Raw genomic sequence first — 54,813 nt, forward strand, 5'->3', positions numbered from 1 at the left:
AATTATCTGAACCACAGGAGGACGCATCACATTTGAGGTCTTTAGACTAAGCAAAATGAGTAAAAAGAGAAAGGGGTTCAAAATTAGACTAACCTCTTGTAATTTTCCTGAAGCCAAGTATTCTGCTTCACTTGGAAAGTCTTTCCTTAACTGAAAACCCTCCTTCTTCAGATCTTCAATGCAAAGCACATAGATTCTTCTAGCTTTTTCAGATGTTTTCGCTGGCATACTTTGTGTTTGGAGCTAAGAACAAAGTATAAAAATGGAACAACAATAAAAAAGAAACCATTTGGTTATTTAACAGGATCTATTCTGGCACCAGATCCTGTCTGATCTTGGAAACTAAGTATGGTCAGACATGGTTAGTACTCGAATGGGAGACCATCAACAAATACCAGGTGATGTAGGCTATATTTCAGCAGAAGGAACTGGCAAAACCACTTGAGTGTTCCTTGCCTAAGAAAATCCTATGAAATTCAGTTGTGATAAATCAACAGGTGACTTGGATGCACATACATACACAGCTTTACTTCAGCAGAGTGAAAACTGCTGCTAAGGATGGATGATTGGAGTTGTAATTCAGCATCTGGAAGATCACAGATTGCTGAATCCTGACACAGACAATACTGAGCTAGATAAACAAATGTAAGGCACACTAAGGTGTGATCACAACAGCCATCACAACCTACCTGCTTCCCATCCCGAACACTGTAGTGTATATATATGCAGAAGGGGTAATCACATTGTTGTTGAAAGCACTGAAGTTCAATGATGACATATTCGCCATGTGCTGTGACCTGGGGAAAAACACGGAATATAAATGCATTCCCATTGTATAGCATTGTGGCAGCAGTAGCAAAACTGATGGTCACTGCTGATATTACTGACGGATTCCAGGGAGCCAAATGTGGCTCTTCAGGCCTTAGAAATTGCCCACCACTGTACTAAATAATGGCCAAACTACACTATTAGAACAGCTGAAACAGAACCCTCATCCCTGATGTGATATACTTTGAGTATTGTTCATACAACCACCACCCCACAGCCTGAGCTTTACCACTTAATTCTGCTAATGCCGCTGATTGCTGAAGGTTTTTCTGATGTCATGGTGATTTAATGACAAGTAAAACCAGCAGGCCTAATTATGATGTGCTTAAAGTAATCCATACACAGATAAATAAGGCCTCAAAACTTTACCTGAACACAGAACAGTAATTACCTTTTCAAGGATGTCATATTTTGCAATCTCAAAATCTTCAGAAAAATAAGGAATATTTTCATCATTATTTGAAAAGCATCTGTAAAAAGGGAAAGTAATTGACTCTTCTTTTCCTACTAAACACAAACAAGCCTACTGAATGTAAAACAAAGGCCTGTTACAGACAGCCAAAATAAAGCTGCTTCGAGTCACAGTGGAGGTATGGTGTTTCAATGATGCATGAGTCCTAAGAATCCAGAAGCCACACCAAAGCCACACTCCAGTCCTTAGGGCTGGAGCGTGGCTTTGGTGCAACTTCTGGACTTTTAGGACGCATGCATCATTGAAACACCATACCTCCACTGTGACTCGAAGCAGCTTTATTTTGGCTGTCTGTAACAGGCCAAAAGCTTAATGGGTTAGAGTCACAGTCTCTCCAGGCAATGAATAATCATTTAAGAGACCAAACAAAATCGGTTGTGATGCTGGAAACCACAGAAGGGTAAGGTGTTTTTTTTCTGCATGTGTAAGGGACTCAAGTTTTTATCTGGTCTGCTGATTACAAGGGCAGATTTAATTCTTGCTTCCCTGCTGAAATCCCAGTTGAAATCATATCCTCCTCTGCAACTGTGACCTTTAGGGAGGAATCTCTTACTGGCTCCAGCAAGAACTGTTTTCCTAATATCCATAGTTGTGCTTGCGGTGGGTGAGGTTTTATTCACAGCATTCATAACTATCATAGGATAGAAGTATTAAATCCTTTCCCCTGTATATTATGACCTCAATGAAAGTCTCTTCTTTCATGCCTACTACTTTTTAAAAAAATAATAACATGGTTTTAGAGTCTTATGTACTTTGGTCCTTAATTTGTTTCTCAACAAACAACAGTAAGATCAAATGCTCAGATGTGCAGGTTTTTCATGAAGCTCTGAATGGCATTAATGAGACATTCACATTTTATTTTCACAACAGTCTCATGATTAAAAATTGGGCTGAGAGTATGTGAAGCCATTAAGTGAGCTTCATACATAGCCAGGGAAGCCTAGCTGAAGCTGATATTTGTCAACTCTCAACTACGTAAAAGAACTAAGAAACTAAAAAGTAACTTTTTCCATATTAACCAAATGTGTCTTATGAAAGGCAAGGAATAAAAGAACCTACCTTACACAATCAAACTGTTCATATAGCCCAAGGCTGTCTACTTAACAATACAGCCTTTTCTCATCATAAAGCTAGCAGGTTCTTTTAAAATTTAGAAGAACAATGTTGTATCACTTCTGATCACTATTTTGGAGGAGAAATGGAAGGAAAAGAAGGGATGGTGGGGAGTGGGTGGGTTGGAGAGGATTGGGAAGGTTTTTTGCACGCTTTTGTTTGTTGGGGGTCTTTTAACATTATTTTTGGACAACTTTTGCCCCTAAATTGTGTCCCAATTTTTTTTAAATGATGGGGGGGGGGAGCTTCATGGGCCACACATTCCCCACGGTGCATTTAAATAGAGGTGCCAAGAGTCAAACCTGAGATGTTCTGTATTCAAGCCATGCATGGTGGAACCAAAATGAGAAGTTAGAGAATTCAGATAAGTTACCTTAGTCCATCCATGCTATCACTGTCACAGGACTCATTCTTGCCATTCTTCACAGTAGCATCCTTTCTCTCCTGATAGTTGTCTCCATGATCTAAGCTCTGCTTCACACCTACTGTCATGAGAACAGTTATTTGTTTTACTCTTGCCAGCTCTTTTATAAGTTATAAAAACTAATCAATATATTTCAAAATCTAAAAAGACATTCAGAGGGGGTGTTCTCACTTAAGATTTGAAACGATTTAAAATACAACGTTTTTAATAAAACCGATTCAAAATAACCCTGGTCTTATCCCGCGTTCCGAATCGTTTTTATTCTTCGTTCCTATCTGGTTTTATAAATCGAAGTTTTTACCTGCTAGCGTTCCTACTTGGCATGAAATCGGTGTTTAAATAAATCGATTTTTCTCCTCCATACCTTATTTGGAGCTGTCAATCAATAGTACGTCAGAATGACGTAACGTTAATCCGGAATATTTGGAAGCGATTTATCTTTTGGCATCATTTCCATTTCATTGACCATTTGTGAATTGATGTATTTTTGGCGGGTTTTTTTTTCAAATGGACCAATGAAGGCGCTTAATCATTCAAACGTCCTCTTCTGCGTCTCCCCATATTACCTGCCATAACTCAGTGCTAGGGAATCCTGGAATGGTAGTTTATTATGGCACCAGCACTCTCTGGCAGAGGAGGATAAATGTCTCACAAACACAACAGTTCCCATAATTCCTTAGTACTGAGCCAGGGCAGGTTAAGGGGTCTCAAACTGTATTATTTCTACAGTGGGTTTGGAACTACAGATGAGGGTTTTGTCCAAGCTGACCCAAAGACATTTTTTCAGTCTGAATGAAAGAATATAATGGTGTTGTCTCTTCAATCCATTGACAGAAGACAACTGGACTGGTAGATGGATGCTTTACGTCAATATTGGTGATTGGACAGAATTCTCCACTAAATCCAAAGTTAACCCCAATTTAGGAGCAACAGTGCAGGCTTTGTAACACCCGTCATTCTATCCTGCAAAGGAGGAAACAGCTGAGGACATTCAGGATGATTGGCCAGTGGTTGGGTCTGTCAGTGCTGTCCATACACATTCACCAGCATTTGCCACCAAATATTACTATGTCTGACAACAAGGTCAGCCCAGCAAGAACAACAAGGTCGGCCCGGCAGAATCTACAAGGCAATTTTGGTTAGGGAAATCTCAGGGAATTTCTATACAAGTAGAGTACGCCTTATCTGAAATGCTCCAAAATGCAAAACCTTCTTGGATGGTTGAGATAGCAACACCTTTGCTTTCTGATGGTTCAGTGTACACAAGCTCATGCACAAATTTATTAAAAATATTGTATAGAATTACTTTCAGGCTATGCATATAAGGTGCATATGAAACATAAATGAATTTTGTGTTTGGACTTGAATTCCATCTCCAAGAGATCTCATTATGCATAAGCAAATATTCCAAAATCCAAACAAATCTGAAATCCAAAATACTTCTTGTCCCAAACATTTCAGATAAGAGATACTCAACCTGTACTGCCATTTTAGGAACATAAGCACAGCGTAGGGAGAGGGTGAAGAGAATTGCTGTTACTAGCCTGTTAGGATAGAGCCTATTATAACCTGAAGCTTAGAAAAGTTATATTTTAAACTGCAATGCCCCCAACTCCCACAGTCCTCTAGCCAGCATGGCCAATGTAAATTGTCTTAATTATAATACTACCTTCTTCCACACATTTAGTGTACCCACTTTACTGACTGAAAGTGGGGGTGCTCAATGAGAGATAGATTAGACATATACCTGACACGCAGAACCCACAAATTTGTGTCTTTGGGACCTATTTTAACCATGTTCTGTCTTGCATCTTCATGATGCTCATAAAGGGGATCAGGAGATGTTGCAACATTACTAAAGCTGAGTAGGCACCACACTGATCAGAAAACTGGTTGAAAGACCACTTAGAGTCCCATGCATATATGAGATATAATAAAGAAGACTACCCCACAGAACACGTCAGAACACACATTGAAGTCATAGGAAGACTGATCACTCCTGAATGTGTGTGTGTTCTTGTTTTACATTTTTAAACAAATAAATGTTGACTGTTTTTCCATCAATTTGAATAAAATAAATAAGTATACTGCATAACTGGGATACAATAGTCACAAGCTGGCAGAAGGGTTATAGTACCTGTTACATAGATGAAAAATATTTTATCTTTCTAAATTAGTGCCAATAATCCACAAGAACTTCACTTACCAGTATTATGCATCAATATCTTTTGGGGTTCATAGTTATCAGTCTGTAAAAGGCTTCTTTCCTTGACTGAGTTCCATATGAAATCAGGATCTACAACAGGCAACTGATACTTCTGGATGGCCTTCAAATGGGTTGAGCTGAGTGCATCGGCATCATCAGTGACAACATGAGTGCACTAAACATAACATTAGGATCCAATTTATATAGTACAGACTTGCTCATCATAATCATCAGTCATCAGTGACAACATGAGTGCACTAAACATAACATTAGGATCCAATTTATATAGTACAGACTTGCTCATCATAATCAACATATTGTGTAGTTGCGCAGAAACAATGTCCCCCCCTTTATGAACCAGTGTCCCCCCCCCCAAAAAAACAATAGGCATTGTTTTGTTTTCTACCAAAATAATATTTACAAGCTGTAAAAATTCACAGGAGAAAATGGAAACCAATTTGGCTCAGAGAAAGTGGTTATCTTTAGCCCAGTTTCTCAGCCCTGCCTTTTATACTTGTGGCAAATACCCTTACCTTTTGGAAAGATAATTCTTGTGAGTGCATGGGTATATGTGTGAGACACTGCCCTTGAAGGATATACAGTATCTCACAGAATGTGTGTACTCTCAAGCCATTCCTCTGCCCCACCGTCTCTGGTGCTGGTCCTCCTGGTTCCTTTGAGCCAACCAAAGTACCAGCCACAGCCAGATGAATGCTCATTCTGGCATCCCTACTGCTAGGACATTCCCTATCAGACATGTAAAACTTTTGGACTTAGTTTTGAGATCCAAGCTTGTATTGTTGTGACTCTGTCAACTCAGATCCTCTTTGACCGGCCAGAACAAGACTAGCAACTGTCACCCAGAGGATATTTTCATCAGCCTTTCCTAGACTGTGGAATGACCTGCCAGAAGAGGTCTGACAGCTAAATATGCTATCTAAAATTAAAACAAATTTTAAAACCTATCTCTTCCAGCAGGCTTACTCAGTCGATTTTAAACTATTACAGTTGGCCCGCCACATTTGTGGCTTTGAGCTTTGCGACTTTGGTTATTCACAGATTTGAGTAAGATATTCTCTCTAGGAAGTCTAGGTCCTCCAGTGCAAATCCATCAGACGTTGATCATAGAGTCATGGTAGCACTAGAGAAAACACTTCTCTGGGTATTTGTAGGTCCACCAGCATGATTCTATGGTGAACTTCTGCTGAATGTTTATGAGGACCTAGATATTCCTAGAGAGGTGTACTTGCAGGTAAAATAAATTGGTGCTTTTTTATTTGCAGTTTCCCTATTTTCATGGGGATCCTACATCCCTAATCCCAGTGAATGTGGAGGGCTAACTGTAATTTTAAATTGGGGTATTTTAATGTTATGCTGGATGATATTATTATCTCCTATATTTATGTTATTACCTTAATGTATTTAAGTAGTTTCATGTGTTTTAATCTATGTTCTATCCCGCCTCAAACCTTGGGGTGAGGCGGGTTAAGAAATAATAATAATAATAATAACAATAATATCTATCCCGCCTTCCAGTCACCCTGTTAGCCCGAAAGAACCGAAGATCGTCCCAAACATACCACAGACCCTCACTCTGCTCCTGTGTAATGCTAGGTCGGTGAAAAACAAATCCCATATCATATACGACCTACTAGATGGGAAGAACGCCAACCTAGCTTGCATCACAGAGACCTGGCTGGGGGAGGATAGTTGTATGACCTGGGCTAAAGCTCTCCCAGCTGGGTATGTAGTGAAGGAGCAGGTTAGGGAAAGTGGGCGAGGGGGAGGCGTGGCAGTGATCCACAAAAGCCATATCACCTTGACCAGGAACCCGGTTCCGAAACTGAGACACATCGAGTGTATTTACCTGACCCCAAAGGCCAAGGACAGTCTGGGGATCTTGTTGGTCTACCGTCCACCCCGCAGCCTAACAGACTCCCTGGCCGAGCTGACACAGCTGGTCTCGGAGCTGGTGTTGGAGTCCACCAGGCTTCTAGTCCTGGGGGAACTCAACATCCCCTTCGAGGCCGGCTCATCAGATCTAACAGGTGCGGCTTGGCAGTTCATGGATTCCATGACAGCCATGGGCCTGTCCCAATTGGTCCAGGGCCCAACACATTATGCTGGTAATACACTCGATGTGGTCTTTAGTACAGCCCAAGATCATCCGTGGGTAGAAGTAAATGATATTTCCCCCGTCATGGACGGATCATTTCCTGGTCAGGATTGGACTGAACGCCACAACTCAAAAACCCCTTTGTGGGTGGAGGGCCTATTAAAATGGTCCGCCCTCGAAGGTTGATGGAACCCAAAAGGTTCCAAGATGCCCTAGAGGGGATTATGTTTGGGAACGATGGCGAACCTGTCGAGCCCCTGGTTAATAATTGGAATGAGAACCTTACCGGGGTAATAGACAGCATCGCTCCCGAGCGTCCTTACCAGCCCGCTCCAAACAAAAAACCGTGGTATACACTAGAGTTACGCCAGATGAAGTGGGCTGCGCAATGACTAGAGCGCTACTGGCGGAAACATCAGCGCTTATCTGACAAGACACTCCATGAGAGCATGTTACGTTCCTACGGAGTGGCAATCGATGCAGCATGGAATTTGTTCTGTGCTGCTCGGATTGCATCGGCAGAGTCTCGTCCAGCAGAGCTGTTCAGGGTGGTCAGGGAATTAACACAACTACCGGCCACTCTGAATCCTTTACTTGAATCAACCATAGCCTGCTGTGATGCATTTAATGACTATTTTGCCAATAAAATCTCTCAGATAAGGGCGGATCTTGACGCTGGTTTTTTTGACAGAACCTATAGTAGAGGTAGCCAGTGACTCTGGAAACAAGGTTATTCTGGATCGTTTTGAGTTTGTAAATACCGAGGACGTGGACAAGGTCCTTGGTAGCGTGAAAAGGAAGATGTGTCCTCTCAATCCTTGCCCTTCTTGGCTGACTGTTCAGGGAGGATATGCTATAAAAACTTCATTACATCGTATAGTTAATGCATGTCTTCAGGAGGGGATATTTCCATCGGCCTTAAAACAGGCAATAGTGAAACCACTTTTAAAGAAACCCTCCCTTGATCCCCTGCAGATGAGTAATTATAGACCGGTCTCTTTATTACCATTCTTGGGCAAGGTGATCGAGAGGACAGTCGCCTTTCAACTCCAAGCCATCTTGGATGAAACTGATTATCTAGACCCATTTCAAACTGGCTTCAGAGTGTGATACGGAGTTGAGACTGCCATGGTTGCCTTAGTCGATGATCTTCGTCTGGGCATCGACAGGGGAAGTGTGACCCTGCTGGTGCTTTTGGACGTCTCAGCGGCCTTCAATACCATCAACCATGGTATCCTTCTGGAATGCCTGAGAGAGTTATGCATTGGGGGCACTGTGCTTCAGTGGTTCCGGTCCTACCTCTCGGGAAGATTCCAGATGGTGAGGCTGGGGGACAGCTGCTCTCGTAAAAGAGAGCTGACATCGGGCATACCTCAAGGCGCCATTCTGTCCCCCATGCTATTTAATATTTACATGAAGCTGCTGGGACAGATCATCTGGAGACATGGAGCACGGTGTTATCAGTACGCTGATGACACCCAGATCTACCTCTCCATGTCTATGACTGATACAGTGACTAAGGATGGCACCTCTCCTCTGGATGCCTGCTTGGAGTCAGTAATGGGCTGGATGAGGGAAAACAAACTCAAGCTGAATCCAGAGAAAACAGGTACTTATGATAGGTACCCCAAGTCCAGGCAGGGAAATTTGCTATCCAGTCCTGGACAGGGTCACACTTCCCCTAAAGGACAAAGTTCGCAGTTTGGGAGTACTCCTGGATTCATCTCTGCAGTTATCATCTCAAGTGGATGCGATGGCCAGGAGTGCTTGGTACCAGCTTCGGCTGATACGCCAACTGCATCCCTGTCTGGACCGAAAGGACCTTGAAACTGTAGTACATGCACTGGTAACCTCTCGCTTGGATTTCTGTAATGCGCTCTACATGGGGCTACCTTTGTACCAGGTTCGGAAGCTTCAGCTAGTCCAAAACGCTGCAGCCAGATTGTTCGCTGGAACTTCCAGGTCAGACCATATAACACTGGTATTAAGATCTCTTCACTGGCTACCTATTAGCTTCCGGGCTCAATACAAAGTGTTGGTTATTACCTATAAAGCCCTATATGGCTTGGGCCCGAGTTACTTGAGGGAATGCCTCTCCCCATATAGTCCACCCCGCACTCTCGGAACATCAGGGAAAAATTTACTAGTACATCCGAAGGTGAGATTGGCAGCAACTCACCAGAGAGCATTTACATCGGCTGCACCGATGTACTGGAATAAACTTCCAGAAGAGCTTCGGATGAATCCTACATTGGATGCCTTCAAAAAGGCTTTAAAGACCCACCTCTTCCGGTTAGCATATCCTCCGGACTCTTTATAGAGAATGTGTCCTCTGATAGAAAGGCTAACTGCGATCGATAGATTCCATGTTTGTATTTGTTTTGTAAGCTGCCTTGGTTTTTATTGGTATTTAATTGTATAGATACATTATGATGCGTGTTTTTATGATGTGTGTTTTTAAAAGATTCTGTGAACCGCTTTGATCGTTCCGGAAGAGCGGTATACAAATAAAGTATATTATTATTATTATTATTATTATTATAACAAAAACAACTTTCCTGTGAGAAAAATAAGAATTTATCATTGGTAGAGAGTCTCGCCTCCCTCTTCCCTTTGTTTTTGGTGGATATCCCTACTAGAACTTGGACATAATGAATAAAAATATAAATTAATGTCACTAATTCATTAACATTTTGAATAATTATTAGAATACTCATTTAAATGGGAAAATATCAACAACATCAAATCTGAGAAACTACTACAATTTCATATTAATAATTTGTTCATTTGGGGAATAACAGGGGGTATTTTAGTAGATCAAGCTTCCCCCCCCAAAAAAAAACACAAATGTGCAGTTACTGTAACAAATTATTAATAAAAAAATTCACTTAATATTTTAAGGATTTCAGGCTTTAATTTGTATGCTTTCTTTTAAAATAATGCTTTAGTATTAACGTATTTAGTACCATCATTAACAGCTTCAACCTCTGTTCCCTATTTATTACTTTCAACCATGAGGAGATGGTAAATTATTTTCTCATCTCTTCTACTATTTCAGTTTCATTCTTTCTCATATGCAAAGGGCTCTTGCAGCACCTTTCAGACTAACTGAAAGAGAGATGTTGGTAGCATGAGCTTTCATACACTTGAGCCTACTTCCTCGTGCATCTGAGGAAGTCAGTTCTGTCTACCAAAGCTCATGATACCAACTTCTATCTTTCACTTAGTCTCAAAGGTGCTGCATGATCTTTTTGCGTACTGATTTTCCAGACTAACATGACTATGTGTTTGAATTCCTTCTCATAGTTCACCTCTTTCTTGGCTTTGATGCCTTTTTTGCAGCAATATACACACCATGCTCCTTATTTATGCCACAGAAATTCACATTAAACTTACCTCCTGGTTTAACACAAATTTGACTTGCCCATCGTTTTCTCGAATGCAGTTCTTCAGTCTGTTTTTTTCCTGAATGGTGAGTTTTTTCACTTTCAGGAAGAAGGCACAGTTTGCAAAAATTGCAACTGTCATCCTGCAAAGCAATTCAGATTTAGATTGGTTCTTTACATATCTAAGGGATGTTAGTGTTGTTCTTACATTGTCATTATATTCTGCCTTTTAATTAATTTTAAATGATTTTAAAATACTGCATTTAGGTTGCTTTTAAAATAACTACTAATTTGCACATTAATAATGATTAATTTACAGAGCTCCCTAGCTGGAAAAAAGCTGGGACATCAATTCATCATGATCTTCAATTCCACGGCATGTGAATTAGGCAATGGTGTTCTTGCTTCTTCATAAAGTCTGTAGATACTTGTTCTTCTGGGATACTTCCTTTGTCTGAAGCAGACACACCTTTCGTAAACAGGTTTTGCTTTTCAATGTCACTAAACGCTGTTAAGCTGCAAAGAGGATCTGTTTCATTTTAAGTTGATGCAAGTTTATCGTTGTTGCGTGCCTTTGAGTCCCTTCCGGCTGCTTTGGGCAACCGTAAGGCCTTTCACAGGGTTTTCTTGGCAAGGTTCTCCAAAGGGGAATGAATGCCATTGCCACCCTCTGAGGCTGAGAAAGTGTGACTTGCCCAAGGTGAGCTTCCGTGGCCAAGGAGGGATTCGAACCCTGCTACCTGGAGTTGTAGTCCAGCACTCAAACCACTACACCATAGAATCACAGAGTTGGAAGAGACCGCAAGGGCCATTGAGTCCAACCCCTGCCATGCAGGAAATCCATGGTTTTGTATAAGTCACACTCTCTCAGCCTCAGAGGATGGCAACGGCAAACCCTCTCTGAAGAAACCTGCCAAGAAAACCCCATGATAGGCAATGATTTTGCCTGAGGGCTGCCATTAAATTGGAAAGGGCCTGAAGTCACACAAATGACAACAGACAGACTAAAAACCCCACCTGCTCCATAAAACCACCCTGATAGATACACTTGTGTAGATTTCATGTGATTTTTATATTGTTTTGAATTTTATTGCAGTTTGAAAGGTTTTTTAAATGTTATTATTATCTGTGAGCCGCCTTGGGCTCCCTCCAGGGAGAAAGGCGGGTTATAAGTGAAACAAGGAAACAAATAAAGTGAAAAGCTGGCAATCTGACAGGCTGCATTAAAGCCTTAGAGAAACAGATCTCTCCCGATAAAGCTGCTTACCTGACGGCAGTCTTACTGCAGCTCTTCTTGTTGGAGGCACTTCCTGATTCTTGGACTTAAGGCGAGGCTGCTGGAGGCTGCTCTGCTCTGCTTTGCTTTGCTCCAGTCCAGTCTCTCTCTCAGTGCTTCCAGTAAACTACGCAAGACTTCCCCCCCCCCCCCGATCGATTACGGCTCTAAACCCGCCCCGCGAAACAAAGAGACGACGACTGCTGGGAGAAATGATGCGGGCGCCCCGTGACGCACAACGTGAAATAAGTTCCTTTGCTGCTGAGCTGCTGTTTATTTATATACATATGTATATGTATATGTATATGTATATATGTGTGTAATATTAATATGAAATATTAATTCAATTTCATAATCCTGTGGAGGATAGAAGAATAATATATAAAATAATAACGTAGGTAGAAATAGAAATAAAAATATAAATTATAAATTATATATATATATATACACACACACACACTGTATATATATATATATATATATATATATATGTATATGTATATATATGTATATATATACACACATACATACTGTATATATATATGTATATATATGTGTGTATATATATATACACACATACATACTGTGTGTGTATACACCACACAGTATACATATGTGTGTGTATACAGTATACACTATTATATATTATATATATTTTATATATACAGTTCGCCTTTCATATCCACATATTTTTTTATCTACTGATTCAAGCATCCACAGCTTGAAAATATTCCACATATGTGTGTGTGTGTGTATATATATCTTATTCCAATAAGCAGAACTTGATTTTGCCATTTATATAAGACACCAATTGACTATGCCATTGCAGTTGATGAGACTTGAGTATCCACGGATTTTGTTATCCATGGGGGATCCTGGAACCAAACTCCAGGGGATCATACCAAAGGCCCACTGTAAGACATACATATATAGAATAGTATTTTGTTGCATGTGGAGAGATCTTCAATCTCAGCCCATGGCGCCCCTGTCCATGAGGCATTTCCATTCAGACTCCCTTGCCCCCCTGTCACTCCTTCTCAGGCCCTGCAAAGCCCTCCTTAGCAGGGTCCATCCACCTGGCCTGTGGCCTTCCTCTCTTTCTGCTTCCCTTGGCCTTCCTTTCCTACAATTACGTAATGTAATAGAATTATAAAATCATATGCAGTAATGTACAGAGCAGAGATTTTGTTCTTCTTCTTATTATTATTATTTTGCTATTATAATAATAGTAATATTATTAATCATATTATATATATTATATTTTATTATTTTAGTATACTATTATATTGTTATATATTATTAATATTAATATTATATTATAATATATTATTAATAATAATAATATAAATATAATAAAAATAGAATAGAATAATAAAATAATACTAATATAGTAAAATTGTATGTATATATATATATATATATATATATACATTTATATATTATTTCATTATTATATAATATATTATAATATACACACATATAATAATAATATATTATTATTATTATTATTATTATTGATGATGATATTAATATGAACGTGTGTCTCTTCTTCTGGGACGTTTAAGCAAGAGTTATTCTCTCAGGCCCTCAGCAGCCCCGCCCCCTCCTGACCGCGCCCTTTAACTGTCATCCATTTTGAGGCCGGCGGCCCAACGACGCCTAGGCCACGCCCTCCTCTGGTCCCGCACAGCCGCCTGGGAACTGTAGTCTCTAGATGCCCACTAGCCCTATCTATAGAGGAAGGCCCTCTCTGCCCAGGGAACTACCGCTCCCAGAACGCACCGCGGCCGGCATTGTTCAGCCTGTGGCGCTGAGAGCTGGCAGGATGGCGGCAGGTTTGTAAAGGTAAAGGATGCTCCTGGTTCCTCTGCGGAGGGAGGCTGGAGGTGAGTCCCGAGAGCGGGATTTGGGGGCCTTTTCTGTGTCCCTTTGGGGAGAATTAGGGCTTTAGGGCGAAGGGAGTGGAAGTGGAGCCATAGTAAAGGAAGCACTTCAGCAGCTCCTCCATTTTTTACCCAGGACCTGATTGGAGCCCACTTGAACTGCCAGGGCTCCCTGCTGTGGAATTCTGGGAAGTGTAGTTTGTTGTGGCACCAGAGCTCTCTCTGGCAGGGAGGGCTAACTGTCTCCCAAAACCACAGTTCCCAGAATTCCCTGGAGTGTTCAACAGAAACAATCCATTCTGACACCACTTTTAGCTGAGCCATGGCAAAGTTCACTTCCCAGAATTCCATAGCAGGGAGCCATGGCAATTAAAGTGGGGCCAAACCAGATGCGGCTTTCATTCATTCATTTCATTTCTCCCAGAAATAAAACCTATATTTTTAAACTGACTATAAAGAAGAATCAAGGTTTTAAAACCTTACAATAAAAGTTTTAATGCCTTTTCCACCCTTAGACTCGGTTTAAGCAGTCTAAACTAGCAGTTTAATTATATTTGACTTGATTTAATCAGCATTTAATGTAATGAGCATTTCCTCATAGGTGTCTGTGTTCCCAGAATTGAGGCCGTCTCAGACTGGATTATTTCTGCAGTGCAAATGCAGCCTTGGGCTACTTCCTCAGATGCATGGAGTGAAGTGTTGCTCGGGTCCGGGTACTGGAATTTGTCCACCTGTCCTGAATGGGGTCATGTTCCCCGTGAAGGACTCAGTTCGCAGTCTGGGGGTGCTTCTGGACTCGTCGCTCCAATTGACATCTCAACTGGATGCGACGGTCAGAAGCGCTTTTTATCAGCTTCGGCTGATACGCCAGCTGCGACCCTACCTGGATTGAAGGGACCTTGAAACTGTAGTACACGCTCTGGTAACCTCTCGATTGGATTTCTGTAATGCGCTCTACATGGGGCAACCCTTGTACCAAACCCGGAAGCTGCAGATAGTGCAAAACATGGCAGCGAGATTGGTCGCTGGTGGTTCCAGGTCAGACCATATAACACCTATTTTGAAAAATCTCCATTGGCTGCCTATTTGCTTCTGGACACAATACAAGGTGTTGGTTATTACCTATAAAGCCCTAAAAGGCTTGGGCCCAGGGTACTTGGAGGACCGCCTCTCCCCATGTAATCCGCCCCGCACACTCAGGTCTGCAGGGAAAAACTTGCTGGAGGTCCCAACTACGCGTTATGTGAGGACCTCGCAACGGGCCTTTTCAATCTCGGCCCCGAGAATATGGAATAATCTCCCTGATGAGCTCCGCTCCACCACATCTTTGGACTTGTTTAAGAAGATTCTCAAGACCTTCTTCTTTTCCCAAGCTTTCCCCCCATGAGATGTGACTTTGGTTTTCCTCCTCTATTTGGTAACGACTCTGGCTATGTTTTTCTGGATTCCCCTACTCAGCTACTTGAGTATTAGTTTTATATGCTCTTTTATATCTTGTTTTATCTGTTTTATTGATTATTGTAATTTTATCTGGATTTGTACGCCGCTTTGATCTGAATTGGAAAAGCGGGATAGGAATAAACTTTAATTATTTATTATTATTATAAGGACTTTTACAATAAGTCTGTATGAACAGCCATATGACTTGTTAGTCAACAGCCATAGTTAAAACTGAACTTACCACCTCATTGCCATATCCACAAGTTCACATCCAAAACATTTGCATTGCTATGGCTATTCAAACAGTCCAATAATAAAGGTCCTTCCTGGGCACCATTTCACTCCATCCATCTGAGGAAGTAGACAGGGGTCCAAAACACACTGCAGAAATAATCCAGTTTGAGACCGCTTTTAACTGCCCTGGCTCAAGGCTAAGGAATCCCGGGAACTGTAGTTTGTGAGACATTTAAGCCTTCTCTGTCTCTGAGCTCTGGTGCCACGATAAACTACAATTCCTAGGATTTAACCCTCAGTTAAAGCACTCTCAGACTGGATTATTTCTGCAGTGTGTTTTGGACCAGTCTCAGGTGCTACAGGATGCTATTTAGTCTAAGGCTACTTGGACTCCTTTTTTGAAAGCTGTGGATTGCTATTATGGTTTGATAGCTTTGATCTGAATGTAACAGGTAAGAATCTCATTAATATAGACCCTTCCATCATGTGGACCAGGGGTAGGCAACCTGCGGCCCGCGGGCCGGATGCGGCCCGGCGAGGCCTTGGGACCGGCCCCAGCGAGGTCCTGCTGCCGATTGCCGCCGGGGCCTTTGGCCTCTCGCGCGCAGGGGCAAGGGGGGCAATTGTCTATAGATGCCTCAGAAACATGCATTTATATTAACATTTTTTAAAAAATCAGCAATTTTTTTTGCGTGTCCTCCACTTTTTTTTAAAAAAGTGTCCACCATTTGAAAATGTTGTCCTACATTTGTCCCGGTTTATTTATTTATTTAATTTTGTTTAAAAATTATTTAATTATTTATTTTTTGGCTTCGGCCCCCCAGTTGTCTGAGAGACAGCAACCCGGCCCCCCGGCTCAAAAAGGTTGCCTACCCCTGATGTGGACTGTTAGGACAAATTTTGTGACTCTGCCCTTTAGTGGAGTTAGTGCAGTATATAGCTCTGTGTCCCTTAGACAAAGTAGGATCATATCATTCAGGGATGGAGAAGCTGAGGCTCTGGAGCTGAATGTAGCGCTATATAGTCATATCCTCTTTGTCATGACACAGTTGGTTCCCACCTTTTGTATGGATCTAAACTTCTAAAGGGTAAGTGTGACTATAGAGAGAGTATCTGTGATGACTGGTCCTTCAGTCACCTGGGAACTTCTTCTGAACCATAAGGGGTTAATCTGGGAGGAGGTACATGCTAATGAGAGATGACATCACATGCTAATGAGCTGTGGCATCATAGCTGATGTAAGGTCTAACTGACCAATCAGAGAGTAGGACCGCGAGATTCAAGAACTTTCTATGGGAAATCTTTAAAAGGCCCTTTGCGGCCATGCGCTCCTTTGTCTTTCCCTTGATCCTCTCCTGAGGGGGAACCAGATGATGTCTCTTGGAGTCTGGGGGACCCAGACTCAGGAATGCAGGTAGAGTTGGCAAGGAGCCAGCTCCCTGATTCCAAGAACTCAAAAGGACTACAAATCCCATCTTCCGTGAGTAGTTAGGAACGTGTTAGCTAGTGCGTTTAGGCCTTTTGTTATTTTCAACAATGGCTTGTGTGGAATGAACTCTATAACTATGTTCTTTGACCTGCAAGGCAAGGGGACTTTGCAAGAGTGATATAAATTCTTTCTATCCTATTCTATCCCTTTTTAAAATAAACTTCTTTCTTAAAAAGCATCTGCTGTCTCTCTGCTCCTATACACGCGCCTTAACTCGGCTACTGACTGCTCTGGGTGAGCAAGAAAGGAAACTAGATCTCTCTCTCTCTATTCCTCACAAGTCCCAGTGTGTGGGGGGAAGGGGGTAGCTGTGGAGCTACTATAAAAATATAATTTATAGTTCATTCACTGGGTGGTGGCAGCGAAGAGTTCTTTTTTTAAAGGGATCCCCTGAGAGTAATAGTCACGCACAGGGCTTTGCCCTCAGGGATCATCACATGGTTGGCAGCGGTGGTTTTCGGACTGTTGGAAACATCGCTTGCTGGAGCAAGAGTGTATTCCGCTTTTGGAGTTTGCTTTCAGTAAGATGCTTTGAAGAAGTTCTCTCTTTCTCTCTATCTCTCCCCACACTCTCTCCCTTGTGCTCGACTGACTGACGAAGGGAAAAGGAGAAATAGTGTTGGCTTTCTTACTCTCTATGTTCCTCTATTCTTTGCTCTGGGGTGAGGAGGCCCGTTTCAAACTGAAAGAGGCTTGGGTTTTGCTTGTCTTTCCTGCTCTCTCTCCTTGGTGATAGGAGGGTGTAGGGTCGGTGGCTCCTGTTGCCTGTGTGTGTGTTTGAGCTGGTTGCAGAAAGGGGGGTGGCTCTGCCCACAGCATCCCTGTAAACCTAACAGGCAGAGATCAAGCTTGCTAAAAAGCTGTGATCCGATCACTTTGCTGCAGGTGTGCTGGAGACAAAGAATTTGCAAAGTCGCCAGTGATTTTTTCCCCCTCTCTCTTTTCTCTCTCTCCAAGTGAAGGGGAGGAGGGAATCAAGGAGGAGTTGCTAGGGGCAACACAGAGATCCCTTTGATCCTCTTGCCTGGCTGGCAAAGGGCAATAAAAGGTGCCATTAAGTGCTTGGCCTCTTCGCAGGACCAAAAGGGGAATTTCCTGTTTCTGTGGTCTTTCTCTTTCTTTCTGACTAAGAAAGGGGAGGGGGACTTTTAGCCCACTCAAGGAGGGGCTGTTTCTTTTCTCTAGCTGAGCAAAAGGAGGGGGCAGTTTAAACAGACCAGTTTTTTCCTGTGGCTACTGACGCCTGGGAGCAGCATCTAGTGGCAGAGTCGGAGAACTGCAGGGGGGAAGCTAGCCTGAGCTGCTTGTGTCCCTATCCCTCTTCCCTCTCTGACTCACAGCAGACCAGCTGTTCTGCATGCTCAGTTCATACAAGCCATTGTGTTTGTTGTTTTATTATTGACCCTTTCGCGTTATACTTTATAGTTAGTTGTTTAGTCTATGCACCTGCGCTCTGGCAAGGTCACTGCCATGGCTGATGAAACCCAACACACCTCAAGGGAGGACAAGACAGCTGCTTCTCCGTCTCTGAGCCCACCATCCCCAACCCACGTGGATGTGTGGACTCACATGATGAAAATGTTCACAGACATGCAGCAGAAAATGTTCTCGGAGATGCGACGCAACATGGCTGAACAGCGCCGCCAGGACGCTGAACAACGACGCCAGGATGCGGAGGAACGACAGCGCCAGCTGACAGCGCAGATCAAAGAATTGCAACGCCAAGTGGCAGACCTACGTGCTGGTCGCAACCCAGGCCAGCCACAAGCGCCACTGCTGGTGCGTGATGAAGGGCGACACCGACGCTTCCCCACCTACAAAGACGGCGACGACTTTGAGAGTTTCTTGGAGAGTTTTCAGCGGGTGTGCAGGACCCACGGTGTTCAAGAGGACCAATACATGAATGAGCTTCGCCCACAGCTGTCAGGGATGCTTCGCGACATCGACGCCAGTATGGCACGTGAGGATGAGCAGAATTTCCACCTCTTTGTGGAAAGGGCTCGACAACGCCTTGGTCTCACCCCGGAAGCGGCGAGGAGACGCTTCCGACGAACGGAGAGGAAACCGAACTCATCCGACTTCGACCTGGCTTATGCAGTCCAACGGAGAAGGGAGCTTTGGTTTCAAGTAGCTAAGGCAACCACATTTGAAGCAAGCTGCTTCCTCATCGACTTGGAGCAGTTCCTTGCACATTATCCCCTGGAGGTGGTCCAATATGTGCTGGACAAGAATCCTAGGAACATGCAACAAGCAGCAGAGGCGGCATGCCGGTACCGGGAGTTTAGAGGGGACCTGCCTGCATTGCCCAATGCAGGCCATCCCAAGAAACCCCTGCCTACTCATCACTTCCCTCGCAAGGACAACTCCCAAGTTCAGCATCCTAAGGCTGCTGCACCCAACTCACCTCAACAGCCTCGCCAGGCTCAGCCGTCTCAACCACAAGCGTCTCAACAACCCTCATCGTCTTCACAGGGAAGACCCAAGAACAAAGAACCGACCAAATGCTATTCTTGTGGACAATTAGGCCATATTAGGGCTCAGTGCCCACAGAACCCTAGCACGATACATGTTATGGCTCAGGCCAAACCTCACGTGGCTGAGTCGAATACAACAGTGGATCCTGATCCAACCATGATGCCCGCACACCTCAGGCACACCCTGTGGGTGGGTGACAAGGAGGTGGTAGCATACAGGGATTCAGGTGCACAGATCTCAGCCCTGCATCGATCCTTTGTGGACCCTAACCTCATCGACAACGACACCAAGGTTCTGGTAAAAGGCTTCAGGGCACCACCGAGTCTGCTTCCCACGGCACATGTCCCCATTAAATACAGAGGTTGGACGGGACACTGGACTTTTGCAGTATACAGCGACTATGAATGCCCGGCCTTTGTGGGGGAGGACTTGCACCGCCATGTCCAGGAGGCGCAGCGAAGTTCCACGCGCCATCCCAGACCAAGGCGAAGCCGCAGCGAACCCAGGCAGCCCAGTCATGCCAGTGCACCACAGGAGGCTCCTCGGACAGACGTGGTCCACCAGGGGGAACGTGGTGTGTCCATGCCAGTCTCTCATCCTACAACACCCCTACCTGAGGGAGGGGAGGGGGATGTGGTCCCAGCAGCCGTGGCCGCTACGCAGCAACCACAGCCACAGGATGTCCCTGAACCACAACGGGATATGTCGCCACCAGCAGACGCTGTGGCGCCAACTCCTGTCCCAAATGGGGACAACACTCCCCCTACAACTGGAGAACTCCCTACTCTGCCCTCTGTGGAGGATCAGCCAGTTCCGGTCTCAAGGGACCAGTTCCAGAAGGAACAACAATCGGATTCAACTTTGCAGGCAGCGTGGTCCCTGGCAAGGGGTGAGTCACATAACACTTCTCCAAATGACCGCAGCAAGTTCGTGGTGGTAGATGGCCTGCTCTACCGGGAATTTTGGCCTAAGGACTTTAGGGAAGGCTGGTCACCTCTGAGGCAATTACTGGTCCCAGCTGCATACAGGGCCAAACTTCTCAGCTTGGCACACGACCATCCTAGTGGACATTCAGGAGTCACACGGATGAAGGACAGGCTTAAGAAGGCTTTCTTTTGGGACGGGATGAACAAGGATGTGGCCATCTTTGTCCGATCCTGCCTGGTCTGCCAACAAGTTGGAAATTCCAAAGATCAGACAAAGGCGCCTCTGCAACCACTACCCATTATAGAGGTACCTTTTCAGAGAGTGGCAGTGGACATTTTGGGGCCCCTTCCCCGAAAAACTGCCAGAGGAAAGCAGTATATCCTCACATTGGTGGACTTTTGCACACGGTGGCCAGAAGCCGTGCCACTGGGTGCCATCTCAGCTAAGGCTGTAGCCCAAGCATTGACGGACATTTTTGCTAGAGTGGGTTGGCCTTTGGAGATTCTGACAGATGCCGGAACTAACTTCATGTCCAAGGCCATGAACCGTCTCTGGGAATCACATGGGGTGAAGCACCTCACTTCGGTCCCATATCATCATCAAACTAATGGCCTGGTGGAACGTTTTCATTCTACCTTAGGGACAATGATACGAAAGTTTGTAGAGGAACACTCTAATGATTGGGACTTGGCTCTGCAGCAGTTCCTCTTTGCCTATAGATCTGTCCCACATCCCAGCTTGGGCTTCTCACCTTTTGAGCTGGTCTATGGTCACGAGGTGAAAGGGCCACTGCAGTTAGTGCGTAGACAATGGGAAGGTGACCAACCTTCACAGCAAACAAATGTTGTGGATTTTGTCACCAAGCTGCAAAACACGCTCAGGACAGCGTGGCAAGAAGCTCACGACAGTCTCCGACAGGCACAACAAGACCAAAAGGCTTGGTATGACCAGTTTGCCAGGGAGCGATGCTTCCAGCCTGGAGACCACGTTATGGTCTTGAAGGCATCACGGACTAATAAACTGGAAACGTCCTGGGTAGGTCCGGCCACAGTGCTTGAGCAAATAGGCACTGTGAACTACCTCATCCAACTACCAGACACTGGTCTCAAGCCAAGGGTCTATCATGTCAATTCACTCAAGCCCTTTCACGAAAGGCCACATTACCTTCTTGCCCTCGAGGATCCAGAGGCAGATGAGGAGGAGTGGCCGGCAGGAGCGTTCTACGATAAGAAGGAAGGAGGCAACCTGGAGGACATTCAAATTCCCACAAGGCTCGACTCAACTCAACGCACAGAGTTTTCACATCTAATATCCAGGTTTGCTTCCCTGTTTTCTCCAGTACCTGGCTTGACCATGGACCCTCAACATGTAGTAGCAGCGGATGACAACTGACCTTCGGCTGAACAGCCTCGACGGGTGTCTCCAGTGGCAAAACAAGCAATTGAAAAAGAGATCAACTTAATGCTCGAGATGGGGATCATCCGACCCTCCCGCAGCACTTGGGCATCACCTGTTGTATTGGTGCCTAAGAAAGGAGGTAAAGAGATCCGGTTCTGTGTGGACTACAGGAAACTCAACTCTGTGACACGTCCTGAGCAGTACCCTATGCCTAGGGTGGACGAACTCCTAGAAAAGCTGGGACGTGCCAAGTATCTGTCCTCTATAGACTTGACCAAAGGCTACTGGCAGGTTGCTCTAGCTGAAGAATCCAAACACCGCACTGCGTTCATCACCCATATGGGCTTGTTCGAGTTCAACGTGCTTCCATTTGGACTTCGCAACGCTCCAGCAACTTTCCAAAGGCTAGTCGACTCCCTGTTGAGGGGCTGTGGAGACTTTGCGGTAGCCTACCTAGATGACATTGCGATCTTCTCTGACTCCTAGGAAGACCATCTGAAACATTTAGAGACTGTCTTTCAGTGCATTCAGGAGGCTGGCCTTACAATCAAGGCCAAGAAGTGCCAGTTTGTGCTGGAGAGGGTGACCTACCTCGGTCATGAGGTAGGCCAAGGGACTATCACACCTTTGCAAGCGAAGGTCGAGGTGATTCAGGACTGGCCAAGACCAAAGTCCCGAAAACAAGTCCAATCCTTCCTTGGCTTGTCGGGTTATTACAGGAGGTTTGTACCACACTACAGTCAGATAGCAGCTTCTCTGACAGACCTCACGGGTTCAAAGAAACCCAAGATAGTAAAATGGACTGAAGGGTGCCAGGAGACTTTCGACACCCTGAAGAGAGCTCTGACATCTGATCCAGTCCTGATGGCACCAGATTTCGACAAACCCTTTACTATAGCCACTGATGCTTCCGACAGAGGCATTGGAGCTGTCCTGATGCAAGAGGGCCCAGATGGCTTCTTACATCCTGTGCTGTTCCTCAGCAAGAAGCTGTCTGTCAGAGAATCCAACTGGTCCATACCAGAGAAGGAGTGCTACACCATTGTCTATGCCCTAGACAAGCTGAAGCCTTACGTATGGGGCCGCCAATTCACTCTCCAGACCGACCATGCAGCATTGCGATGGCTTCACTCAGTGCAGGGAGCAAATAAGAAACTGCTCCGCTGGAGTGTATCCCTGCAAGACTTTGACTTTGAAATTCAACATGTGGCTGGAGCCTCTAATGTTGTGGCTGACTGTCTCTCCCGCAGAGGGCTAGTGGGCCACTGAGGCCAATGAAGCCGCACATCTTTGAACTACCTGAACTTGCTATATTGTTGAACTACCTCTCATTTGAGTTGTTATACTGTGCATTATGTGTTTGTTTACATTTCTTTCTCAGGTACCAAGATGACAGCCTAGCCAGGGTGGCTCTGATCCAGTGTTCCAGGCCAAGTGGACCTTGGGGGGCGTGTCACATTTATGCTTATGTGCTTTCTCTTCGACAGGATGAAATCTCAGCCAGTTTGGTCTCAACTTGCAGTTTCTTCCAAACGGCCGAGATTTGGGGGGCGTGTGATGACTGGTCCTTCAGTCATCTGGGAACTTCTTCTGAACCATAAGGGGTTAATCTGGGAGGAGGTACATGCTAATGAGAGATGACATCACATGCTAATGAGCTGTGGCATCATAGCTGATGTAAGGTCTAACTGACCAATCAGAGAGTAGGACCGCGAGATTCAAGAACTTTCTATGGGAAATCTTTAAAAGGCCCTTTGCGGCCATGCGCTCCTTTGTCTTTCCCTTGATCCTCTCCTGAGGGGGAACCAGATGATGTCTCTTGGAGTCTGGGGGACCCAGACTCAGGAATGCAGGTAGAGTTGGCAAGGAGCCAGCTCCCTGATTCCAAGAACTCAAAAGGACTACAAATCCCATCTTCCGTGAGTAGTTAGGAACGTGTTAGCTAGTGCGTTTAGGCCTTTTGTTATTTTCAACAATGGCTTGTGTGGAATGAACTCTATAACTATGTTCTTTGACCTGCAAGGCAAGGGGGCTTTGCAAGAGTGATATAAATTCTTTCTATCCTATTCTATCCCTTTTTAAAATAAACTTCTTTCTTAAAAAGCATCTGCTGTCTCTCTGCTCCTATACACGCGCCTTAACTCGGCTACTGACTGCTCTGGGTGAGCAAGAAAGGAAACTAGATCTCTCTCTCTCTATTCCTCACAAGTCCCAGTGTGTGGGGGGAAGGGGGTAGCTGTGGAGCTACTATAAAAATATAATTTATAGTTCATTCACTGGGTGGTGGCAGCGAAGAGTTCTTTTTTTAAAGGGATCCCCTGAGAGTAATAGTCACTCACAGGGCTTTGCCCTCAGGGATCATCACAGTATCAAAAGCTGATGCAGCTCTAATATGTCTGATTCCTTGAAGATAATCAATGCTAATTAACCAGGAAGGCTAGCAACCCTTAATCACCGCTAACTTCAATATTAATTTGTCCTTTAAACATGGGGGAATAAAATGATTCCCCATGTGATATAATTTTATATAACCACACCCAAAGGATCAAAGAACAAGTGTGGTATAGTTTGACTGCTAGACTGCAACTCTGGAAAACCAGGCTTGGAATCCCCTCTCAGCCATAGAAATTCAAAGTCAGTCTCTCAGCCTGAGAGGAAAGCAAGAGCAAACCCTTTCTGAACAAATTTTGCCAAGAAAACCCGGTGATAGATTCCCCTTTGGTCTCCATAAGACAAAGATGACTTGAAGATACACAATAACAAAAATAAAGGAATCTATAATATCTTTGTTATACAAAAACGATGCATTTTGTGTATTAACTTGATTGTTTTATTTAACTGCACAGGTCCTGAAAGTCAGGTATCAAGTCTCTGGAGCTTTGCACGCTCTACAAACTACTGAAGATTAGACTGTGGTCATCATTTTCCAGATGGCCACCTCTGCAGATCTCAGTTGGGAAGAGAACTTAGTAGCACACTGGATGTCTGATGCTTCTCGTGCTGGCGTCATACTAAATCCTATGTTCCCTAATTTGAAAATCACTAGAGCAAACAGTTTTGAAAATGCCTCACTGGATCTTGCAACTAATTCACCCCACAACTCAAGTAGCACTTCTCTAAGTGAAGACTCTCTGCACAAAGGACAAGCCTTCAGACCTAGCAGTCCCTGTGAGGATATGTTGGACACATCCAACATTTTATTCCCAAAATCTTTAGCTAAGAAGGACATAATGCCTGTGGTTCAAGATAGCCCAGACCCACCAATAGCCTTGCAAACAGGCCTTGAATGTGGTAAATTAGATACTCTGGATGAGAAATGTTGCACGGATCTACTTCTGCATAAACTTGAGCAGGTAAGGGGAAAAAAACCTTGTCTATAGTCCAAAACACACTGCAAAGATAATCCCTTTTGAGACTGCTTTAATTGCCCTGGCTCAATGCTAGGGAACCCTGGGAATTGTAGTTTATTGTGGAATCAAAGCTCTGTGACAGAGGAAGCTAAATGTCTCACAAAACTACAATTCCCAGAATGCCCTAGCATTGAGTCAGGGCAGTTAATGCGGTCTCAAACTGGATTATTTCTGCAGTGTGTTTTGGATCAGTGGTTACTAAGTGCACATTAGAGTATTGGATTGGAGTTTGAGAAATACAGGTTCTACTGTCCTCCGATGTAACTTGGAGAAAAATAAAAAAGGGGAGGAGTTAGGTATTTTTGAAAACTAACACAATCTGTATGGATGATATCCAAAGTATTTATCTGCTATTTACATATCACAAAACAAAATCAAATAGCATAAAAATTACAACATCCATAAAAGAAACATTGAATACATAAAATAAGGTCTGAGGTCCTGTGAGTTATACGAAATGATAATCAATAGCTGTAATTATAAAAGTCATTGAAGAACCAAGCCTGTATCCAGACTCTTGACTGTTCTGTGGTTATACTCCAATACAGTTTTCAGGCAGAATGTCCTGTGATTCCACTCCAATATAGTCACCAGCCAAACACGTTTCGACATAAAGTCTTCATCAGTGGCTGATTTAAGTTTCCAGAAATTTGAATGTGGCCTTGCAATGTATTCTAATTCTACTGTAACGTTTTTCTTATTGTGCTATGCTGATTAAATGCAAATTTTAAGAATATGCTTGGCTTCTAATGCACATAAAGCTCAAAGGACTGCAACAGCACAAGCAAGAGCAACTGAGAAGGCAACAAATGGATCAAATTCAAAGACTAATGGAGGACCAACAGAAACTACTTTCCATGGTCTCTGAGCAGCATACGCAGATTGGTGAGATGCACCTTTTCAAATATTCATTGTGTTTAAGATCAGCAGAGTCCTACATTCCACAAATTTGCTCAATGAAATAATTATTTTGTCAGGAAATTGTGTGTTAGTCTTAATATCAGTGTCAGGGGCTACTTTCTGTATTACATTTTCCTAACATGGCTCTTTTGCCAACCTCTCTAAAATTTTGAAAATTAGCAATTATAGGAATGATATGCTTGCATATAACCAGACTTTAGAACAGAGATGGCAACTTCCTAAAGTCTAGGAGTTGCTTTACCTTTCAGTGAGGAGGGAAGTGGAACTAAAATTTCAAGTTTTGAAGGATATTTTTAAAAAAATGTTGCATAGTATGGAGGGCTCCTGAAATATATGTATAATTGAAGAACTCTGTATTCCAGTACAAAGGGGTTGAAGGCCACAGAAACAGCCTGATGGCTGCATGTCACAGTTGGACAATACTACATTCACCAGTATCATAGACAAAGTCCACATTACCTCTGTTAAGGCTTATGGTTCTCTTGCAAAGCATAACAAATTCTACCAACTGGCGCTTTCAGGTTGCATTTTAGGCATTGCCATTAATGTTATGAGAGTACTGGGAAATGGTTAGTTTTTTAAAAAAGAAGATTACACTTGTTGTGAGACCCTCCATGCAAAATTCAGCTCACTAGCCACAGATAATTTATTGCCTGCTGTGAACTGGATGCACACTCATTCTCATTTTTTAAAAAAGTATGCCTCCTTGAGTCCCAATTTTTGGTGAAAAGGAGGGTACTAATAAATATAATGCAGGCAGGCAGGCAGGCAGCAAAGACAGGAGGACCATTTTATGTGGCTGTTCGGTTTTATTTAGCTCTATGAGTTGCAAAAGTTCGTTTTGGACTCAGACCCCCAGAATCCCCTAGCCAACATGTTAAGTGGGAGTTGTAATCTAAAAATAATCTTTGTAAGCTCCATCAGTCAGTCACAACCTGTGTAGGCTTGTTCTAAAAAGGGATGTGATATGACAATACTGAACTTGACTACTAAGAAATGACTTCCTTACTCTGAACAGCTTATTGGTCAAATTTAAAGTAAACAAATTGTGACAAGATATGCAATGAACATGCCAGACTCTCATCCACAGTTTTGTTTTGCCATTCATTTTTTTTTCTTTATTATAGTTTTAATAAAAGTATAAAAAGCAGAGTGCATAGTGGTAGCGAAAACCATATGCTTTCTGCTGTTTTCTCTACCGATAGGATACTGATACCTTCTGTCATGGTTCTGTGTTTTAACTCTAAGGTTTTGCTGTAACAGAAGATGGTATGAATCAAAGATACATTCAGCCACCTCGTTTGTCCTCCATGCCATATCTTTCACCGCGTTGCCATGATGACAGTGCTCATTTAGACAGTGCTGCTTATATTTCTTCTCCTGTTGAACAAAGGGATTTTCTTGAGAAGTTCAAAAATGGCCAAGTATTGAAAGGAAGCCTGTCTGAAAAAGAGTCCTTAGACATGCCTTTCAAAGTACAGGATGATTTGGAGATTGAAGACCAAAATGCTATTACAGGTAAAATGTACATCTAAATTAACTAAGAATATCTTTGCTATAAATACTGACTTATCTTAGAGGGATGTTGTAAGGATGCAGGGTCCTAGAAAAAAAAGTTAGGGTCCCCCCCCCCCCCCCACTATTCTGGTGTGAGGTCAGCCTTTTTTTCTGATTATGAGGAAGTTCAGGAGACCTGTTACTGAAGCTCTGAAGGGCAGCTAAGTGCTACCACAGGTCAGAGCTTGGAACTATCACTCTTTTTGATTACAACTTTCAGAATGGTCCACTGGCAACTATTGCATGCGGGATGAAGAGGAGGGTGGATTGAAACTAACAGAATCAATGCCTTGTTTAAGACCATTTAGTAGGTTTACGACCGAGTTCTGATCCTCAGCCTGCATCTGCACTGCAGATATAATGCAGCTAGACACCGCTTTAACTGCCATCTTCAATGCTTCAGAATTCTGGGATTTGTAATTCTGGGATTAGCCTTCTCTGTGAGAGAGATTTGATGCCACAACAAACAACAGATCCCAGAATTTCGTAAGATGGAGCCATGATGGCTAAAGCTTTATCAAGCTGCATTGTTTCTTCATGCAGATGCTGTCTATGTCTTCCTAGTTTTGCAGTTTCAGTTACTGAGCTACATCACATTTTTGCAAGTGTACTGATATTTAAAATACAGTTGCATAAACTTAGCATTCTGTATTTTAGTGGGTCTCCTGTCTGAAGTGTGGGCAAATATTAGGGGCAAAACAGATGGGCGGCAAGAATCAGGCCATAATCTGCTCTGAAAGCGGTTTACTGGCAGGAGCAATTCTTCACTGCTCATTTTCCCAATGGTTTCAGGCTGCCTTTGGCAACCTCGGAGCGGCTTCCGGACACTTCATTGGTGTGTGGTATCTGAATACCATGCCCCAAAGTGTCTGGAAGTAGCTCCTTTTGGTTCATTTGTTTTGGGCCTTAGTTTCCACTGAAATATAACTTCCATAATTATGAATTTGCAAAGAAAAGCAAGATAGGTAATTCATTCATCTGGAAAATGTTGGTTTGAAGAAAGAGACTGGATAATTACAATATAGTCAAAAGTATTAACTAATAGCACCTTGGCTGTATCCACACTACAGAAATAATCCAGTTTGATACCACTTGAACTGCTGTGGCTCAGTACTATTGAATTGTGGGGATTGTAGTTGGTTGTTGCACTGGAGCAGCAGATTATTTCTGCAGTGCGGATGCAGCCCTTGTAATTTTAAAACATGATGCCTTAAATTTGTTTATTTTCTTCACCCTGTTATGTGCTGGACCTACATTTTTTGTCAATTTCTGGCCCTGAAGTCAGTTATTAATAGTAAAATATGTTAAAGTTAAAGTAAATATACGCTGTCACTGTATTGTGATTGTACAGGGTTAAAAGTGTCAGATGTAATTAAAGTAATTGTGTTCTGTTGCTGTCTGGGCATAATGCTCCAGTTAACTATAAACATGAGATAACAGAGGTAAGCCAATGTGTATGCAGTCAATTTATTATGATCAACCAATCAAACATCAAATAAACATCAATCAACAGACATCACAATAAATCATCAAATTATAGGAGTAAGTAATATTAGTTAAGAATTCAATTATAAAACTTATATTAAAAAGAAAAAAGTAAATTTTAAAGGTATAAAATCATTTAAAAAGTATAAAAGCATTATAAAATTTTAAACAAACTAAGGGATATTATAAAATTTTAAAATACAAATTTATGCTGACAGACCATTGCTGCTGCACAGAAACTGGCCAACCTTGTTGTTACTGATGGGCAAATGTTCTTTCAGGAAAAGAATTGGATATATAAAAAAGTGATGGTAACCATAATAAAAAGCGCAATGCAACAATACATGACCTACATTCTCTACTGTGCCAGCTCCACAAGGGCATGTGCGTGCATCATAGTTAGGGTTACCATAAGTCAGGACCTCCAAACCGGGACAAATGTAGGACAAATGTAGGACAACATTTTCAAATGTAGGATACATTTTTTAAAAATGGAGGGCACGCGGAAAAAATTGAACATTTTTAAAAAATGTTAATATAAATGCGTGTTTCTTAGGCATGATCAAAATGGAGGACATTTTGGCATTATTTCTAGACAGATGGCAGAAATGGACTTCCCTTTCTGGCCAAACACCCCCAACCTCCATTCCAAAATGTACACAACAGCACATTTGGGCATTGAACATGGCTTTACTTAACATGGCCTCTTGTATATTTCAGAGGCTTATTCCATAACCAAACCCCTTGGGTTTAACACTTAGCATGGTTTAACATGGCTATGCATATTGAACATGTCAAGGTGTTTTCACAGTTCTTGCACCAAGTGTACTTCTCAGAAGTGTGTACTTGGTCAAGGGACTTTGGTTTTTCTTCACTGCGCATGAGTTTGTAAAAATCACAGCAATTTACATTGACCACGCCTCAGAACCAAAAACACACAGAAAAGGCACTTTGGAAGGTGACACTCTCTAGGCTTCCGAAATAGTGTCTGCATGCCTCTCAAGCTGACTCATATCATCATCATCATCATCATCATCATCATCATCATCATCATCATCACACTATCATTGTCAAAGCAAGGCAGACTTGTTAGCATTAAAAGCACCCAAAACACACTTTGGAAGGTGACACTCTCGGCTTCTGAAACAGTGCCTGCATGCCTCTCAAGCTGACTCATATCATCATCATCACACTATCACTGTCAAAACAAGGGAGACTTGTTAGCATTAAAAGCACCCCCCAAAAAAACCCCCACCTTGAGGCCTCTGGCCACTCACCACCTCCTCCTTCTGCTCCCCCCTCCTCCTCTTCCTCCTCCTCCTCCTGCTCCCCCTCCTCCTCTTCCTCCTCCTCCTTCTGCTCCCCCCTCCTCCTCTTCCTCCTCCTCTTCCTCCTCCTCCTCCTTCTGCTCCCCCCTCTTCCTCCTCCTCCTCCTTCTGCTCCCCCTCTTCCTCCTCCTTCTGCTCCCCCTCCTCCTCTTCCTCCTCCTCCTCCCCCCCCTCCTCCATGTGCTGCGCGGCCTGGGGTGGGGCAGAGGAGGCGGGTGGTGCAGAGCCGCGCGAGGAGGCAGGGAGGGCCGCGCAGGGCCAGGCGGGGAGGGCGGCGTGGGGCTTCCCCCATCGCCTCCTCCGCCACAGGCCGTGCAGCTCTCCTCTTCCTCCTCCGTGCGGTGGAGGAGGAGGAGGGCAGCGCGGTCAAGCACTGCAACCGGGGTTGTCCCGGTTTTTGGTGGCACCCGGGACGGGAGGGGCCTGGGGCCGCCAAAACCGGGATAATCCTGGTTCTAGCCGGGTTATGGCAACCCTAATCATAGGGGATATTATTGTATCTTCCTTCTAATAATAATAATAATAATAATAAAATTTATTTGTATCCCGCCCCTCTGGGAACAATAAAGCTGCAATGTGTATGCAAAAAGTCGAGAAGCTAGCCAGCTACAATCAACATCATAATTACTAAAGTCATATGATGGTGCCTGGTTTTGATAGCTCAGTTAAACTCATTTTTGCTTCGTGAAAGATAATTAGGTACAGAATAACAACAAAGACAAATAAGGAAAGTCTGGCAGAAAGACAAATGAAAAGTCGCTTATTCTTGGCCCCTTTGTTGAGCCAACAAATTTAACTGGATAGATAAGATAAATAAAAGTCTAGTAAACTATTTGACAAGAGTAGTGTGGTGTAGTGGTTTGAGTGTTGGGCTATGACTCTGGAGAACAGGATTCGATCCCTGCTTGGCCATGGAAACCACTGGGTGACCTTGGCAAGACACACTCTCTTAGCCTAAGAGGAAGGCAATGGCACCCCCCCCCCAACAAATTCTAGCAAGAAAACCCCATTATAGGTTCACCTTAAGTCAGAGATGACTTAAAGGCACACAACAACAGCAAAAGTGAAGAGGACCTCAGACACAAATTAAAAGCCACCATAAGCAGATAGAAATCCAGTAGTCTTATGATTGCTTCCAACAACAGTTTCATGTAGTTTTTGCTATACTGTACCTATGATGCGCAATGCATGTCACTAGTAACAGAAAAACAACTTCTCCTTCCTGGGTGGCTTATTAGACTATATAGAATGTGTTTCTTACATAAATAATGTCATGTCATGTCATTAAAACTGTATACTTATTATTCCATTATAAATACATTGAAATTCCAAGTTTTAACAGAGGAGGGAATGTTGTAATGAACCTGACTACTGAGCAACCCTGTTGTTTACAGAAAGGAACTCCAGCTTGATATGGGTTAACTGACAAAAGGCAATGAAAGTGATGGGGAATCACACCTGTTTCATTTACTCTCCCTTTTTCCTTCTGCGCTGTTTCTTAGATGGTAAGACTGTGGGAAGGGACAGTTTTGTTTCTTATTGATCTGCCCTGAAAACCTTTTTGGATGAAGAGTGGTGTTAACCTTCAGTAATTGTGTGAATTGGTAAACCGAACATTTCTATTTACTGTGCAGGACGAAGTAATCTGTCCCCAGAGCAAAGTCTTTTGGGATGTGAAAATGATGATGATAGTTGTAAAGGCAAAGTATATGTAGAATCTTCCAAAAGTCTTACTGAAGGGAAGTGTCTGGACAGTCTTCATGCAGAGGAAAGGTAAGGATTTATTTCCCAGGCAGACCATCATATGACTCTGAACACACTTCAGGCTTGGTTAGTATTTTGAATGGGAAACCGCCAGCAGTCTCCAGGTAGGGCTAAGAAAGGATCATGCCTGAAGCCTTGGAGAGCCAATGCCAGTTAAGAGTTGACAAAACTGGGCTAAATGGTCAATGACCTGACTGGTAGGATGAATAGGACTATTCCCCTGGGTATAGAATTATAGCCTAAGACATCTGTGTAAGAAGAATTTAATATATATTATTCTATAGATTTATTGAATATATTCAACAGCAGAAACAAGAACAGAACATGGGCATTGAATACAAGGAGGGACTTCTCAGTTGTGGCACCACAATTATAGAATGCCATCCCCTTGGAGCCCTGATTAGCCCTAATGCTAGTTTCATTTAGGCACTAGGTGTGTGTGTGTGTGGGGGGGAATCGATTCATTAAAGTCTGCAGGCCTCATTGATTTACTTCAAATGCTATGCACAGGGGTTTTAATCTTTTAAACCTCATTTAATGTGTTTTAGTCTATTTGAATTATTTTTGTTTGAAATTGTTTTAACCTGATAGTATTGATTTTACACATATACCACCCTGGGAGTGAGTGGAATAGAAATACTTTAATAAATAATCTGTGGCTCTTTCCCAAATTTGGGTTCCTCAATTCTTGCTGTAGCACTTTTTGGCCTAAATCCAATTGCTGATCCCAGCTAAAGTAAGCCCACTGAACTGATACCATTTACATGTAGAATATATGCCATAGGCAAGTTTCTTTTTGTCTGTTTTATTGATTGTATGTACAGCGCTTTGTAAATCTACAGCACTGTATAAATAAAGAATAATAATAATAATAATAATAATAATAATAATAATAATAATACATAAATGTTGATTTACCATCCAGCAATTGATTTTAGCTGGGAATGGAATTTAGGTCTAGTCTGAAGAGTCTGTGTTTGTGTTCCTCTTGTATGTGTATGTAGTTCCTGATGTTGAGGAGCTGAGAATACTCAGTAGTGCTAGCAAGAAATTTTCTTTCTCTCGCATAGTACTAAGACATGGGAGAGGACCTTCTCAGCTGTTGCAGCCCATTGTGGAATGCCTTCCCTTTGAAGGTCTGATTGGCTCCAACATTGATTGTATCTTGCATTGAATGAAGATTTGGCATTATACAAAATCTTTGGGGCTTAATTTACTTTAAATGTACATGTACCTGGTTGTTATTGTAGCCTTTTAAGCTGTTTTAACTTGATATCATATTAAATATGCTTTTATCATGTTTAATCTGTTTTCTTGTTTTAACCTGTTTTCTTGTTTTAATCTTGTTTTAATCTGTGTTTCAAATTGCTTGTTGTATCTGTGTACCATTTTCAAATCTCATGATAAAGGATCAGAAACACATGTTTTAATAAATTAATAAATAAAATAATGCTGCAACCCTAGGGTAATCAAAGAAAATTGAATGGTGGGGGATTCATAAAGATATACTTAACAGTATGTAGCTGAACTAGTGAATTTGCTAGCGTGGTATATGGGTAATGGCCACGGATTAGATCAATTAATGTAAGATAATATTAGCAGTGCCTACTAGTTCAGGGGAAAGCATGACCCTGAACAAGAGTTGCTGGGAAATGGCATCAGGAGAAGCCTATTGCTGTTATACCTTGTTACATGCTTCCCATTGATATCTGATTGGCTCCTGTGGAAAACAGGATAGTGGACTAAATAGATCTCTGACAAAACTAGCAGGAATCTTCTTATGTACAAAGTAGATTTACAAATATACTTTTATGACCTGCCTTGGGTCCATGTTGGGAGAAAGATAACATTAAAATAAAATAAAATAAAAATAAGAATGTATGTGGACATATAAGTTGCAGACGTAAAATATTATTTAGATAAAACAAACGAATCAGTGCTAAGGATATGAAGCCATTAGTTTTATTATGATAGGCAGCATTTGACAATTAAATCTGTATCTCTTGAAACAGGCCTATTCTTGCCACTATTCCAGAGAGAAAACAGACATTTGAAGAATTTCTGGAAGAACAGATACGACTGGAAGAGCAGAGGCTAAGCCAAAAGGGAAATCTAAAGGTTAATAATTAGAGTTACTAGTTGCCTAACTATTCATTGTGGGCCAAATTCATAATGTGAGGACATATCCCTGCCTGCTTTTCCTCTTAGTATGAATACTAAGAGGACCTAGTAAAGTCAAAATGTAACCTATGGCCCCATACAGACAGGCATAAAGCTGCTTTGGGACACTTTGGAGGTATGCTGTTTAATGTTGCATGCGTCCTAAGAATCCAGAAGCCACACCAAAGCCACGATCTAGTCCTAAGGACTGGAGCACAGCTTTGGTGCAGCTTCCAGACTCTTAGGACGCATGCAACATTTAAACAGCCTACCTTCAAAGTGTCCCGAAGCACCTTTATTTTGGCGGTCTGTATGGGGCCTATATTGGCAAATACAGAATTCTTAAAAGAGTATTTTGATGGAATATGGTACTACATATAAAGAAAACAAAGCATATATATAAATATAAGAAGTCTAATATAGGTTTGTTTGTTTTTAGGATGCTGGAATATCAACTTTCCATAAACCAGTTGCAAAACGACCCTTTCTAAAGCGAGGTGAAGGTTTAATTAGGTTTACTAATTCCAAGTCCAAAATAGCTAAAGCAAAGGACAGGAAGGTAACTTTTAATCCAGACATTTCAGAAGGCAACAGTTTAGTTAAAGTGAAAAAGCCACAGCTTCATCGGAAAACTGCACCTTCAAATAAAGACCAAGTTTCTGACAACTTTGTGTCTAAAAATGCTAATCTGAATGCTAAAACAAAAAAGGGTTTTACTGCTCGAAAAACAACATTGCTCAGAAATTGTACTGCAAAAGGTATCCCTTTATCTACAAGAGAAAACTCGAATGAAAGGAAACCTGGTGAACAGAGGAAGTCTGTCAGATCACAAATAAATGATGAAAAAGAAAATAATAAAGAAAACATAATGGCACTTGCAGTATTTAATGAAATGGACTTGCTACCAGGTGAAAAACCTGAACAGCCACTGGAACCGACTAGATGCCTTACAAATTCCTTTGAAAAAGATCCTGATTTCTCTTTTGAACTTTCTTTCCAAAGGAAGCTGGAAAACTGGGAAACTGAAAAGGAAAGAGAAAATAATGAATTGGATGAATTTTTGTTTCTAGAGCAGGCTGCTGATGAAATCTCTTTTGCTAGCAATTCCTCACTTATAGTACGGATTTTGGATCAAGGCCAACAAATTTCCACAGGGCACAGACTATCTTCCACTCCAGTCAAATCTAGGCATGAGCAAATGCATGTGCTGGATATTACAGCTGTGAATAGCAGAAATGGAGAACACTGTGAACAAGATAATAGTGAAAAAACCAGAGGCTGCCAGGCCCGTGAAACATTCAGGAATCATCAGACTAAAGCTGACAGTAAAATACTTCAGACTTTTCCCACTGAGGAATTTCAAGGTTTTTCAAGCTGGAATGATGAAGATACGTCTGACAGAAACAGTGATACGACCTCTGAATCTGAGGAGGAATTTGAGACTACCATAAAGCCTGTGAGCGAGAGAGTTAAAAAGCTTGATTTCAATAACAGAGGCAATGTTCCTGAATTTTCTGAGTGTGAAGATAAAGCTGAAGACATAAACAAAGAAGCTAGTCCTGCTTTACAGGAAAAAGGTTTGTGTAGTGACAAAGCTAATGAGACAAACAGAGCTCCTATGTCTGAAGATATTTACTGTGCAAATAGTATAATTGAATTTGATGATGAAACATCATGGTCAGACTTTGAAGAGAATGGGAATCGGTGTAATGAAGTTGAAAACAGTGACCTGGTTATCCAAGTGCCTCTGTCCTCTGATGGCTCTGCCAAGAATGAGTCAGTTTTCCCAGATAAAGTGATAAAGAGGAAGATTGCCATGGTGAAGAAAGGGGATGTGGTAACTAAGCAAAGTGTAACTGATAGTGAGGTAATGGCACCTCCCACAACAGACCTGATGCTGAAACTCTTTCCCTCTCTGAAACCCAGACAGAAAGTGGATGCAGAACCAAAACATGATGCCAAACCCAGAATAGCTCCAGAAGAATCAGGCGGTAAGCAAAAAATAAGCATGGTGCTCAACTATCTGCCCCATAACCCTCAGTTGAAAAGTCCTAAAAACTTCTCTTTGTTGTATTCTTGAAAGAGAATATCAGAATGATATGAAGAATCGTGTAGATTTGCCCTTGGATGGTCAGTCCTGTTTGCATTATATCACACGTTATCTAGTTCAGTGGTAGGGCACATGTTTTATATTCAGTCCCAGTTTCATCCCCCTGCCCCCAGCATCAACAGCTAAGAAGGATCAAGTAGTAGGTGATGAAACAAAACTCCTCAGATCCTTATCAGATGAGACCTTTCAGAGTACACTGAACTAGATGCACACGCACAGGCTGATTTGATACAAGCCATGTTGCTATGTCTCATGTAGACTGCTGTTAGAAGGCTACATTCACAGCCTCTTCTTATTGTCATCTACAGATTGGAGAAATAACATCTGAAGTGTGGAGTTCTTTCCAACTCATGAATGCTGCTTCTGGTGTCATAATGACTTGGAAAGTTGGATCAATCAATCAGTCTTTATTATACAGTTACACACCATTAAACCACAAGGTGACAAAACATGATTGAAAAGCTAAACAATATAAAACGGCAGGGTAATACCAATTTTAGAGTTGATTACATTTTTAAAAAAATGTTAAGTATAATCAATTGACATTTATTTATTTATTTATTTATTTATTTATTTATTTATGTATTTATATCCCACCCTTCAGCCCTAATGGCTCTCAGGGCGGCTTACAATATTATTTTTAATCAGACAGTTCCCTGCCCTCAGGCTTACAATCTAAAAGACACGAAACAAAAGGAGAAGGGAATGGTGGAGGGAAAGGGGATGAGGTCCAGTGGTTCTTCTCTCCCTCTGAGGCCTGGACCAAGGCAGATGAATTGGAGGGAGGGCTCTTCCTTCTTCCAGGCTAGTTCTGATAGAACTGGACTTGCCTGGCGAACTCCCTCTCAGGCCGGCAGATGGCAGTTGATCACAGTGTTTCTTAATGGTTAATGTTTATATCCCCCCCCCCCCCCAATTTAAAAAGAATGGGAAAATCTAGAGAACTATATAGGAAATCTAGAGTCACAATTCACTTCAGCTTACTTAGTTGTGCTGGGAGATTTTAATGCCAGAATTGGGCCTAATAAGATGACCCCTTTCCCCCTCCTGATCTTGGTGTTTATCTGAAATTGAGAATTACATATTTAACATCAACAGGTATTCTAATTTTGCTGATGTATGTCTTGTACAGATGGTTGGTTGGATTGCTTAAGAATTCTCAGTGGAAATTCTCATTTTGAACAATGTGGAGAATATACATATATCTCAAGAAAAGGAAGCAGTACCGTTGATTATGCCTTGATCCCTGATGATATTCTTTTCATTTTTAAAAATAATTAAATGTTTTTATTTGTTTTATAGCAACAATACAAAACAAACAATTAATATATAAATAACAAATAGCCTTGGAGGGCTATATGTAAACTTGCATAACAGCTATCTTTTGTGGGCTAATAGCAGTAACAAAGTCCTAAAGACATCACACAGATGCGCTAGTTGATGAAGCTGGGATCAAAGTATCTTTCCAAAGACTGGCTTGATGAGTAGGAGGTCCAAATTCTTTTCAATTTTATTGGTAACTTTGTTGTGGCTGATAGAATTGAAAGTGATCATTTTCCTCTCTCTTTCACTCTTGGTGTTCCTATCAATACTCGTTTATTGGCCCACCAACAATTTGTTGATTCAGCAAAAGAAGTGTTTATCTTCAGAAAACATTGACGCTAAGATTAAATTCATCAGTGGGCATGAAGTTTAAAAATGCTATTATTGAAGTTCATAATGCACAGGTTGCACTGGAATACTATACTCAACTGCTTTCTCCTTTGACTGTGTCATTGAAGAGCGCTGTGGTGGCTTGGTTTGATATGGAATGCCTTGAGGCTAAAAAATGCCTAAGAACAATGTATTGTCAATATAGAAGAGAAAACTGTAAAACTTGGCCTCAATTGTACTATCTTACTAAAAGACACTAGAAAGCCCTCATTGCCCGACAAAACATAAAAAGCCATGCATAGGCAATGGTATATTTTGATAAACTCCTCTTTGCAAAAAATACTAAAGAGTTTTGGTCAGTAGTTACATGTATGTTAAGCAACCTTGTGTGTTTAATTCAATGTAATATACCTGTCCATGTTTAAGAATCTTACTTTGCCACTCTGTTTAGGGGCTGTAGAAAGTAGGCCTCTACAAAGGCCTACTTTCTCTCCTTGGATCTCTCAGATTCTCCTCATTGGACTCCTTTGACTGAAGCTGAAATAGAAACATTAATTTTTCAAATTAAACCCTGAAAGTTTCCAGGGCCAGTTTCAATTACACCTGAGCTCTTGAAAGCATGATGTGTGCTTCTATTAGCAGCCCTGTTCTCCCAAATTAACAAGACTGCTCTATTACCTTACAGCATGTCCCAGGCTATCCCTACCGATAAAAAGAGGATAGGAACAGTCCCTCTAATTACAGGGTCATCAGTCTACTTTTAGTAGTGGGTAAACTCTATGACCAATACCCTAACTTGAAAGTTGGATAGAGGAGGAAAATATTCTAGGAGATGAGCAAGGTGGCTTCAAGACACCTTAATGACCTTTCTACACTTTTTTCTTCTCAGAGGTTTTTCATGCTGCAAAATTGGCCACAGTTAGTATCCCGTTTCTCCTGTATGCAGACAATGCTGCCCTTTTTTCTTTTATTATGGTTGGCATAAAGGAACTGTTGGGAGTGTTAACTGTAAAGAAAACCACCTAACCAAATCAGTAAAACCAAAATTAAGTTTTTTACCAAGAGCTCTGCCCAGACTGAATGGGTTATAGCTGGGACAAAACATAGAGCAAAGTAAATGGTTTAAATATTTAGGTGCTGTTTTACAATCTTCTGGCACTTGGGTATCTTTGTCAGACTTTTGCTTGTTCAATCAGCATCTAATAGTGCTAAAGCTATAGTCTGAGATTTTTTTTATACTAAAGGAAGACAGTTCATTCCTGCTGCATTCAAGATATTCCAAAACAAGGTGTTGCCATAACTGCTGTTTTGCATTCCAGTCTGTATTCTGGGCTTTTCTCCAGCCTTGAAGCACTTTCAGCATTTCTGCATTAATTGTTCTGTGTTCCATACTGTGTGCCATCAGTAGTTTTATGGCTGGGAATGTACTGCTTGGTGTTGGGTACTAAGATACAAGGTAAAACATTTTTATGTGAAACCTTAATCAGGCTACATGGATTTTCTTCAAAAAGACAACTACATCAGCCATTTGTCTACTCTAAAGCTGTCAGAGATAAATGATGGGAAATAGATTTCTCTGATAACTTCCTTTCTACCCAAAACTTTTCTAAGACAAGATTTATTCTTGCTTGCTGTATTAAAGACATAGATATGCATCTCTCTAACTGCTCCTCGTAATTCCTGTTCCATAGTTAATCTAGGACTATCATTTAATATTGAAAGGGGTGCAAACTATCTTGAAAATTTGACCATTACTAGACACCATTTTTTAAAATAAAGCTTTATTTAATATAGGCGTGATACAGACTGCCCCTTTAGGAGCGGCCTGCACCCACCCCTTTTCTTGCTGGGTTGGGGGCAGGGCAGCCTCACTGGCACCCCAGAGGCCCCAATTTGGTGCTTTTCAGGACCACAGAGAAGTGGCAAAATGTCCTTCTCTGTGGTCCTGAAAAGCGCCACCTGGCCCCTTTCTCCCATGGCTTCGTTCCTGTGGCCGTCTGGTTGCTGCGGGAACAAAGCTTGAGGCACCGCAATGAAAAGGAGGAAAGAAAACCAGGAAGTGGTGCCGTCATGATGCCACTTTCTGTGCGCCATGTTTGGGCACTCAGCGGCGGCGCTGGCATCATGGCAGCCCCCATGTAGATGGGAGGCTGACATGATGCCGCCACCACGTAGTAGGGTTGCGGGGTGTGCAGATGCTTAACTCCCGGGCAACCCTACTATGTGTCCAGGCCGGCATAATTTCCAGGGAATTTCTTACAAAACCCATACATACCCCTTTGGAGATGAATTAGTAGAGTTTGTGTCCCATAAAATAATCTTCAGGAGAGATTAAGACTAATTACACCCCTCATAAATACATTCCCTGGAAGACTCTCTGAATGAGACTTGGTTTATTTGTTAGGAGATACTGAAAAATGAGTAACAAAATTATTGCAAATTCCCTTTTCTCTGATGCTAAGATTTGTAAAATTATGACTGAAATGGATATGTAATATGAGTCTCTTTTTAAAATTGTACTAAATGATACCAAATGTACTAAATGATGCTAAAATTTTTAAAACAATTCTCAAATTGATATTACCCTGCTCTTTTTTATATGGTTTCGCTTTTCTATCAAGTTTTGTGGGATGGATATCTTGTGTTTTAATTGTCTGAGACAATATGAAAAAGATTAATGGGGGAAAAAAGACAAAAATGGAGAGGGACATCTTGGTGCTTTCTCTCAGGCTTCTGAGGGTGGTTATACTGCTTTCTTTGTCTTTCCACCACTGGATGCTTTGGGGAACTGACTATACGGGATTGAGAGAAGGGCCTTCCCCCAAGATCTCAAAGCATAGGCTGGTTCATATGGGAAGAGATAATCCTTCATCAATATAAGCAATAGAGTTTATAGGCATGTGAGGCTCTCTAGGGTAATCTTGTGCAAACTTTTAAAAGCAGTTTTTTTTTAAAAAAAAAAGCTTTATTTCCCATATTGCTTTAGAATAAAGGTTTTGGATGTTTAAAAATACCACAGATTAAAATTACTGTTATGATTTCTGTCCATACATTTTACACATTAAATTTCTATGTGCCTAAACCCAATATATTTAGTCTAGTTCTGCTCCGATTCATCAATTTCTCCCCCACCCCTTTGGTTATATAACTGATTTCAAAACTTACAAACTAGATGGGACGTTGAAAGAATGAACTAGATGACAGCATGTTATGTATATCAATCTATAATATGTCTGAGCATCAAAATACAGTGTTTTTTTCCCATTAGGAGATTCTGCTCGTTCCCAGCTCTTGAAAGAGAAACTTAGTGAATTGGAAATGGAAATTGAAAAATTTAGGGTAGAAAATGCTTCACTTACAAAGCTTCGAGAAGAGCGTGAAAATGCTATGGAAAATCTCAGGTAACTTTGTTCAGAATATTATGTCTGACATGTCCCCTTATTAGAGAGTTGAATGTACCTAGAGTAGACCTACACACCTTACACTTGCCACCTATGGTAGTCCAGCTACAGGTTAAACAAGAACAGGTTAAACATCCTGTTTATGCAAAAACCTGTGTAATTGGCAAGTATCTAATAAGGATATCATGTTAGCTACATTCATTTATACAAATTGGATCTAGAGATATTTGCATATAAAGCATTGAATATGAGGTAGGAAGGACAAAGTGACATTAACACATTTGTATTGCTAGGTGATAATAAGTTTGTTGCAAGGAACGACTGTTTTGTGGTTTAAAAATTCTCTCTTTTTACTTAAAATTCTTGTATTCTGGCTGTACTCTAAAACATCCAAAGTAAGGTGGCTGGCCCCAAAATGTTAAAAACCAAATTAAACCTGACTTAATAAAAGCAGAAGAACAGAATGCAGGGGAAGGTAGTTTCTCCCCCTCCTCAATACTGTACCTATAGGTTGCCTTTATGTGTTAACTTGCTGCACTGTACTGTTTCAGGAAACAAATTGAAGACTTTGAACAACAGAAAATAAAAGAACTAGCTCAAATAGAAGAATTTAAAAAAGAAGAAACTCGAAAACTACAAAAAGAACGTAAAGTTTTTGAGAAATATGCACAGGCAGCTAGAGCCATCCCAGATAAAAAAGAACGTGATGAAATTCAGGTATGAAAGAAAAGAAGAGCCTATTTGGCTTTCTTCATTGGGAAAACATCTTCATAAAAACAAAACAAAACAATGAATTAATGAAGCCATGGTAGATAGTACATCTGTCATAGCTAACCCATGCTAGTAAAATGAACGTACCCCTCCCTTCTATATGGAATTATGCTGTCAAATTCAAATTTGAAGCTATTTGTTTCCTGTGATTCATGGTACTCAGATCTTCTGGGCAGCTGCTGTACCGTTTTGTCTGTGGTCTAGATTGATTGTCTCAAAGTGGACTGTAAATATTTTTCAGTTACCTAAGTACCAGTACAAGATACATAATGAAATGACTGGGAAGCATCAGGGATTCACCTTCTTCTCCATACGTTTGTGCTACAGTTGGGCCGTGGAGGTTTTTTAAAGAGTTGTACAGTGAATGGATTTCTGAATATATTCTTCATCCTCTTGAATATATGAATTATTCAAGAAACAAGCTGAGATCCTACATCTATTTATAGCACTGTACACTCAGTTCCACATCCTCCCACCATCTGGCGGTTGGAGTTCCTGCTGCTGCAACTAACTGGTGAGGAGTGGGGAGGCAATTCAGACCATGGAGAAGCAGTTGGTCTTAGATGGGGAAAGAAATGAGGGTGCACCGTTTCTTTCCCTTGAGAACCCAGAACACCTAGCTCTTCATAGCACGAATCAACTTCCCCTCCCTACTAGTAAGAGAGCTTCCTAGAGACCTTGATATATGCCAAACAGTGGGAGGTTTTTGAACAGAGTACAAAGGCAATGCCTCTGTGCCCTATCCAAAAAGAGACTTCTGTACCTTTGAAGTACTTAGCAGGTACTTGATTAGCAGCTTTAATAACCTGCTTAGCTTTTATTCATGTTTTCTACAATCTGGAATCCATTATTTCCCAGTTATAAGGCAAGGAGTACAAAGTATTGTAAAGTGAGTATACTGATACTTGTTGAGAAGGGGTGTGTGGGAGTGCATTGTGCACATCTTGACAGAGAATAGAGTTTTAATCCTGACATCTGCTCTGGAAGGAACTTTGTATTTCCTACATTTCATGAAATGTAGCAGAATGTGATTGTACATTAATTCATTAAGGCTTTGAAACAGCAAATGACAGCCCTGCAGGGAGATCTAAAAAGAAGAGAAGCAAAATGGTCAACAACCCACATGCGCCTCAGAGACCAGATAGAGGCCTTAACCAAAGAGAATATGCAACTACGGGAAGAAATCAAAATCATGGAAAGATGCCGTTTGGAGGCCTGGAAGAGAAAAGAAGCATCTGCAAACAAGAAGAAAGCAGATGGTTGTAGTTATACAAAGAGAACAGAATCTATTGTAAGTAGTTGGTTTTGGTGCATCAGTGCAGTTTATATTGGGTGTCAACATAAAGTATAGTAGCTAGGGTAACAGTAAGACCAGAGAGGTCTTGAGATCCTTGCTCATTCTAGACTGCACATTCAGGCTGCTGTGAACCATGTTTGCTCACTGTGCTCTTTGGCAAAAAGTGAGATATAAATATTACTTTTTTGTATCTTGTTTATATAACAAATATGCTATACTCCAGCTTATTGAAAAATTGAAGCTTGCTCTAGTCAGGAATCTAACGAAACAGCCATCTAAAGCATCCTAATTCTGTTGTGGTCAAAATTCATTAGCATTTGAATACTACTGAGTACTTGAGGTGTATGTCTGACAGATGCTTTTGAATTACCTCCTGCTTCTTTCAGTAGGCTAATTTTGTGTTTAGGCAGATGAATGAATATAAGACTGAATGAATATAAGAATGAATATACGATAGAGAACAAAACTGGAAAGGTGCAATTTGGAAGTGTAAAATCTTGACTGATAAGCTGCCCCAGTGTATATTAGTGTAACTTCTTTGGAATACTGTAATCACATGTGATTATGTATGTAAGAATATATAAATCTTGTAAGCTAAATATGAATGATTTACCATGCTCATTGATTCCATTCTTTTGGCCCACTTTTATTGCCTTCGTAAAACACAAGAATCGTGGCTTGATCCTTCCATCTTGAGATAAACTAGCACTTCCATTTAATTTAGGAATGATCAAGGCACGGTTCACTGTGCCAGTGAGTCAAAGTCAGTCAAACCAAAAGGAGCCTAATCCACCTACGTTTAATAACCATCCACTTTATAGATGACAATGAATCTTGCTTGGTAAATGAACAAGATTTGAATAGTTGGGCTCTCTCATCTGCATTGCAGTTGGAATGTTTAAGCATTTGTTTAGCAGGACTCCCAAGGTGATGTACAGTACAGCAAATAAAAACAGGCAAACATGTTATTCCAAAATAACTTTTTAATATCAAGTTTTTTAAGGTGAAAGGTCTGGAAACCGTGCCCTATGAGGAACGCCTTAGGGAGCTGGGGATGTTTAGCTGGAGAAGAGAAGGTTAAGAGGTGATATGATAGCCCTGTTTAAATATTTGAAGGGATGTCATATTGAGGAGGGTGCATGCTCCAGAGATTAGAATGCGGAAAAATGGATGCACACAGCAGGAAAAGAGATTCTACATCAACATTAGGAGGAACTTCCTGACAGTAAGGGCTGTTCGACAGTGGAACACACTCCCTCGAAGTGTGGTGGAGTCTCCTTCCTTAGAGTTCTTTAAACAGAGGCTGGATGGCCATCTGATGGGGATGCCTTGATTGGGAGTTCTTGCATGGCAGGGGGTTGTACTGGATGGCCCTTGTGGTCTCTTCCAACTCTATGATTCTATGATTATAGCTGTGCTTTAGAATTCAAATAGTTTCATGAATTAGTTTTGAAAAGTGGCAAATAGTGTAGTCAAGCAATATTTACTTGTAGGACAAATGATCTGTGGTATTGGATATTGTTTTAGCATTTTTACATTCTTATTAGACTGCTGCTTTGATTTTCTTTTAAGCACCCCTCAGCCATATTGCAAAAAAGTCAGACATTTTCATCAGTTCATCAAACAGAAAAGAATAGCAAGACAAATGGCAAAAGTGATTCCTCAACAGAAGGTAAAAATACTTAAAGAGATAAACAGTATGCTTTTAATAATCAGGTGGCATTTTGTTGCATCTGCTTTCGCTTGCATGTGTCCATATGTTACTTTTGTCTCAATGATTTTACTCATACTATATTTACACTAGCAAAAGAAAAACTCTTGATTCCTTTACTGTATGGGGCAGGTTTGCGCTATTTAAATTGTATGGACCTTTCACTTTATTTCCATTTTTATTACTTGGCTTGCTGGAGATTTTAGTCTGGAATTCATATATACATTGTATATATTCTCCCCCAAGTTGTTTTATTTACAATGAAAGAGTCTTTCCTGAAGTTAAGATCTTCTTGACCTAAAATGGTATAATTTATTTTTAAAAAATATTCAGCTCACTATAAACACCATATTGGTCCACCTTTTCTATTACCAATAGATTGTTATTAAATTATGTAAGTTACTGCTAATGTCACTAATGATTAGCTGTTGTGGGGCTTGGGTTACTTGGGCTGGAAAATAAAGGGGGGTGTATGGTAACCTACTTGGAGCCTATGTCTGAGGAAATATTTTAATTCACTTATGTTTTAACTCTTACACTAAAATAGGAAGACCACTTGCAAAACCTAAACCAGCAGCAGCACATAATGAGAGTTCTTTAGACAATACAACAAAGCCTTCCGAAGATTCCTCCAAGACCTTTATGGTAATAAGTAAAGTAAGAGAATTTTGTCTTTTTCATACTGTAGTTTGGGAGAGGGAAGGCAAATATAACCACCATCTGAAGTACTAGTGTTATGTAGAGAGAGCCACCTTCCCCAACCTGGTACATCCTTGAGACATTTTGGACTGGCTCCAGTGATCTCTCATTAGCAGCCATATTAGCTTGGCCTGATGTAACTTGCATTCCAAAACATTTGAAAGTCAGCATGTGGGGGGGTGGCCATCTTAAAGAAAAAAGTTCTTATCAGGGTTACTGAGTAAAAGAACAGGAACTATATGCAAGCATCCATAAGAGACAACCTACCCACTAATATTTAGCTTTGCTTGCTATGCACAGCTGCTTGTGAGTCTTGGGAGTCCAGAGTGTTGTTTATGTGGGCTACTAAAGGGGCCCACACCGCCTCACACACTATTTATGCATGCTAAATTTGTCCCAACATGTTCTGCAACACACTGGGTTGGACCCAGGCTTAGTTTTGCAGACCCACTGAAAGCAATGAGACAGGCCAGTAATTATGAATTCATTGCATCTTTTCTAGCCATGGCTAAGTCTGGATTCAACCCATTGCCTCCATGTGGCACATCTTAACAGTTCACATCACAGTCCTTCACAGATGCTGTGGGTTTGAGGACTACTGCAGTATTGTATATATTTTTTTGAAAATTTCCATTGACATGAATATCATTTAGTGCCTATAGGAATACTTCATGCCTTTTAAAAGACATTATTAGGGACTTCCTTCCTATTTCAGAATTTACCTGCCACTGGTATGGTTGACTCAGCACCAGGAATCACTTCTGATTCTTCAGATAGTGAAGATGGAATGGTAGAGAGAGAAGCAACTCACCCTGATGGAAAGGTAAGAGAAAGTTTCCTCTAAAGGTTTCAGAACACAGTACTTGGGAACAACGTAGTAGAGTGGAGGTACTTGTCTTTCCATTCATATTTTCCAATGTCAGACTATCAGAGTCTCCAATCTCAGTATAATTATCATGAAACATACCTTCATTGTATTTATTTTTTTAGGTTGAAAAGGTTTTTAAAAACGGTTGCCACCTTATTATCTTCCCTAATGGCACACGGAAAGAAGTAAGCTGTGATGGAAAGATTACAACTGTAAGCTTTTTTAACGGGGACATAAAACAAATTCTGGAAGATCAGAGAGTGGTATGTATCTAAAAATCTGTGTGTGTCATCATAGATTATCAGATGCTTCTACTAATGTCAATTTTATTAACTATTCTCAACAGGTATACTATTACGCAGATGCCAAAACAACCCACACCACATATCCCACAGGTTTGGAGGTTCTCCACTTCTCCAATGGACAAATAGGTAAACTGAGTCCCGTTTTTTGCCTCTTCTGCAAAGTGTACATTGATGACACTACATTGAATTTTAAGAACCATATAGACAAAACAAAACATATGAACATTCTGACATGCAATATGGTCATGATTGCAGAAAAGCATTTTCCAGACGGAAGGAAAGAGATTGTATTCCCTGATCAAACCATTAAGAATGTGTTGACGGACGGACGAGAAGTAAACATTTTTCCTGATGGCACTACTGTCCGCATACAGCAGTAAGGCTTTATTTTGATAAAACAATTGGTTATGTGGGAAAATGTGTAGATCTCATTTAAAATGTCTTTGAGAAAGGGGATTGTGTTGATTATGAAGGTATGTATGTAGTCCTCAGTGCCAGGTTTTACTGATCTACTAGTTTCTTTCCTACCCTTCCAATTGCCTCCACCCCTAAGTGAATGACAGGGATCATGGAGTCTGTTGGGCAGAGTGGCTTCTGTCATTAGATTTGTATCCCTGTAACAGAAGAACACTCCCAGCATTTCTTGAGATTGCCATGTAAAAATTAAAGAACACAACTCTAATATTTTGTAGCAGAATGACTATTTGCAAAACTCGACGGTTTCATAAAATAACTCATAAGGTGTACAGACTGGAAAATGAATATGAATAGCAGTTGGGACAAAAAGCTTAACTAGTTGCAACATTGGCCACTTTTGCAACAAATATATTGTGCATTTCAGTTGGCCAATAAAGGTATCACTGATGGATTTTTGTTTGGATTTGTTAAATGGCCAACACAGCTACCCCCTGCATGATAATTGCCGAATGTTTTCCTTCCCTTTTCTTAACGTTGCTGAATAATTTAACTGTAAATGAAAAATTGCTGAATAATTTAATTATAAATGAAAAACCACACTGGAATTTATAGTTATAAGTTGCTTGTGTCTTTTAAGGGATGGAAGTAGGATTATAGAGTTCAGTAATGGGCAGCAAGAAATACATACAGCCCACTTCAAGAGGCGTGAGTATCCTGATGGCACCATCAAGACAGTGTATGCAGATGGACGCCAAGAGACTCAATATGCGTCTGGTCGAGTAAGAGTTAAAGATAAGGATGGCCATGTTATTATGGACACTGTACCATAAATGTGTGCTTCATCTTATTTATGTTTTCTTTTTAGCTTTTTCTAAACACTACCCTAATCTCGCTTGTAAAAACTATTTGTATATAGGCAGTAAAATTGTTTTGTCAATAAATTTTTAAAGAATTGAGATGTCTTACTCTAATGAATGGGATTTTACATAAATCACTGCACACACCTGGATTGTGAATGTATCCATCAGTTAACTTCAAGGGACAGACGTTGAAAGATGCAGAAGTACATTTCTGCACTGTTAAAATTTTGACATCCTTCAATCACTTTACAGTGATGTTAATAGCAACAGCAAGATGTCCCAACCTGGAGTGCCCATACTCCCAGGGGACGCGAGATGTAATTTCAAGGGTGCAACAAAGAGTAGCTTGTGTCCTTGAGTGATGGGTCACAAGTCATTATTCATTTTTTCATGAATAAGAAGCTAATTGCTCAATTTAGATTTACATTTTATGCACAAAGTAAACTTAAATTGGTTAGTCACTCTCACTGGTCTGTTATTCAGCAGGTACATGGCTGCAAATGCCATGACTATTTGGAAATAAGTTTATTCATAGTGAATTTTTGATACACTGTTTGGCAAAAGATAATCTGTAACACTGGTAGGAAGCTCTAGCGACTCCCAAACATTTTTGGGCTACCGCCCTCTTTCTTCTTGGGCAAAAACTCTATAGTCTCCCACACTTACTTCTTGGTATTAAGTCTACTGCTCTACAGGAAATTCAAAACAACAATCTTAGCCATTGCGCCTTTGTAATTGGTCACATTGGCAGCTGCCACCGAGCAGCAAGTTGAGCAGCAACTAAGAAGCCTCTTGCCCATGTCAGCTTTGTGAGAAAGGCCAGCATGCGCAGGAGGCTTCTCGACTGCTGCTCGGTCACTACTCCCTTTGCACCTGGTTATCCTGATCAACTTGGGAGCAGCAACCAAGTTGTAGGGCAGTACCGGTAAGAGGCTTCTTGGTTGCTGCTCCCAAGTTGATCAGGTTTTATTTTATTCTGCATCAATAAAAGTATAGTGACTAGATCAAGAGAAGTAATAGTGCCATTCTATTCTGCTTGGGTCAGACCCCACCTGGAATACTGTGTCCGGTTCTGGGCATCACAATTCAAAAAGGACATTGAAAAACTAGAGCGTGTCCAATGGTGAAGGGTCTGGAAACCATGTCCTATGAGGAAAGATTCAGGGAGCTGGGGATGTTTAACCTGGAGAAGAGAAGGTTAAGAGGTGATGCTTTGATTGTCATTTCCTGCATGGCAGGGGGTTGGACTGGATGGCCCTTGGGGTTTCTTCCAACTCGATGATTCTATGATTTTAGTTGCAAAAGGAGAAGCTCCCTGGAGAGGAAGGATTCCCATTCTTTGCTGGGGCAGAAAGGGGCACAGCTGGCTTTCCACTTTTCTTCCTGGTGAGGAAGGACTCTCAATCCAAGAAGGGCACAGGACTATGTGAAGAATCAACCACCAATACCCCTCCCGTTCCTTCTGCATAGTTTTGTCATCCTCCTTACACACAGACCTACTCACACAACTTCCTTGCCTTACTCACACAGCTTACACACAAAAATTGTTTCTTCTTCATGGTCTCTGCAAATCATACAAATGGGTTGTACTGCGCCTGCACAGTTCAGATCGGAACCTTCTGGAATCACTGGGCAAAGTTTACTTTGCATCTTTTTAGTGGTAGCTCCGCCCATCTTATATAAGTTCCCTGACTTCCCGCTCTTTCCACTGTTCCTTCTTTCCGCCGCGTTGGCTGCTTGAGGAACTTTGCTTTGGAATCACTTGTTCTTTGGAAAATTCTGACCTTCTGCTTGTTTAACCATTTTGAAATTCTGACTCCCCAGTGTTATAGTTGACCATTTGGCTTCTTTCCTGACTTAGTTTTTGACTTTTGATTTGGTTTAAGATGTCTCCGGCTCCATTTAAGAGCTGCAACATATGTGGTGGTAAGATCCCCGGACAGGATCCCCACTCTACATGTTTGCTTTGCCTGGGACAGGGGCATGATACGAAGACCTGTGCCCTCTGTAAGTCTCTGACCCCCCCCAGACCAGAAAGAACCGTGATTCCCAGCTCAAGGCGGCCCTTTACCAGCAGGCTCTGTTTCCCTCTGAGACCTTGCACTCTGCTTCCTCAACGGCGGCTTCAAAATCCACACTGGAGTCCGCACAGGGTGCTTCCACATCTGTGACCCATGGTTTGTCCACCAAGGCAAAAACTGCATCAGACCCGATCCCTAAGTGGGATTTTGGAGCCGAGGGAGCTCGCCCGAAGGCCAAGTCTAAGCCCTCCGAAAAGGACAAGACTAAACAGAAGTCTCAGGACTCGGGCCGCCAAAAAGGATTCAGCCCAAGACAAGGATTCGAGTTCCCAAAAGGAATTGAGCTCTAAATCCTCATCTAAAAAGAGGCATGCGGGTGGAAAAGAAGCCTCACAGCTCTTCTCAGGCTAAGAAGCCTCTTACCAAGTCATCGGAAGATGACCAGGCTCCGGTACCCATGTCCGTTGATCATGAGACTACCTGTTGTCATTTTGGTCCCCACAAATCTTCCACTGTGACTTCAGCTGCTGCAGCCATTGCATCCTCAGTACCAACCTCACTCCCAATGGAAGTGGCCTCTACCCAAATTCGATTGCCCAGGGCTACTTCTCCATCTCAAGTTGTCCTCACCCATGATGAATCGTTGAATTTGGACCATGACGACTCCCATTGTGACAACTCCCGGGCATCCCCTACCGGTTCTGATTCTCTGATTGTTAACTTCATTGTGTTCCAAGTTATTTATGCCTTGAAACTTGAATTTGCATGCATTGACAATGACATCTTGACCAATGCCTTTATGCTCCATTTACAAACTGTTGACAATGTTCATTTTTTTCAATTGCCAAAGTTGTCATGGTTGACACATGTGCCTTTTGACTTGAATACCTTTACTGAAAATGCATTGCAGTTGTTGATGGTTGATTGAAAGTACTTGATTATGGAGCTACTGAATGCTTCAAACACAGTTTTGGTTCAAAAGGTTTTTATTATGTTGATCTCAATAAACACAATTTTATTTGAATCTCATTGATGTCATGACACTCCCTCCGCCACTGACCTGAGCTTGTCAGTCTAACCCATTTGTATGATTCACAGAGAAGGACGAAGGAGGACAGGTTGCTTACCTGTAACGGTATTTCTTTGAGTGGTCATCTGCACATACAAATCCCGCCCATCCTCCCTTCTGTGTCCTGCTCATTATTGTGTTGCTCCTCTGTCACTTTACGCGGCATAGATTCGGAACTGGGGAAAGAGCGGGAAGGTGTGGAACTTATATAGGATGGGCGGAGCTACTGCCAAAAAGTTGCAAAGTAAACTTTACTCAGTGATTCCAGAAGGTTCCGAGCTGAACTGCGCAGATGACCACTCAAAGAAATAACATTACAGGTAAGCAACTTGTCCTTCTTCTGCTACCTTTTCTCTCAGCCTTTCCCCACAGCCTGCCAGCCATATACTGGCAAAGATCACAAAGCTTAAGCAGGGCTCTAAATGTGAAAGCTGTTTTTTGCCACTGCTTCTCCCCTGCTGCCACATGATTTAACACCTCATCTCCACCATGGTCCTAAAAGCCACTGGTTCACCTTGTCTTATGTGTCAATACTTTCACTGAAGGCCTCTGCCACCTTATTTTTCATCACTGCCCCCCCCCCCCAGATCTTTCCACCACCCCCAGGGGAGAGATACCAGCCACTTTGGGAAGCACTGCCCCGATATAAAATTAAGGCTCTCAGGACAATCAGCATGTGCAATTCCTTCTCCAGAGCACGACTAGCCTGTGTGGCACAGTGGTTTGAGCACTGGGACTATGACTCTTGAGAGCAGGGTTCAAATCCCTGCTTGGCCATGAAAACTCACTGGATGACCTTGGCCAAGACACAGTCTCTCAGCCTCACAGGATCGCAATGGCACCCCCCCCCCCCCTTTTGAAGAAACTTGCCAAGAGAACCATGTAAGGCAGGGGTAGGCAACCTTTTTGAGCCGGGGGCCAGGTTGCTGTCCCTCAGACAACTTGGGGGGGGGGGGGGCGAAGCCAAAAAATAAATAATTAAATATTTTTAAAAAGAAATAAATATATAAGTAAACCAGGACAAATGTAGGACAAAATTTTCAAATGGAAGACACTTTTTTTAAAAAATGGAGGACACGTGAAAAAATTTGCAGATTTTTAAAAAAATGTTAATATAAATGCATGTTTCTGAGGCTTCTATAGACAATTACCCCCCAAAGGCCCCGGCGGCAATCGGCGGCAGGACCAGGCGGGGGTCGGTCCCAAGGCCTCGCCGGGCCACATCCAGCCCGTGGGCCGCAGGTTGCCTACCCCTGATGTAAGGTATTGCCTTACAGTTGCTATAAGCTGAAAATGACTTGAAATCAAACACCACACTTGCTCCTTCAGAACTAGCACCCCCATGAAGAGCTGAAACAAGCACTGACAAAAGGAACGTCATACCATCCCCTAGGTTTCTGGGTGAAATAGGAACGTTGGGTACTTACCGTGACATGTTCATTTCCTGCAGAGAAGGGTCCCGGCATCCTGTAATCTGGGTTTAGCTCCTCCTATTTGCTCCTGTAGGCAGGGACAATAAACAAAAGACCGGCCCCTATATAGGGAGGAGCTAGCCCCCCTGAGCCTCAGTCAATAACAAGCCAAGCGACTAGTAAGGTAGTCAAGGAACTGAACTTTAGTAACATCAGCTAAGGGTTAACTAGAACACCTTAGAAAAAAACTAGTCCAAGAACAAACAAGAACTCAGAAAAACCAATCCAGCAACAAGAAGAAGAACAAGGCAGGTCCACCAACAGGCAGGTAGGGTCGGAGGCTGCAGGCAGCACCCGGGTGGGCAGGATGCCAGGACCCTTCTCTGCAGGAAATGAACGTGTCATGGTAAGTACCCAACGTTCCTTTTCCCAGCAGAGAGGGTCCTGTCCTCCTGTAATCTGGGATTTACAAAAGCCCTCTCGAAATGGGAGGGAGGTGCTGCTAGGAGACTGTGGCCCCCGACACAATCTGTTGGAGGAACCTCCTTTCAAATGACGCCTCTGCGGACTGAGACACGTCCAGTTTGTAATGTCTTATGAAGGTCGAAGGCGACTTCCCTGTGGCCACCCTGCAAATATCTGACAGGGAGGCGCTAGTGGTCAAGGCCACAGAGGTAGATGCACTCCTGATTGAGTGCACCATCAACCCCTCGGGTGGAGTGAGATCAAGAGTTCAGTAGCTCTTTTGAATAGAAGACCTGATTCACCTACTCAGAGTCGAGACTGGTACCTTGCACTCCAAAGAGCCCAGGCGAAAGGAAAAGAACATCTCAGATGACCTTAAGGTTGAAGTCCTCTTGATGTAGATTTTGAGGGCTCTGCACACATCCAATGTGTGCCAGGTCTTTCCCAAGTCCTTCTTAGGATCGGGGCAGAATGAAGGCAGGAGAATGTCCTGTGACACCTGAAAGGCTGAGTTGACCCAAGGCACGAAGGTAGGGTCTGGACGAAGGCACACTGAGACAGGCCTAAAAATACACAAGTCTTTACGTACCGACAGGGCCCCAGCTCTGACACCCATCTGGCGGAGGGAATGGCCGTGAGGAAGATGACCTTGAGGGAGAGGTGTTTGAGGAAGGCCTCCCAAAGGGATTTGATCGGCCCAACCGTCAGAGCCTTTAAGACCGTGTTCACATCCCAAGACGGAAAACGATGTCTGGTGGGCAGGCCCTATTGGAAACTCCCCTCAACAGCCTCTTAATGTGAGGATGGCTGCCATTCTAGCTGCTCTCGTATGGAGCAGAAACGACGTGATGGCAGACACCTGCCTTATAACCATGTTGGGTCAAGTTCCCTCTTAATGTCATCTTGGATGGACTATAGCAGGTCAGCCACTGAAAACCTGAAGCAGTTGATGAGAACTTGCCTAAGCAGTGGATTATGTGAATCAGAATAGAACCTGATCTAATCTGGACCTATGGCAGCTTCCAGCCTATCACTGATCACCTTATCAACTGGTTATAGCAATGAAGGAGATATTAAGGTGATTTCATTTGTAGTAATTAAGACTTACCACTCTGAAAGAGGAATGTTAATGTCTGACCCCCAATTAAAATTTCAAAACAATGTGCAGTTCTTTACTGGAACATCTGTGAACCTGTGTAAAATAAGACTAATCCCATGGTTAGGCAAAGAAGATCCTGGATTAACCTTTATCTCACAGACATTGGTAAGTCCATGCAGAAGCATAGATGCACTCTGTGTTAACAGGGCATGTGGTCAGAATTAAGTATGATTTCTTTTGAGGATGAACTTGTCTAGAGACTTCAAAAATCACCCCAACTCCATGTAGCAGACTGTCATCAACCTGTATGAAGGCTGAGGGGTCTCCCGGCTGAATGAACTGCTGATTAAGGAGTCATGAAAT

General features: G+C 42.1%; 2 protein-coding genes across 10 annotated transcripts in view; one reads left to right on the forward strand and one right to left on the reverse strand.

Annotated features, from left to right (window-relative positions):
- PARP4 (poly(ADP-ribose) polymerase family member 4) overlaps positions 1–11,956 on the reverse strand; it is a 64,784-nt gene extending 52,828 nt beyond the window's left edge. For all 4 annotated transcript variants that reach the window (XM_089512663.1, XM_089512662.1, XM_089512661.1 and 1 more), the window contains exons 1-7: positions 11,813–11,956; positions 10,556–10,688; positions 5,044–5,218; positions 2,787–2,898; positions 1,220–1,298; positions 690–797; positions 94–243 (exon numbers count right to left, since the gene is read on the reverse strand). In XM_089512663.1, the coding sequence (XP_089368789.1) occupies positions 94–243; positions 690–797; positions 1,220–1,298; positions 2,787–2,898; positions 5,044–5,218; positions 10,556–10,687 (756 nt within the window). In that variant the 5' untranslated portion in view covers position 10,688; positions 11,813–11,956. The remainder of the gene's footprint in view (positions 1–93; positions 244–689; positions 798–1,219; positions 1,299–2,786; positions 2,899–5,043; positions 5,219–10,555; positions 10,689–11,812) is intronic.
- Positions 11,957–13,616: 1,660 nt separating this feature from the next.
- Positions 13,617–48,438, forward strand: LOC149319960 (centrosomal P4.1-associated protein-like). Of its 6 annotated transcripts, none has more exons than XM_089512665.1 (17): positions 13,617–13,666; positions 24,514–25,020; positions 25,839–25,962; positions 27,247–27,516; positions 32,003–32,141; positions 34,145–34,250; positions 34,732–36,283; positions 41,324–41,456; positions 42,008–42,173; positions 43,279–43,518; positions 45,097–45,196; positions 45,783–45,892; positions 46,650–46,757; positions 46,925–47,065; positions 47,149–47,233; positions 47,363–47,483; positions 48,162–48,438. In XM_089512665.1, exons 2-17 carry the CDS (start codon positions 24,598–24,600, stop codon positions 48,352–48,354), a joined length of 4,011 nt encoding a protein of 1,336 aa, XP_089368791.1. In that variant the 5' UTR covers positions 13,617–13,666; positions 24,514–24,597; the 3' UTR covers positions 48,355–48,438. The 6 variants fall into 6 exon arrangements, with proteins under 6 accessions (XP_089368791.1, XP_089368790.1, XP_089368794.1 ...); XM_089512664.1 differs by having other exon boundaries at positions 13,641–13,707; XM_089512668.1 differs by having other exon boundaries at positions 13,641–13,707; positions 45,783–45,880.
- The last annotated feature ends 6,375 nt before the right edge of the window (positions 48,439–54,813 follow it).

This window comes from Sceloporus occidentalis, unplaced genomic scaffold, assembly GCF_023333645.1.
Source record: "Sceloporus occidentalis isolate IW3139 unplaced genomic scaffold, rSceOcc1.0.p SCAF_2, whole genome shotgun sequence".
In the NCBI taxonomy this organism is placed as follows: domain Eukaryota; kingdom Metazoa; phylum Chordata; class Lepidosauria; order Squamata; family Phrynosomatidae; genus Sceloporus; species Sceloporus occidentalis.

Excerpts from the sequence above, each read along its gene's own strand:
- LOC149319960 (XM_089512665.1), top strand. The coding sequence starts at position 24,598 with ATGGCCACCTCTGCAGATCTCAGTTGGGAAGAGAACTTAGTAGCACAC. Across the intron at positions 25,963-27,246 it reads TGAGCAGCATACGCAGATTG|GTTTTGCTGTAACAGAAGAT; the intron begins GTGAGATGCACC and ends TTTAACTCTAAG. Across the intron at positions 32,142-34,144 it reads AGTCTTCATGCAGAGGAAAG|GCCTATTCTTGCCACTATTC; the intron begins GTAAGGATTTAT and ends CTCTTGAAACAG.